This window comes from Capsicum annuum, chromosome 6 (assembly GCF_002878395.1).
Source record: "Capsicum annuum cultivar UCD-10X-F1 chromosome 6, UCD10Xv1.1, whole genome shotgun sequence".
NCBI lineage: Eukaryota > Viridiplantae > Streptophyta > Magnoliopsida > Solanales > Solanaceae > Capsicum > Capsicum annuum.
In genome coordinates this window covers 105,098,210-105,170,298 of record NC_061116.1, presented here as the reverse complement: position 1 = coordinate 105,170,298, position 72,089 = coordinate 105,098,210, and the positions used below count along the sequence as shown (strand labels likewise).

Below are 72,089 nucleotides of genomic sequence, written 5' to 3'. Positions count from 1 at the left end.
GATACTGAGACTAAGTAAACAGCTAAGTTTTTGAGTATTCATAACCCCCAGGACTAGATAGCAATAATAGTAAAATAGTGCTAAACTTGGAGGACCTAATATGAAAGAATTTATCAAAAGTTCATTCTTGTAAGCATTTCATCAAACACTTGTAATGCGTAGTTTAAGCTAAGCATGGGAATAGTATAAAACTTGGAGTAGTAACATGATTTTAACATTAATAGTACTTATTCATGATAAGTGAACAACATTACTCAAATGCATAGGGTTTAATACCAACATCAATTTCTTGTAAAATTATAAAGAATCAAAATTCATGGAGGTTCATGGCAAAAATCAAACTTAAAAATCATGGTAACTTGTAAAGATCACAATTTTGAATTTTGAATTGGATACTTGGACTCCATGGGTGAAAGGAACCCATCGATGAACACTTAACATACCTTGGCTTATAAATTTGTGAGGATTGATTGTGAATTCTTGAGATTTGATCTTGAATTTTGAAGGCTAGGATTTTTGTTCTTGAAATAAAACTAGTTTAATTTGAGAAAATTGTGAAAGAATAAGCAACTAATGCTCTATTGGGACTTAAATCCCGTGTTTGGATGGATTTGGGGCTTTGTAAAATGACCAAACGGTCCCTGGAAAATTAAATAACGAACTCAAAATCCCAATTTTGCTCACCGGTGTGACGCGGTATAATTGCGTCGGGCCACTGAAAAAAGGACAATCCCCATTTTCTCCATCGGCGCAATGCAGTGCAATTGCGTTGCATCTCTGGAAATGGACGACAATAGACTAGAACTTTGCCACGACGCGATGTTAATCACGGTACCTCACTGGAAATTGACAACTGCAAAAATTCCCCTTTGTACAACGTGGTACTTACTGTGGTGATACACTGGAAAAGGGTGAACGTGAAATTAGCCATCACCACAATGCAGCCTTATCGCATTGTGCTACTGCCTTGCACTAAAAGGGCCATAACTTCTCACTCGAGTATCGGATTTCGGCAAAATTGGTATCAGGAAAGATAATTCAATTTCCTACAACTTGGTGGGTCTTGATCTAGACATTTCTGAGTAGAGCATAAGATATTCTCGTTTAAAGTTAACTAAAGCAATATTCTTCTCAAAATTTCAATCGTAAGGATTATTTTTATTCGTCTAATAGCTGGAAGTTATTTGGGGACTTAATATACATCAACTATCTCAAAAATCTACAAAAGAACCATGATGTACTATGCATGAACTTGAAACATGACACTAATATTGGCTTGGATTTTCGGGGTATTACAATTAGCTTCCATCCTTTCGGAAGGCATCATTTCATGTTATAGATTTCTTTAGACATTTTTATTTTATTTTGGATATTGGTTTTGGCCATGGTTGGGGCCATGTCCCAACCAGATTTGTTTACTTTTTTGGATAGAGGCCTTGTGGTACTTATGGGGTTGGTATGGGCGGGAACAGTATTGGTGTAGGCCTTTGCATTGGAATAAGCCAATGGGCTGACATCATTGGACGATATTGTTGGTTATTCCATCATATTATATTTTGGGATTGATTTTCATATTATGTTTTGGTATTCCCTTGGTTTATGGTCTATGGTTTGGTATGGTATGATTGGGCGGTTGGTGCAGTATGGTTGGACTCAGTTAGGTCGATCATGGTTGTCTCCTTATCCCAGAGTCTTAATGAGAACAATAATGCTATCTTGTTATATGTTTGAAATTCATCATATCTAAGGCTGGACATAGGTGGTTGGGTTGGATAACAGAGGGTAGTCCCCGGTCCTGGTTGAAATTATGCCCATTACTATAAGGCCCGAGGTCCGGTCGTGTTAGTGATCTCCCAAGAATACATACCGGAGGTGAGAAGGCAACAGTTTTAACTCAAGTTGAGGAGGTTCAATGATGGATGGCTTGGCGGATGGACTTTTACGATTCTACAAGTCAAGATCCAATTTAGTCAAGTTCTTGGAGTAAGATCCAAGACCTGTCAATGAAGAAACTACCTCATCATACCCTTTAATTTTGTTACTCCCAAGGTTCCACAATACACCCACTAAAGGGTTATTCACAAGATCCATATAAATTGTGTTCATCACTTCATCATCAATGACATCAATCACCGATATCACTTGTAAATCCAAAGGTTGCTTCATGGCATTGCATACATTGAAAGAGACCTCTCTTTTATTTACTCAAAATTTTATCTCACCATACTCAACATATACCAATGCCTTTTCAGTGGATAAAAAAGGTGTACCAAGAAAAATAGGTACTTCATGATCAATCGCACAATCGAGAACAACAAAGTCGACTGGAAAGATAACTTGGTCGATATTCACCAACACATCATATATCACTCTAATGGGTTTCTGGATTAAGCGATCGGCCATCAATAGCCTCATAGATGTAGGTTTAAGAGTACCCAAACCCAACTTGGAAAACACGGCAAACGGCATCAAGTTGATACTCTCCCTATGGTGACACAATGCTTTGGAATATTTGAATATCCCTATGGTGAATGGGATGGTGAATGCACCCGGATCTTCTTTCATCAATGCAATTGTGCTTGGCATAATCACACTACAATTATGAGTCACCTCTATGGTTTCTCCCTCCATAACTCTCTTTTTAGAGACCAAGTCTTCCATGAATTTGGCATACCCCGGCATTTCAAGCAAAGATTCTTTTAATGGGATATTGATGGATAGGTTGCCAAATTTCTCAATAAACTTATTGAACTTGGCATTATCATCTCTCTTCATAAGCCTTTGTGGGAATCGGGAGAAATTTTGATTTGTGGCAATGAGGAAATTTAATGTTCATTCACTTTTGGGTCATCACCCTTAACCACTCTTATAAGCTCTTCTCTATCACTTTTCTCTTCCACAACCTTTGATGGTTCATCAATTTCATTGTTGGACTTAGGAGCCTTATCATTTGAACTATCCAACCGCTTTATTTTCACATTTGATTGCCCATCACTTATCTTATCATTGGGAATTTCACCAAGGATCGGCCCCTCCTAGTGATGATAGCCTCAATATATGCATTAGTATTTGCATTAACCACCACGTCTCTAGGTTGCCCTTTTTTGTCTAACATTGAGTTGTGTTATTATTTGGTCCACTTATTCCTCTAATTTCTTGATGGATATTGAGTGGGAAGTCATTGTTTGGTGTAATCTAGAGATATCACTTCTCATTTCCCTTACCATCTTGTCGGTCCCTTCTCTCCTATTAAGATTCAGGCCAAAACATCCTTATTTATGTACCTTGCTTTATCGGGCCGACCTTGATTCCTACCTTGCCTTTATTAGGCAAGGCAGGAACCCCCAAAATAATTTGACAAATATCTTACTTATTAACAAAGCTCATCCTTTTCCATACCCTCATCCATCTTATATCCTTCGAATATATGACATTTACTTACCCCAAGACAAGCCCGTCTCTTATGTCTAGTAAGAAGCTCAAGTTGTGTCCTCACCTCATCATATTTTCATCTATCTCTTCATCTTTTCTCCTTTGCTCTTGGCCTACAAAATATGCAGAGGGATCCTCCTCAGACACCTCAACATCTCCCATGTGCTAACCTCTAGATAGATGTGTCACTTAATTCAACACATTTGAGGCTACTCCATAAGGAAACTTAACAAGGGACCTCCCGAATGCATTGTCAACCATAGATCTATTTAATCGATCTAATGCCCAATAAAATATTTGGAAAATCATATTCTTCGGCGCTTCAAGGTGAGAGCATTACATGAGTTTGTCATTAAACCTTTGCCACACCTCATATAAAGGCTCACCACAAAGTTGATGAAAATTTGTTATTTTATCTCTTAGTTGTAGTATTCTAGATGAGGGAAATATCGATCCAAAAATGCCTCTATAAGTTTTACCCAAGATGTAATAGATCTGGCGGGTAGAAACCAACCACAAAATTGCTTCACCTATTAAGGAAAATGGGAAAAGCCTTAACCGAATGTACTCTTAAGTGATATGAGCAATATCAAATGGAGCGCATACCTCAATGAAGTTTGTCATGTAAAGGTTTTCATCTTCGTAAGGTTGGCCCCCGAATAAGCCTTACATTTGTAACATGTGGAGCATTACACTTGTGATATGGAGTACCCTATTTCTCTCAACCCGTAGGATGTGGATGGCACCATTACGCCCCATATCATCAAGATAATCCATATCTCCTATATGCCCATAATATGAGACATCATATCTCCCAAGTTGGCTCATTGCAATACGGGTGCTAATAAAGTAACATATTGAAGGACAAAAACAATAACTAAATTAAACAAACACCAAGGTTAGCCCAAAGTTACTAACAACACAACACTAGTGAAAACTAAGCTTCACTCCCCAACAGCGATGCCATTTTTAATAACATACAACTTACATTATTATTTTGGAGCAAGGTGGTCATCCTCAACATAAACCCAACAAGAGTCGGGGTCGAATCCACAAGTGTAACTAGTTTTCTATTTCTAGGTGTGTTGAGAGTTAACCTGTAATGAAAACTTAAAGCAAAACATTAAATTAAATGGGGGTTTTGGAATTTGAACTATGTTGAACAAAATTGCACCTATAACACTAATATGAAAGCAAATAATTAATGATTGAAACCAATTAAGAGAGGTCTTGGGGTTATTCCATCCTAGGGGTAATTCATGTATAGTTAATCAAGAGTCAGTACCAATTTTAGTTAATGAGTGTTGGGCAAGCTAGGTTTAGGGTCTTAATGTTAGCCTTTCAATAAAATACTAAGTGTCACCCATGTATTCTTTCGAACACCTCATGAGTGTGCCAAGTTTTCTCAGCCCAATACCTCATAGCATCCTTATTTCCAGGATGATGCTTATTAACTTAGAAATTTTACGTAACATCTTTATTTCTAAGATAATGCTAAGGAAAAAGCTAAAATCAATTAGTTGTTCACAATTACTCATCACCGACATCCCTCTTTCAAGGATGATGTGAGATCCAATCTAATTGGGGTTTTCACCCATAATTTTCAATGCAAGCATAGAGTAACAGCAAAATCCAACATCACTAACCATCAGTTTAAACTAATAATCAATACCCCTACACATTAACTCCCTGTTCAAGCATAACCCCGAGATAAGAATTTAGCTACTCATAGATTTAAAGAGAATAGTGTTACCCAAATTTGCATTCAAATCTTTCATTGAAAGTAAATTAAGATAAACTCAAACTTTAGTTTGATCCTCAACTAAAATCTCAATTGGAATTAAGCATATAATTGTGTTTCTCTCTCTAGAACTCCAAAAATTTCATAAAGATAATCAACTTGTGAAAGGGTTTTGGCCATTTGGGATTTTGGGAACCAGCTGGTGAATTTCCACCTTTTCATTTTAAGATATCCCACTACATTACGATTGCACTATCTTGAACGTATTTGCAACTCCCGTGATTGTGGTAGATACCTCACGATCATCGAGGTTTGATTTGGCATTGGATCGCGATCACGACCCTCAGGCCATGATTATGGTACTTGAGGGTCAATCCTTAGTCCTGATTTTCAGCTTGTGCAAGCACTTTGGTCTTTTCTTTCCTTTTTAGCTTCTTTTAATCTGATTACCAACAAACATGCAAACCATGGGAATTAATGTATTTTAATAAATAATTATCCCTATATACACAATCATTTCAACATAGCGTGCTTAAATTTGGATATAAATGAGTGACAAATTTGTCACTCATCAGTAACCTAGGAGTCATTCTATAACGCCCCAGTCTGTACCCCGGATGCCACACGGTGATTACGACCCTGAAGGATAACAAGCTAACCCATGACTGGTACCTGTTGTGAGCACTAAATAACAATACTTAAATAATGCAGAAGTTAGGCTGAAATGCCACAAGGTCAATAATATGAATGCTGATAAATATAGCAACTGATAATAATATCTAAAAACTGAATACTGTCTAAACTAGTCTGGTTTGAAAAACCTCTAACTGAACTGTCTGAATTTGGATTTGATGGGACAAGCCCCCAACTAAATCTAACTAATAGAATAATAAATCTACTATAATATTGAAATAAATAATATGCTCGATGGATGGTGACTCACTACTGAATCTGTTGCTGCTAACTAAATCTGACTAGGCACTGTCAAGAACCTGAGCATCCGAACCTATGATATGATACATCATAGCACAAGAAAAGAGTATGCAATCAGTATGTGGAATGTACTGGTATGCTAAATGAGGTAACGCTGAAATGTATGGGTTCATATGCATGAACAATAACTGACGGAGTGATATGAATATAATTGAATAATAGTACATGGATAACTGAAACTACTATAAATTTGAGTATGCAATATTGTGCATATACATATATATATATATACTGAAATTGAGTTCTAAATTCCGATAACTGAGTAACTGATATCTAAGATTACTAATAACTGAATTATTAATAAATGGGTGACTATTCCTAATAGTCCTGATTCTGTAGAATTGGACTGAGTTCTATACTGAGACTGAGACTGAAAGTATGGAAGGTAATCATCTAACCGACATGCCCCTATCTGAATAGATTGGGGTCCAACCTATAAATCTAGTTGGAAGGGTGTTAGTATCGTGCCACGGGTACAGATACTGGCTGTGTGGATCCTACTAAAATATTATCTCGAAGGACTAAGGGTCACCCATAACTAGTAGGTTCCCTGATGAGAATGATATTACCCTCAACGGCAGGTAAACACCTTAGAAACCCTCAACTTGCAGGTTAATATCTCAACCTACGCTGGTTACGTAGTTTTGGAACACAAGGACTGCTACTAAAGATCACACCCTCTGTTGATAGGTGAGCCACCATCCTTGGATTCTCTCGATGCTGAATCCTACTCTCAACTGAATGACACTGATTATTAGACTGATTGGACTGAGTTAAGTTTAACTAAGTTCTGTAACTGACTGAGTACTACTATTGGAGCATTACTAGGACTATTCTGTAGCTACTATGATTCTAGGTATACATCTAGATTTTGGGTATTAAATACCCCCAGGACTCGATATCATCAATAGTAAACATGACATAATCATGAAAACTTAACATTAGTTTCTTGTTCACAATGCATTCATTTAGACATTTTGTCAAACACTTGAGAGACATAAATTGTACATGAATGGGACCACATGATAACATGTAATGATTTCACTATTCAACTTATATAGGCATTCTATCAAACACTTGGGAAGCATGATTATCTCACATATAAATAAACACATATAATTATCATGGCCACAACATTCAACTTGTAAATTCAAGGATTAATCATGAGAATCACATATTTCATCATAGATGCTATCTTAATTTTACGATACTTGTAATTAATCATGGATTGGAACCCAAACAACATCATAATCATGAATACAATCTAATTCAAGCATGGCAATCTCAAATTCTAAAACTTGTATTTTTAAATAGGGTTCTTGGACTCCATGGGTGAAAGGAACCCATGAATGAACACCTAACATACCTGAGATATTTATTTCTTGAATATTCTTGGAGGAATTCTTGAGAATTGCTCTTGATTATAGAAGGCTAGAGTTTTGTTAATTGAGAGAGAATGATTTAATTTTGATAGGAATTGAGCAAATAAAGACTAATTAGGTTATTTAGGGCATTAATCTCATGTTTAGGACTGACTAGGGTGGTGGAAAAGGACCAATTTACCCCTGGAAAGAATTAAATTTTTGTCACTGAAAATTCTAATTTTGGCCTTCACCACAATGCGGTGGCATCGCAACGAGCCACTGGAAATTGGCTGGAACTGTTAAAAAATAGATCATCATGAAATTATATTTTTGCACGACGCAGAGGTATCGCGGAGCCTCACTGAAAAATAACAATTGTGAAAATGGACATTGGCACGATGCGTCATTATCGTAATGGCTCATTAGAAAATGACAAACGAGAACTGAAACATTGACGCAATGCAGGATTATCGTGATGGCATATTGGAAATTGATGAATGCCAATTCAACCCTCACCGTGATGCGGTGATGCCCACTTTGACACACTATTTCACTAAAAATGCTATACTTTTCCCTCGGGTAGCGGATTTGGACAAAATTTATATCATTGAAAAGCTGACTGAATTTCCTACACAATGGTAAGTCTTAAACTAAAAAATTTTGAGTATTTTGAAAATTTTTATATAGATATACTCGTGTACTAAGAGCTAAACTTAGCTAGGGAATTATGGGGTAATACAATCTCTCCCCCTTGGGAACATTCGTCCTCGAATGAGACTAATTAAGCTGAGAAATACTGATAGACTAAGTTTACATACTAAACATGCACAATTAAAGCATGAGTACATGGCTGATCTGATTCATGAATGTATGACTGTCATGAAGATGATATGCAATGGTAACTGATACTAAGGTTTGTAACTGTAGTTGAACATGGAACTGAGTAAATCTAAGGAAGACTATTACCTCAAGCTGAGTCTGATTTTGCAAAGAAGAGGTGAGAATACTTGGTCTGCATATCTACTTCTACTTCCCAAGTAGCTCCCTCAACTGACTGGTTCCACAAAAGAACTTTGACCAAGGGAACTACTTTGTTCCTTAGTCTACGAATTTGGTGATCGAGGATTTGAACTGGAACCTCTTTGAAAGAGAGATCAGTCTGGGTGCATTTCTTTGGATCACCAATGCATTTCTTTAGCAAGGAGACGTGGAATACTGGGTGCACTGAAGCTATGTCTGAAGGCAAATCATGCTCCTAAGCTAACTTTTCAAAGCGGTTAAGAATTCTGTAAAGACAGACATATCGGGGACTAAGCTTCCCCTTCTTCCGAACCGATTCACTCATTTCATGGGAGAGATTTTCAAATACACAAAATTGTGAATCTCAAACTCAAGATCTTTTCTCCTCACATCTGCATACGATTTCTGTCGGCTCTGGGCTACCCTAAACCTTTATCTGATCAACTAAACTTTTTTAAGGCATCAAACACCATATCAGGCCCTAATATTGCAGCCTCACCTACCTCGAACCAACTAATTGGGGATCTACATCTCCTACAATAAATATCCTCAAATAGAGACATCTGAATGCTAGAATGATAACTGTTATTATATGCTAATTCGATCGAAGGCAAGTAGTCATCCCAACTACCTTTAAAATCAACAATGCATGCTCTTAACATATCTTCTAGAGTCTGAATGGTCCTTTTTGCTTGACTAACTGTCTGGGGTGGAAGGTTGTACTGAGGTAAATTTAGGTACCAAGACCCTTTTGGAAAGCTTTCCATAATTAAGAGGTAAACTGGGTACCTCTATCTGAAATAATAAATAATGGGACTCTGTGCAACCTAAGCAACTCTCTGAGATAGCGCTTGGCATATTCCTCGACTGAATAGGAAGTTTGAACTGGCAAAAAATAAGCAGATTTGGTCATCCTGTCTTCAATAACCCAAATCAAATCATGTTGATGACTAGTAAGAGGCAAACCCCTCACAAAGTCCATGTTCACTGCTTCCCATTTCCATATGGGAATACTAAACTCCATCATGGACCCACTAGGCTTCTGATGCTCAATCTTAAACTGCTGACACGTAGAGAACTTAGCTACAAACTCTATGATATCCCTCTTCATCCCACTCGACCAATAGATCTCCCATAAATTGTTGTACATCTTAGTAGCCCCTGGATAAATTAAGTAGCATGCACCATGCGCTTTATCAAGAATTCATTATCTCAAGTCATCTACACCTGGCACACATAGCCGACCCTGGCAACACAACATACCATTAGCCCCTTGGGGGAAAACCTCTACTTTCTAAGCTCTGACTGACTCTTTCAGCTTAACTAGAATGGGATCTCTATCCTTCTTTTCCTTTACTTAGGAAACCAAAGATGATTCTAAATTATGCTGTACCCACACACTATCTTCTTCTAAATCGACCAAGCGGACACCTAGTCGGGTGAGCTGATGAACTTCCTAAACTGATGAACTTCCTGAACTAACTTCTTTTTACCATCCTCAACATGACCAACACTACCCATAGACAACCTACTGAGAGAATCTTCCACTACATTGACCTTGCTCGGATGATATAGAATACTCATATCATAATTTTTCAACAACTTTAACCATCTTCTCTGATGCAAATTCAGATCATTTTGCAAGAGCACATACTGCAATCTTTTGCAATCTGTGAACACATCAACATGCACCCCATACAAGTAATGCCTCTAAATTATTAAGGCAAACACAACAGCTACTAATTTAAGATCATGAGTAGGGTAATTCTTCTCATAGGGCTTAATCTATCTAGAAGCATAGGCTATGACCTTACCTCTCTACATGAGTACACAACCCAAACCTACTCTGGATGCATCACAGTACACAGCAAACCCATCTGAACCATCTAGTAATGTCAAAATTGGGGCTAAGGTGAGTCAATCTTCAACTCCTAAAAATACTTCTCACAAGAATTTGACCACTGAAACTTAGCTTTCTTCTGAGTCAATTTGGATACGAGGGATGTAATAGACGAATACCCTTCAAAAAACCAATGGTAATAGCCAGATAAACCCAAGAAACTCTTGATATCTGATAGAGAAATAGGTTTAGGCAAGTTTCTCATTGCCTCAGTCTTTTGAGGATCAACTCTAATGCTATCACCGAAAATTATATGACCAAGAAATGCTACTGACCTTAGACAAAATATGCACTTGGCGAATAATTAATGGGCTCTAAGAGTCTGAAGTACGATTCTGAGGTGATCTACGTGATCATTCTCACTATGAGATAGACAAGAATGTCATTGATGAAAACTATAATGAACATGTCCAAGTACTGCTTGAACACGTGATTTATTAAGTCCATGAGAGTTGTTGGGGCATTTGTGCGACCAAATGGCATGATAGAAACTCGAAGTGACCATACCAAGTTTGGAAAGCTATTTTGGGAAAGTTACATTCTCTGACTCTGAGCTGATGATAACCGAATCTAAGGTTTATCTTAGAAAAATAACTGGCACCCTGAAGTTGGTCGAACAAGGCATCGATTCTGGGAAATGGGTATTTGTTCTTGACCGTGACTTTGTTCAACTAGCGGTAGTCTATAAATATTCTGGGTGAACTATCTTTCTTATGCATAAATAAAACTGGTGCACCTCATGGGAAAATATTGGGTCTGATGAACCCCTTGTCTAAAAGATCATTTAACTATTCTTTTAAATCTCTGAGTTCTGCTAGTGCCATTCTATATGGAGAAATAGATATGGGTTGAGTATCTGGAAAAGGTCTATTCCAAAGTCAATTTTCCTTTCGGGGGGAACTCCAAAAAGATCTTCAGGGAATACATCTGAGAATTCATTTACTACTGGAACTGAATCAAGACTAGGAGTCTCTGAACTAGAGTCCTTGACTCACACAAAATGATAGACGCATCCCTTGGATATCATTTTTCTCACTCTAAGGTATGAAATCAACTGACCCTTAAGCGTTGTAGTACTACCCCTCTATTTAAGGACTGGTTCATTTGGAAACTGAAAATGAACAATTCTGTTTCTACAGGCAACTGATGCATAGCATGAATGGAACAAATCCATGTAGAGAATGAAGTCAAAATTCGTCATCTCTAACTCTACTAAGTCTTCTAAATTGACTTTCTAAAATATCATAACCATGCAGTTCTTGTATACCCACAGGGATATGATAGACTGACCCACTAGGATAGAGATTGAGAAAGGTTCTATTAAAACTTCTGGTTTGACCTTAAAGTTTATTGCTATGTAAGGAGTTACAAAAGACAGAGAAGCTCCTAGATCTAATAAGGCATAAACATGTAAATGGAAGATCTGTAACATACCAGTGAACACATCTGGAGAACTTTCTTGATCTTATCTGGACTGAAGTCCATAAAGCCTATTTGAGTGTTGCACATTAGTGGTACTAGATGTGGCACCCTGCTGATTCAGGCGACCGGACTGAGCTGAAAGACGATTGTACTGACCCTATGAACTTGACTAAGGACAATCTCTGATTCTATGGCTTGGCTTACCACACCCGAAACAAACATTACTGCCAGCCCTGCAGACACCCTGATGGTTTATGCCTCAATTCTAACAAAAGGGATTTGTACGAGTACTGCTAACACTACCCTAAGATTTAGAGCCTGGCGCCCTGTATTTGTTACCATTTTTGAACTTAGGTACTAGAGCGAGCACTGGCTGAGGATGGAGTTGGAATTGAAGATTTCAAGAGAAACTGGGAATGGTTACCACCTTCTAACTTAGGCTGAGTAAAATTGAAGTTACCTATTCTAGCTCTCTTTTTGCCTCTTTCTCTCTCCTTATTCTTAGCCTCTTCTTTCGACTGAGCATGGACCATTAGCCTGGATATGTCTTTCTCCTTAATTAATATCGCAATTCTGCACTCTTTAACCACACTCTCTGACACCCCAGACACAAACTTAATCATTTTGGACCTATTGTCTACTACTACATGGGGATTATACCTAGCTAACTGAGTAAACTTGAGGGAATACTCTTTCACACTCATGTTTCCTTGCCTGAGATTGATGAACTCTAACACCTTGGCTTCCCTCAACTCTAAGGGAAAAATCTATTGAGAAAATTAGTAGCAAACTATTCCCACTCTATGGGCCCTACATTTGTGCCCCTGTCTACCTTTCACTGCTTAAACCACATATGAGCTACATCTTGTAGCTGATAGGCAGCTAAATCAGCAATCTTACTGGAAGTAACTCCCATAATATCTGTGACTTTCTGCACATGATTAAGGAACTCCTATGGATCCTCTTCAAACTTAGATCCAAAATATAGGGGAGGATTTATTCTGGTAAAGTCCCGAATCCTGGATACAGCAGTATTGGCCACTGGGTTGGCCTGAATAGTAGCTGGCCTTTTATTCTAGGCTGCTACAGAATGGGTAAGAGTGGTGAACGCAGCTCTAAATTCTGCATAAGAGACATGCTCGTCCAGGTGATCTGCCTGAATGGGCGGAGGTGCTGGCTGGTTTTCAGTTCTTCTTTTGTTGGCCTTTTGGGGAGGCATGTTATATAGATAGAAAAAAGAAATGAATTATACTGAGAGTTTAACTTGATCTCATGCTCACTCGTACGACATGAATACTAAAAGAAGGGAAACTTTTCCTAAAAATGCCTCATAGCCTCTTGTCCATAAGTGTGGCACGCTACACACCCATGCACAAGACTCTACTTGATGCAACTTTCAGATTCCCTAGGACTTTGTTGAACCTTAGGTTTTGATACCAAGTTTGTAATGCCCCGAGTCTGCACCCTGGATGCCACACGGTGCTTACAACCCTGAAAGACCTCAAGCTAACCCATGACTGGTACCTGCTGTGAGCACTAAAAAATAATACTGAAATAATGTGGAAGTTAGGTTGAAATACCATAATTTCATAATCTGAATACTAATAAATATAGAAACTGATAGTAATATCTAAAAATGGAATACTGTTTGAACTAATCTAGTCTGAAAAGCCTCTAACTGAATTATGTGAATGTGGAGTTGATGGGACAAGCCCCCAACTAACTCTGACTAATAGAATAATGAATCTACTATAATACTGAAATAAATAATATCCTCGATCAATAAGGACTCACTACTGAATCTGTTGTTGCTAACTGAATCTAACTAGGCGCAGTCAAGAACCTGAGCATCAGAACCTATGATATGATACATCATAGCGCAATAAAATAGTATGATCAGTACGTGGAATATACTGGTATGCTAGATGAGGTAAGGCTAAAATGCATGGATTCATATAAATGAACAATAACTGAATGAGTTATATGAATATAATAGAATAAGAGTACATAGATAACTGAAACTACTATAAATACTGAGTATGCGGTACTGTGCATATACATATATATACTAAAACTGAGTTCTGAGTTCTAATAACTAGGTAACTGATATCTGAGATTACTGAAAACTGAATTACTGATAATAGGGGTGACTGTTTCTAACAGTCCTAATTCTATAGAATTGGACTGAGTTCTATACTAAGACTGAGACTGAAACTGTGGGAGGTAATCATCTAAACAACATGCCCCTATCTGAATGGATTGGGGTCCAACCTGTAACCCCAATTGAAAAGGTGTCAATACCATGCTCGAGTATAGACAATGGTTGTGTAGATCCACTGAAATATCATCCCGAAGAACTAATGGTCACCCTCTACTGGAAGGTTCCCTAATGAGAATGGTATTACCGTCAACTGGTAGTTAAATACCTTATCAACCCTCAACTGGCATGTTAATATCTTAAACTACATTGGTTATGTAGTTCTAGAATGCAAGAACTATTACTAAGGATCACACCCTCTACTGACAGGTGAGCCCCCATCCTTGGATTCGCTCGGTGCTGAATCTTACTCCCAACTGACTGACAGTGATTATTAGACTGATTAGACTAAGCTAAGTTTAACTGATTTGTGTAATTGACTGAGTACTACTATTGTAGCATTACTGAGACTATTCTATAGCTACTGTGATTCTAGATATACAGCTAGATTTTGGGTATTAAATACCCCCAGGACTCGATAGCATCAATAGTAAACATGGCACAATCATGAAAACTTAACATTAGTTTCTTGTTCACAATACATTCATTTAGACATTTTGTCAAACACTTGAGAGACATGAATTGTACATGAATGGGACCACATAATAACATGTCATGATTTCAATATTCAACTTACATAGGCATTTTATCAAACACTTGGGGAGCATGATTATCTCACATAGAAATAAACACATATAATTATCATGGCCACAATATTCAACTTGTAAATTCAAGGATTAATCATGAGAATCACATATTTCATCACACATGTCATCTTAATTTTATGATACTTGTATTTAATCATGGATTGGAACCCAAACAACGTCATAATCATGAATACAATCTAATTCAATTATGGAAATCACAAATCCGTAAACTTGTATTTTTAAATAGGGTTCTTGGACTCCATAGGTGAAAGGAACCCATGAATGAACACCTAACATACCTAAGAAATTCACTTCTTGAAGATTTTTGGAGAAATTCTTGAGAATTGCTATTGATTCTTGAAGGCTAGGGTTTTGATAATTGAGAGAGAATGATTTAATTTTGAGAGGAATTGAGCTAATAAAGACTAATTAGGTTATTTATGGCATTAATCTCGTGTTTAGGAATGACTAGGGTTGTACAAAAAGACCAATTTACCCCTTGAAAGAATTAAATTTTCATTACTGAAAATCCTAATTTTGGCCTTCACCTCAATGCAGTGGAAACGCAATGAGCCACTGGAAATTGGCTGGAACTATTAAGAAATGGACCATCATGAAATTGGCTTTTGGCGCGACGCGGAGATGTCACGGAGCCTCACTAGAAAATGACAATTGCAAAAGTGGACATTGGCACGACGCGCCGTTATCGCAATGGCTCACTAGAAAATGTCAAACGGGGACTATAACATTGGCGTGATACGGGCTTATCATGATGGCACACTTGAAATTCACGGATGCCAATTCGACCCTTACCATGACACGGTGATGCCCACTTTGACACACTGTATCTCAAAAAGTGATATAACTTCTCACTCGGGTATCAGATTTGGGCGAAATTTATATCATTGGAAAGCTGACTGAATTTTCTACATAATGGAAAATCTTAAATTGAAAAACTCTGAGTATTTTGAAAATTTTTATATAGATATGCTGGTGTACTAAGAGCTAAACTAAGCTAGGGAAATACGGGGTATTACACATTCATTAAGGCATTTACCACTTGGTTTTGTCATACCAATACGCTTGCAAGCTAATATATTTATGCCAAACCAATCCACATAATCAAATTGGACTCCCAAGTTCCATTTAAAAACCAAAACCGAGGCTATCCAAAACCATATGCATATCCATTTATCCTTGAATGCAATGCAATGGATTCAAAACAAGTTAAACCATGCAATTATTCATATTCAAAACTAGGACTATAAAATGGGTTGAGGTTAATGCCAATTCCAAGTCAAAATTTATCCAATTTAGGGAAACCCATTCCAATCGTTTAAACAATTAACCAATTCAGTCCCAAAAACATCAATTTAAAGCATGAACAATCAGTTTAAAATATCTAATAAGTAATTCAATCAGTAACAATGAAAACCCCTCAACCCAATTTCAAAACCCATAATTTAACTCACATGAAAATACATTCAATTAATGCTACAATGTAAAATTCAAGTTTAGGAAAGAGAAACATGCCTGAAATGCACAAGAAATTGAAGTCAATTCGAAGTTTGGAGCTTGGATGATGAATTCTCTATAAAACCCTTGAATGTTCTTGGGTTTTCAGTTTAAGAGAGAAAGAATAATTTGATCTTTGAAAACTGAAAGGAATGGAGTTATTTTATGTTATAAGATTGTACAAGGGTAAAAAAACCAAAAGCCTCTCAACCCAAGTGAAAAAAAAAAAACTTGATAAAATTAAAACACTGGCGTGGAACGCCAATATCACAGAGGTTAACCTCCATGACACGACCTTATTGTAGAGGCTTACTTCCTCGGGGTCCAAAAATAACTCTCGAACCTCTTTCAAAAAATTTGAAACTTTCCCCAAATACCCTTTTAACATCCCTAAACATAATTTAAGTCAAAAATTGACATTACGCAAGTAGAGGGGTCAAAAATAAAGTGATTGAAATTTTACAGGGTCTTACATTGCGGAAGCCTTCTTGAATCTCCTTTCAAGTATATGAATTGAAATACAACACTAACATCAAAAATATATACACAAATGAGAGTAGTCCAAAGTTGTTTCTCCCTTTTTTTGGACATAGCCAACTTGATCACTCATTTCTTCTCAGTTGTCTTCATCATCTTCAAATCATTCTCAAAATTATTCAGTTGAAACTCTATTTTGTTCATGTCTATTTTGCTCTTCATAGATTTAGTTTCCCTAGTAGTCTTGCCATCAACTAGTTTTTGTTCATAAATTTCATATTTTTAAGAAAATTCAACTCTTTCCTCAAGCTCCCCAATTCTTCCCAACAGTTTAGGAATAACAAATTTGGGCCTTGAATCAATATAGTCATCCTTCCAAAGACACAAGTCCCATTATCTAGCATTCTAAAATAAAATTAATTAAATTCGTATACACTATTCAAGCTCAATGTTTGAATAAAAATTAACTTACCCCATAGTAAAGACAACTCCAATATTTTCTACCCAAATTTCTTGAGGTCCATGAAGTCCTCACAGCAAAAGATGTCCATGTTTGCATCGATCCTCTTCCAACTCATTATCTTCTTCTTGCTTATAAAGTCTACTCAATTTTATCTTAGCCATTAAAGCACCTTGATTAAGGAAAATAATCGACTGCTCAATCATGAAAAAATTAATCCAAATTCGAAGAAAAACTTAAGGGAAGAAATAATTATCAAAATATAAAAAATGTTAAAAAAAAAAAAAGAACTATACTTTCTCAGAATATAGTAAGAAATAAAATGATTAAAAGAATTTAGTTACCAATTCTTCGAAGAAATGAACTTGAATTTTGATTTTTGATGACCAATTTGGGAATTAGGGTTCTTGAGTTTGGGAACCAAATTAGCTTAAATAGTGTTTTTTGGTCAATATATTAGTTGGGGACTTCAGTTTAATAATTTTTAAGGTTTTACTATTTATTTTTAAGTATAAACGTATTGGACGCGCTTGTTGGTATGGAACAAACAAGGAAACACGAAATCACACCCCAAAATAGTCCACAAATCACAACAAATCGTGGACCAAATGGGGACCTCTCTCAGATTCACTATCTAGAACAAGAAAGAAGAGGATACAAGGTGTTAATACACCAAAATAGCCAGACAACAACAAGTTTAGCAACACAAGAGGAAGCTCCAAAATATTACAATAGCAACAAGAACAAACGGGTTACATTAACAACACATGAAGCCGAAACTAAAACACGATACAAGATAGGTAGTTAGACAAGTGTTGATGTAGTATTAACAACCCAAGAGCATATTCTACTCTTGGACCTTTAAATCTTCACACAACAAAAACCTAACTCTTACAATTGACACAAGAGAGGTGTCCACCACCCAAGCACCAACGTATCAAGCAAAATGCAACACACTAGAGAATCCACCCTTATGTTATGCCCTAGTTTCAATTGGACTCTCTCTCACTCTAAGAGAAGTATTCTTCAATAATAATGATCAACTAAAGAAATAAACCCTACAATGTTCTATTTATACTACATTACAATAATAGACAAAATGGCATAAGGGCCCTTTAGTGACTAGTCTTCAAGAATACTCAAAACTGTCATGATCATGATCATACTTGTATCATCCTCTCCATCTTGAGAGAAATTTGCCCACAAATTCATAACCTCACCTCTTTACAAAGGCACTTCACAATCTCTTTCACTCGTCCACACATCTTCTACATCTTCCTCTCTTTGCATTTTAACCTCTTTTTGCTCTCCATCTTGAGGCTTGCCATCAACCTTAGCCGATTTAATTACTACTTCTTCCCTAAGATAGTACAATTTTCCCTCTCTTAGGATCACGTTCCTCTGGTTTGGGCACTCACTACACTTGTGCCCCCACCCTTGGCATTTGAAGCATTGAAATCCCTATGGATTGGAAGTAGATTTCAATTTATCTTTATACCTTGGAGGATATTTTTAGACAACCTTGGTGGACTCGGGTTGGGTAGCCATGAATGAGTTATCATTGAGCTCCCTCTCAACCTCTAAAGCCACATGGAAGATGCCATCTATGGTGTTGAATTTGTGAAGTGTCATGCGAGTGGATATGTCCTTGTTTAACCCAATCTTAAAGCGCACAATGTCATGACTTACTTGCTCACCTTGGTGGTCAAGTTTCAACATCAATTGTTGAAATTCATCATAGTAAGCCATGACACTCTTGTTTCCTTGCCTCAAATTGTATAATTTAGCAAGGATCTCATGCCTATAAGTCTCGGGAAAGTACCTTTGTCGCATAAGGTTCTTCAATCTAAACCAAGGAGGAGATTGTCCCCCAATTATCTCATTCCCAAACCATTTAACATACTCCCACCATGTATTAGCATACCCTTCTAAGTAAGTTATAGTATAACAACTTTTTTTTCTTTGGTGAGATCATTAAGTTGGAAGATCTTGTCACAAGATGACTCCCATGCAAGGTAGGCTTTGGGATCACTCTCACCTTTGAAAATGGGAAGGCTCACTTTGATGGAATTAAGACCAACATCTCGGTTTGGTGGCCATCTTTCACCTCTCGGCCTAAATACTAATGTCTACACCTCATTCTTTCTTCCCTCAAGTAAACATCATCATACATCCCATAACCATCATGTTGTCCTCCCCTACCATAGCCCTCAACATGGATGGGTCTATTTGGGTTAAGTAGAGCTTGTAGTGGTGGGATTGGATTTGGATAGTGAGGTCTTTGGTCAAGTGGAGTTTGGATGGGAGGGTTCAGGTTTGGTGATGGTATTTGGGTTCCAATCCCTTCTTGTTGGACTTAGTGGAGTGGAGGATGGCTTGGTCTATCTTATGCTCGGCTTCGGGAGTAAAGATTGGTTTGATTTATGGCAATTGGTGTATATTGCATTTGGTGCAAGGTCTCAGGAGTATTAGTTGGGGAAATGTTTTGAGGGGTAGAAGGTTGACTCCTTTGGCTTTCCACACGTTCTAATCTCCCACTCATTGATGCCACATCCGTATCTAATTTCTCAAGACCCACGTTCAACCTAGCCACATCTCGGGACATAGTTTCAAGGCAAGCCAAAATGAGATTGATGGCATTATTATCTATTGTTTGAGCATGTGAAGCCTCGGGTTCCATTGTGGTGGTATCAAAAATAACCCTTCAAGTTATGGTCCAATCAAGATACCAAATCAGTCTGCAACGTCACACACAATAATACAATCCAAAACCTACAACACTAAACACACGTTATTTCAAAAAAACCTCCCACAATGAGATCCCACCTTCAAGTTTCTTCAAACTCAAGCTCAACATTGGTGGATGGCTCAAATAACCTCCAATTTAGGTCAAATTCGAACCCTATACTCCTATAGTGTTAGAGAACACAAATCTAACACTAAAAACACAAGAAAAATGCAAAATCAAAAACTCAAAATTTGACCTAGGGTCAAAAATGGGTTTATTATATTTTTGGGGGATTTTCGATTTTGACACTTTTTTTTTTGTTGGGATTTTCAATTTTTATACTCTAATAGTGTTAGGGAACAAGATCTAACACTAGAAACACACAAAAATCAACTTTTTTGAAAGACTCTAAAAATGTGAACAGTGACTTTTTTTTTTTCAAGATAACAATCCTAAGATTGATTTTGTTGGAACAAAATCAAACCTTGCTCTGATACCAAATGATACGGAACAAAAAAGGGAACACGAAATCACATCCCAAAACAATCCACAAATCATAACAAATCGTGGACCAAATGGGGACCTCTCTCAGATTCACTATCTAGAACAAGAAAGAAGAGAATACAAAGTGTTAATACACCAAAACAGCCAGCCAACAACAAGTTTAGCAACACAAGATGAAGCTCCACAATATTACAATAGCAAAAAGAACAAACGGGTTACATTAACAACACAAGAAGCCGAAACTAAAACAAGATATAAGATAGGTAGTTAGAAAAGCGTTGATGTATTATTAACAACCCAAGAGCATATTCCACTCTTGGACCTTTAAAACTTCACACAACAAACACCTAACTCTTACAATTGACACAAGAGAAGCATCCACCACCCAAGCACCAACATATCAAGCAAAATGAAACACACAAGAGAATCCACCCTTCAGTTATGCCCTAGTTTCAACTGGACTCTCTCTCACTCTAAGAGAAGTATTCTTCAATAATAATGATCAACTGAAGAAATAAACCCGACAATATTCTATTTATACTACATTACAATAAAAGACAAAATAACAAAAAGGCCCTTTAGTGACTAGTTTTCAAAAATACTCAAAAGTGTCATGATCATGATCATACTTGTATCACTTCTTATGAGTGTAAGAAATACGCTTACACAAGTGTTTCGTGGGGAGTAAATAAATTCACTTTTATATAGTATAGATGTGTAATAGGTTACATCAATAGTTTAAGTGTGTCTTTAATTTTTCGTGTACAGTTTAGGTGAAAATAATGACTTTTTTTCTTACTTATTTTGTAGATTTAAGAGATGTGGAGGATTTGGAGAGGGAGGGGGGAATTGAGGGTGGTGATGGGGGGACAACTAAAAATAACATTTTTAATATTATCCGCGCATCACATGGATAAGTATACTAGTTAATTAATATAAAAATAGGTTCAGGGTATGCAGGCCAAAATACATAATTGACTATGAGTCTAAATGTAGATTTTTCAAATAATTAAAATAAAATCTACATATTTAAAAATTGCACAATATATTACAAATCAACATAGTTTGTGATAACTTATCCCTAATACAAGATCAATTACACAATATAATCCCAAGACCTAATGGTATCAGTACAAGAACATCTACATAATAAGATTTCAAAGTGAAGTACAAAGGAATACACTGAGATAACTTATCTCTAAATACAACTAGAGACTAGTCTAGTACATAAGAGAGAGAAAAGTAATACTTCAGATGTCAAGAGATCACTCTAAGTCTCTGAACCATAGCTTCTTTGCACAACACACACATCAATGGCGATAACCCGTACTATGACTTGTAGGCTGCAGAAGTATAATATAAGTACCAAACACGTGGTACTCAGTAGGCAATCGCAGACTGATCTCAAAAGATAATACAAATATATATAACATATAAGAAGAATGAAAACTACACTTAGATGTCCAGTAACCATATAAGACAGTCAATAAGATAATAAGGATAAACTATCATATTCATGTCCAAAAGACTAATATTTTAAGGCTAAGGAAGTAGTAAGAATACACTATCCTATTCCATCCATACTTAGGAATCTCAATACTATGTCGTATATCACTAGCCAATACACAAAGTAAAGGCAGAATGAAGATATACATAAGTATACAAAGACAAGGAATGAATATACAATCTGAATCAATGAAAGGAAGGGATATACGGTAATACCATAGCTACATATTGCTCGGTATGCATATATATATATAGATATATAGATATAGATATAGATATAGATATAGATATAGATATAGATATAGATATAGACATGGATATATCCATGGATAGACATGGATATAGACATGGACATAGATATAGATATAGACATGGATATAGATATAGATATAGACATAGATATAGATATAGATATAAATATAGACATAGATATAGATATAGATATAGACATAGATATAGATATAGATATAGATATAGATTTAGATATAGATAAAGATATAGATATAGATATAGATATAGATATAGATATAGATATAGATATAGATATAGATATAGATATAGATATGGATATAGATATATAAGTATACAAGTATATAACCAAGGTCTACTCGAAGTACTGCCTAGGTCATGAGACTAGTTATTTAAGACCTCTAATCATAGTAGGAGCTAGTTCTAGAGTACTTAGGGTTCTAATCCATATATCAAGTCATCAGATGGTCATGCACAATAATATAATAATAAGATAAAGAGGTCAGAATCATACCCCAAGTCTCGATATCAAATAAATAACCAATCTATCATAAACTAACCATAATAATAATCATAACAATGATAATAACAATGTCAATAACGACGTGAGTAACCAGCAATTTTGGGTAAGCAAAGATCTAGCCGATCCTATGTGTACCCCTATCGCCCTAGGCTCGAAAGGTTCAATCAGCATACAACAACACAAGCCATAGTCATCACCCATATCTATGCAACCCTTCCATACGAGCTGATAGATATTGGCACATACTGGTGATAGGCGATGCACATGCAAGTATGAATGCAACAGAATCCATAATATCATAATACTAACATCATAACGATTATTTCCAGAACCATTCTCTGGCCATGTCGAGCATATATATATATACATAGAGAGAGAGAGAGACATAGATATATATATATATATCATATATAGGGCTAGTTGGACTCGAACTAGTATATATATACATAGGCACATCAATATAATCATCCTTCAGCTTTGTCGGGTATATCTATCATCATCATAATATCCTTCGTCCTTGTTGGGTATCATCACATCATCATAATATCCTCTGTCCTTGTCGGGTTTCATTATATTATCATAATATTCTCTGACCTTGTCGGACATGATCATATCATCATAATATCCTTCGATCTTTCTGAATATCATCATATTATCATAATATCCAAAGTAATGTCAATAATAGAGAGCAATTCCGACAAGGACTAAAGTAAGGTGCAAGCCCCACGAGGAAAAAGTAAAGAACAAGACCCACGAGAGCTAAAGTAAATAAACATAGACAGAGAAGAAATGTGGAGTATAGTTCCATAATTCATCGCTCATCATCAATATTACATTATCAATAAGCATTCATACATAACATGAATATTATAACTTTTATCGGGTTTTACCCAAAATTTATATTATCAATCCAACGTCATCCTCCGTCCTATACCGGAGAGATGTGTATCTGGATATGATAGGCACATCGGCTTAAGCCCTGGCTAAAAGAGTGTAAATCCATAAGTTTGTTTCCTAGAGTGAACTTTGAGACTAAATCATTATAAAAATATAGAAATGGTCAAATCTCTCACGATGGGAGTAATTAGTAATAACAAATCATAGATCGAAATCTATCTTGGTCAAGTCTTTAAAACATCATTATTAATCTCTTTTACATATAAGTTATTTATTACAACAAGCATTTATTATTATTAAGAAATTCATATTTAAGGTAGAAAGTGGGCTTTAACCCTTAGTTAGTGACAACAATAATAAGATTATAATCTAATTGGAATCGTATTAATCATCGATGCAACAATCATAAATGTACTGAATCTATGCATTCCATCACCAGTATTCATACAATGAAACCACAAGCATTAATATATATATATATATATATATATATATATATATAAGCTACAATCACATCCTTTACAAGGATAAACACTTTACGGATGGTCAACACATATCATAACATGGCCTTGGGCCCAATAATGTGTTTGAAATAATTACAACATCGTAATCATGGCCTTCGGCCCACAAACATATCTATAACTCATATCAATAATCATATTCTTACATCATTTCATATTTATAAGACATAGCATATCTAGGAGGCATATCATCTCCATAAACCATAAGGCATATCTATATTCATCTTACATAAAGGTAGTATCTCGCATCTAGAAGGCATAATATATCAATCAGTGATTCATATCTAGGAGGCATAATGCACTCAAAACTACGAGGAATGTCACAACTATAAGATATTTCATATCTATAGATCATATATCATAACTATGAGGAATATCAACTCTATAGGCCAAATATCATGTCTAAGAGAAAATAATATCTTTAAAGGCAGTTAATAATAATCCAGGGAAAGTCATTACAATTTACCAAGTCATCACAATTTACCAAGACACAAAGTAAGCTTTTTCTAAAGGCTCAATAGTCTCAATTATGCCTAACATCCGCAACTAAGTCCACAAGGGCTAACACAAGTCTTAGCCTAAGCTAGGCCAAAACAACCCACTTCTAATCCTTAATTTCCATATTCAAGCAATTTATACACCAAACTAAGCAAAGGTATCTAGTTTAACTTCTAGATGTGAAGTAAGCCATAACCAATCCTAAGATTGGAATTTTGTGTACAAACAAGGACATTTAAGTCAACTCCACCTAAATTATGGTTTCAAGATCACAAGAATATCCTCACTAAGATTAGTCACACTAATCATAATTCCAACACTAAAATCACATTCCATAACTAACATCATATCAAATCCACTATATGAATAAGTTCAATCTAGGGAGAAGTAAATACGATTCAAAAAGGGTATCAAGCATTTCAACTTATAGGTCAAAACCCCCCATCTAATCCCCAAACTTCAATATTCAATACTAAGTCATTCTACCCATAATCAAACTTAACAGTCACATTCACACGCATTATATAACACGCATCATCTTACGTAGAAGAGTAGACAGACGCCTACCTCAAAGTTGAACCGTAAATCCTTACATCATTCACCAAATGCTCATGTTTATTTAACAATCCAAAAATGCCATCAAACTATCAAAATCATAATCTACTCATCAATACGAGAATAATGATACCCATATTGCACCATTGTGCTTCAGGTCCTAAAACGATACCAAAAACCCCAAGTGGATCCCACTTATGGAAATCATATTTTCAAGGTCAACCAAAAATTTATAAATGATCAAGGAATCATAACCCTCAAGAAATGGGTAAAAACCAAGCAAACATTGGGCTAAAATCAAGCCCTAAGTGATTTGGGCTTTACTCAAAAACTAAGAAAATTCACCAAGAAATAGATGAATATTACCTTAATTTGGATTATAATCATGATAATAGATGTTAATGAAGCTCCCAAGTCACTCTAAAGACTCAATTTAAATATATCTCACCGTTTTAGGGCCCTTTTATACCCATAACAGGTACAGACCCTTTTATACCCATAACAGGTACAGAGATGTTTCTATCTCAGTCTAGGGTGTGCAATCGAGATATCTGGTTGTAGAAGAAGATTTTTCAATCATAATACCTTTTGGTATGATTGCAATATCCTCTGGAACACCAAAAACCCAATTGAAAATTAGAAATTTTTTCAAGATTCTGCTAAGGCCTCGAAATTTATTCGCACTCCATTTTACGCAAGTGAACATGTAACCACACAATTCGACATTCTGGACATGATGGTAAAGTCAAATTTTCCATCCAAAGTTGTTTCGACCAAATATGGGTCCCACATTCATATTTTCAATTTTCTAACTTTTCGACCAATTGGTCGAAATGAGCTCGGGTACATTGGAACCCAAAAAAAGGTCTACCTAGCCTAAAATCGATATCCTAATATTGTTGGAGCAGTCAGAATTTGCATTCAAGATCTTTTTACTGAAGTCTTTGCCTAATGGCCACTTGGAACCAGCGAAGACTTCTAAATAGGGAATTGGCTCTAAAGGCCAAACGAACTGTCTGATAACTAAACTGTCAGTCCCAGCAAGTCATAAATGACTTGGGGAATCTATGGAAAAGCCCTAATAGTGGAAATAAGCGAAAATATGAAAAATGACCGAAGGTTCATTACAATATCCACTACTATAAGGACTTTCATCCCTGAAAGTCAATGAACAAAAAAACCTTAAAAGGTTGAAGATGAGGTACTGGCCCATAATACCCCAAGCATGACTTCCCAAATAACCTCAATAAAGAGGGAACACTTTTGAGGAATTCTTCCACAGGTATCCCTTTTTCAACCCACTCTCTCTCACTTCACTCCCAATAGTCAAAACTTAACTTCAACCACCAATTGGCCTCCAACTAAACCAAAAAAGGTTAATACACGTAAATTTGAACAACAGCACACTGACACCATCTCGATATCCATACAAATCAATAAAGTCTTATCCAAGCCAGGATATGAGTCCTACAATCGGCTCCAAATCCAAATATAACCTTCTTTTACCATCCATACTTTCTATCTACTTTAATCTAGGAGAAAAATCACCTGAGTTCTATCCATGCAATCTTATCACAGGGAACTTGAAGAACTGTGCTAATCCACTAAAAGTTCATATGATAACCATGAGAATGAGCTCATAAGGTGTTATCCAGGCATACAAATAGAGATAATCAAGGATTACAATCTATGATAATGTTTTTATTAGTCCGAATGGTAACCAAGACTGGAATCCAGAAGATCAAGGTAGAACTACTCGTTATTGAACGATCAGTTCCAGGATGTCCCATCAACCAAGAATGAAACCATATTGTATCCAACTCAACCATACTACTCCCACTGAGTATATCATATAAAATTCTCAAGTAGACTGAAGACTCGAGGTCAAAGCTAAAAGAACTAATACTGGGTTCATGGGCTATTACCTGAACACTTATCAACTATAATCCATCCAAAATTGAGAAGATCAATAGGCAACCACAGAGTAGGCTCAACCAGCCTATAACATAAATTTGAATAGAGACAAATCTAAAATAAAGGTTTCACTCAAGTTTTATTACTCCAAGCAGAATTCTCAACATCAAGGTTGAACTGCTCAATCTTCACTGCCTAGGCCAAACGCAAAAATAGGTAGGCACTAACACTTCAAACCTATCATAACTTCCAAATCACCATCCCAAGGTGTCAAATTCAAATTTGAGCCAAAAAATCCAAACAAAAGTCAAATACTCGCATTAACTATACTGTGTGAGTCAAAAATATTTGTACCAGATCATGCCAAACCAAATCAAAACATAGCTAAAGAACAAAGTCACAATAGAAGATAAATGATTGGCTAAAAGCACAGGAAATGCACTCTATATCTACTGGAGGGCGTGAACTTGTAATACCTTAAAGTTTCCTAACTAATTCTGTCTTAAGAATGTCAAATATTAGCTTCTAAATTGAATGATGTTTATTCCATAGGGAATTTTTAACATTTTCACTTTTTTTCATATAGGAAATTTAATAAGCTTACCATTGATATAAAGTTTGCCTAAATTCGATAACCGGGTAAGAAGTTATGACTATTTCAAGTCCACATCATAAAATAGCGCCATATTGGTTAGTGGCGCGCCACGCCACAAGATAAAATGGAAATTGTCTTTTTTCCAGTGTCCCAGTGCAATTTCTCTGCATTACGCCAAACTTACAGGTCGAAAACAAAGTTCCAATGCGATGGCTCCGCATCGCGCCATTTCCCTATTTCCCAATTATCAAATTCCAGTGACACAGCGCGATAGCGTTGCGTCGCGCCAGGGGTCTAGGTTGATAAATGTTCACCAATTTAAAAGACACATCCAGGTTTAAAAGGGTCAATTTTCCACCACTATTTAAGCCCTTTAACATGAGATTCAGCTATATGGAACCCAAAATATACTAGTTTCTCTTAATTTTCTCTCAAGAATAAGCTAGGGTTTCAATTAGGGATTCAATTTCAAGAAATTCTCTCCATCAATCTTCGCTAAATCAAGAACTAAGCTATGTCATGTGTTGATTCATGGGTCTCTTTCACCCATGAAGCTCAAGAATCTCTTTTCAAAATCAAATATTTGTATATTTACAAATTTTCATGATTTGATTGAATTAAAAAGTGATGCTCATGTTGTTGTTTGGTTTCATTTCATGTTATAGGCTATTAATTACAAGAATTGATTCTAGTAAGTGAGGAATTACACGATAGTCATGATAAACCCTTCAATTCACAAGTTGATTATGTATCCTTGATTATTAGATGTGTTGATAATTGTATAACTATAGCATGCTCCCCCCATGTTTGATTAAATGCCTATGTAAGGGAAAAGTGCCATACTAGTATGATAATATGAAATCTCCATTCATGTACAAGTTATGTATGTCAAGTGTTTGATGAAATATCTTAGCCAATGGATTATGTATTGTTGATGTTGGTCCTATACCCAAGAAAGTCATGTTTTATCAGTTTCCTTCTATGAAGTCCTGGGGGTACTTTTACCCGAAAAATATAGTTGTGTGCCTATAGTTCATGTCATGTTTTCATGATATCCTCAATCAAGCCATGATCCATAGAACTTAGTCAGTCATGTGACTCAGGAAAGCTCAGTAAGACAGTAATCTCAATACTATTCCGTCAGTCAACGGAACTCAGTTAATTTAATCAAGTTCAGTTCAGTAATCCATGATCAGTGTCTATTCAGATGGGAGTAGGAATTAGCACTGAGTGAACCCAAGGATGGGAACACACATTGTCAGATGAGGGTGTGATTCTTAGAAGTCATCCTAGCATTCCAGAACTATGTAGCCAGCATAGTTTAAGACATCAACACTGTCAGATGAGGGTTGATAAGGTGGATAAGCACTGTCAGATGAGGGCCCCACAGTTTTCTTTTGGGGACACTGTCAGATGAGGGTCACTCACAGCTTATCCTTACCAGTAGTGTGGTATTGACACCCTTCCAATAAGGGTTATATATTGGACCCCAACTCAGCCATAATGGCATATTAGGGGCATGTCAGTTAGATAACTACTTCCTACAGTTTCAGTTATAGAATCAGGACTATCAGATACAGTCATTCATCTCAGTAATAGAAATCAGATAGTTCTACAGAATTCAGGATTTTCAGATACAGTCAACTCGGAATAGTACAGAACTCAGCTAGTTCCATCCGATTCAGGACTGTCACATACAGTCACTCGTATTATTAATTATATCAGTCATCAAAATTCAGTTATCATTCTTGTTAGTTATCAGTAAATTCATGTTATCACGATCTTAGATATAGTTATGATGTATTCATGCATGTATTCTCATATTCATATTAGTCAGTTAGCCAGTATTGTTCATGCATATGAACCCTATGCATTCAGCCTACCTTAAATGTATACCAGTACATTCAAAGTACTGACGCATTTGCGCTATGGTGTCTTATACCATAGGTTCATAAGCACGAGCTCCAGAGCATTCCATTCTCAGTAGTCAGAGTTAGCAGTGAGTCTTCATATTTCAAAGAAATGATCATTTATTTATTATCTCATTAATTAATTTATAAGTTGGAGTTAGTTGGAGACATGTCCCATCAACTCCTTATCCAGATAGTTGACTACAGTATGTTCAAATAGTATTCAGTTTTGGGTATTCTATTACCTCACTCAGATGTTATATTTTATCAGCCATGCAATTTTGAACCTTATGGCCTTTCAACCTCTATTTCTGTATTATATTTAGTATATTATACAGTGTACAGGTACAGATATCAGTCATGGATTAACTTGTGGTCCTTCGGGGGTTGTGAGCACCATGTAGCATTCCGAGTACCAGATTCGGGGCGTTACAGAACTATAAAGGCATACATAAAAACTCATAAAGGCCACAAACTACTCTAACAAAAACTTTAGCAATTCAGAGAAATGCAACTCAAGCTGAAAACTAACCAATCCAACACTCCATCTCGGCAAAGAATATACATATGCCCATATTATTAAGGAAGGACGCTCTACCAAGACTCATTAGGCCGAACAAACTCTGAAATGGGGATCTCCTAAATCCACCCAAGAATGGCAATATAGATAAATTGCCAACTAAAGAACTGTATAGAACTACAAAAGGTCAACTTACTTTCAATACCATAATTGACTCCACAGTCAATCTAACACAGCTAACCAAGAGGAAAAACAAACAACCTTGCCCCGCTATGGGAAAGAAATCATCAAATACGGCTATATCAACTCAATCCGTCGAATAAGAATCACAAGAAAATTAAATTCTAAATAGCTAACACTAGTCTATATGGCTACCCCGCGAGCGTCAATTACATTAAGTAATAATATCAAATAATATTAATACCCTTAAGTAGTGATAGCAATAGTAACACTAATATCAACATTAATATAATGAATAGGCAATACCAAAATGACCATCAATATTATATACTACTCGAGGGCCACAATAAGGCCAATGTGCCGAGATAAATCGGACACAAACCTAAAAGTTATACCCATATGGAACAAAAATCAAAACAGATCTACCGCATCCACTACTAAAAGAATTAAGTCATAGAGGCATCATAAAATCATGAATTCAATAACAAGGCACAAAATAATCAATATGAACTCATCAAGGCATATAATTATCAATGGGTACAAATACCCCAATGCACATAATGAAAATGTAAATATAGGGAAATAAAAGCACACCAATCATGGTGAAATCTACAACCACATGCCTGATATATCTATGAGAGAATAAATCTGAATGGGTCCAAACTCAGACCAAATGACTGAATCATCAACTGAGGTGCTAAGCAGACTATCTCTAATTGAAAGTTCCATACTCATTATGAGGCTGATCTAAATGAGCTGAAAGACTAGCAATGCCATACCGGGGACATTCTCTAGACCAATAGTTGATCACTCTACAGTTGTAGCAAACTCCTGAAGCACCAACATAGCAAGAACACACACTAAGCCCAAATGGCTAGTCAACTGACACTAAGAGCACTCTTTATTATCGATGATCATCTTTTCCACGTTCATATCTTATCTCAGGAACTCTAGGCTGGTGGGGAATACATGCTAGCTCTGTGTAATCAACTAACTCATAACTGGGGCACATTCTGAGCTGGTGTCCCATTATGACACAACAAAAATAATATCCTAGAATACTTTAAGATACTACCCCTCATAACCCAGAATAGCCTAAAGGCCCATACAAAAACTCTGTCAGGTCAAGCGAGAACTCTGCCTGCTAAGGCCACCATGGCTAATTTGAGAATAACTCATAGTCTAAAATACTACCTGCGTAGAGCTGACACGCTACAGGTAAAGCTGATCTCTACTAGAAGGATCCTCACTCTTAGGTAAAATACTAATAGCATTATACTGATAGCACGAACTCTTGCTTCCACCTCCATAAGTCTTAATCCATGTGTTTTCTATGTTCCTCTCAAAATCAACGTCCTGAGAGAAGAAAGACCCAGCTGTTATCAAGTGCTCCAATGCCAATAGAGTGATAATGTCAATCTTCTAATAAATCTATGCACTATACCAAATGGATTAGAAAGGCCTTAGGTACCGCGATCGTGGTCTGCTGACCGCGATCACTGCAGTCAAGCAAAAGTTATTCAACCACGATTGTAAATGTTAACCACGATCATATAACTGTGCTCACAGCCAGACCCGTACAATTAGGACTTAGCGGAAGAAATCAGCCCAAGGGCAAAACTAGAAATGCATATGGCTGATCCCAATTTTGACAAAAGACTCAAACCCTAGCATCATGGAGGATATTCCATATTCCCCAATTTTTAGGTTTAGCTCTTGAGTTCATAGCCTCCATTTTTTGGAGAAGAAAATATTGTATAATTTTTGGGTGAAGAATACATTGGAGACTTTCTAAGTGAAAGATTAGTTCACTTCTATTATTGATTTATGGGAGTAGCAAGTTTGAAGTAACATTCACTTAAGCTTTAATAAATTACTTCAATGGATATTATGGGAAAATATCTATGTTTATTTATCTTATATGTAGCTAGATCTCCATCTTGGGGTTATGTGTGAATAGGGGTTAAAGTATGTGTGGGTTGTTATTGATTAGCTTCTATTTAGTAGTTCGTGTTTATGGGTTTTATCATTGCTATGCTAACTTGGTTGGGGTTTGATGGATGAAAGCCCTAAATACCCACATGGGTATGATGAGTGAAAGATCCATGCTCTAGAAAACCCAAATCCATCTTTAAAAGAAGGGTTTAGGTGAAGTTTAGGAATCCATATCATCCTTGAAAGAGGGATGTCAAGGCCAAAGCAATGATAGATAATTGTGTGTATAGTTTGCTAAATTTTCACTATCTTAGACATAAGGGTGAATGTGAGGTTGACTATACCAATGGTATCATCCTAGAAATAGGGATGCCTAGATTGAGGTTGTGATTACCAATTGTTGAACACACCTATTAGGTATTCAAAAGAATCAATAAGTGAAAGTTTGGTGATTTGTTGAAAAACTAGCATTAAAATCTATAACCAAACCTACCCATATTTGACTTACTAAATTGATATTGATTGCTAACACCCACATATCACCCCCCCTAGCAGTGCATAATCCCAAGATCCATGCATACCTATTAAAACTCTAATTATTCATAGCCCTAAATTTATATTAGAAAAACCCAAAAAGAAACATTACTATAGATACCTATCTCCCTTTTAACCTTCTTGTAACATTGGTTTTGATTTAACTTGTATCTATTATTTTGAAGTAACTTGATTGTCACTCACATTGTTCCTTGTGGATTCGATCCCGACTCCAAAGTTGGGTATATATATTGATGACGACTGCCTTGCACTTAAATTGACGTATAAGTTGAGCGCTATCAAACGTCTCCACATCGATCCGCAGCACTCTACAAACCACTTTGCTCATGTACTAACACACCGGTGAAGCCTAAGATCTAATACTAATTTGTCATGACTAAATTTCTCAGGTCATGATGGTACCTACTCTAACCCACCAATAGGAAAGCCAAACTTGTACTACGGAACAGCTAGTAATGAAATACTCAAATATATAAAGGAAAGAATGTGGAATATCTTAAATACAAGATCAATTACATAATATAATCCTAAGACTTGATGGTATCAGTAAAGAGCTTCTACATAACAAGATTTCAAAGTGAAGTACAAATGAATACACTGAGATAACTTATCTATGAATACAACATAGAGACTATACTAGTACATAAAAGAGAGATAAGTAATACTCCAAACGTCAGGATCTCACTTTAAGTATCTGAACCATGGCTTCTCCACACGACATACACATTAACAGTGATAACCGTACTATGACCTGTAGGCTGCATAAGTGTAGTGTAAGTATCAAACACGTGGTACTCAATAGGTAATTGTCGACTGAGCTCCAAAGATAATGCAGATATAGATAACATATAAATAAAATAAGAAATACACATCAATTTCCAACAACAATAAAACATATCCAATAAGATAATATGGATAAACTATCCTATTTATGTCCAAAATACTAACATGTTAAGGCTAATGAAGTAGTAAGAATACACTACCCAATTTCATCCATACTTAGGAATCTAAACATTGTGTCGTATATCACTGGACAATACACAAAGTAAAGGCGGAAGAAAGATATATATATAAGTATAGAAACGTAAGGATAAACATACAATATAAATCAATGAAAGGAAGGGATATAAGGTAACGCCATATCTACATATATCTAGGTATATATATATATATATATATAAGTACATAACCAAGGTCTATTCGAAGTACAGCCTGGATCATCATACTAGCTATTTAAGACTTCATAATCATAGCAAGAGCTAGTGCTGGAATACTCAGGGTTCTAATCCATATATCAAGTCATCAGATGGCCATGCATAATGATACAATCATAAGATAAAGAGGTCAAAATTATACCTCAAGACTCAATACCGAATCAATGACCAATCTATCATAAACTAGCCATAATAATAATCATAACAATGTCAATAACAATGCGACTAATTGGCTATTCTGGTCAACCAAGTACCTATATAAGCCTTTGCATACCCCCACCGCCCTAGGTTTGAAAGGTTTAATCAGCATACAACAACACAAGGCATAGTCATCACTTATATCTATGCAATACTCCCATACGAGCTAATAGATATAGGTGTATACTGGCGAACGGCGATGTTCATGCAAATATGAATGCAACAAAATCCATACTATCATAATACCAATGTTATAACCATCACTGTCATAACTACCATCATCATAACCATCCTCCGATCTTATTAGATATATATACATATATATATATATATATATAAATTCCATATATAGGGCTAGCCAGACCCGAACAAGTAGATTTACACATAAGGACATCAATATAATCATCCTCTAACCTTGTTGGGTATCAATATCATCATAATAATATCCTTCATCCTTGCCGAGTATCATCACATTATCATAATATCTTACATCCTTGTCGGATATCATCATAATATCTTTCAGCCTTGTCGAGCATCGTCACTTCATCATAATATCATCCATCCTTGTCAGGTATCATCATATCATCATAATATCTAAATCAATGTCAATAATAAAGAGCGATCCCCACGAGGGTTAATTAAGGTGCAAGCCCCACGAGGGCTAAAGTAAAGAACAAACCCCATGAGGCTAAAGTAAATAAATATAAACAAAGAAGAAAGGTACAGTATACTTCCATAATTCATCGCTCATCATCAGTATCATATTATCAATAAGCATATAGACATAACATAAATATTATAACTTTCATCGGGTTTTACTCAAAATTTATATTATCAATCCAATATCTTCCTCTAACCTATACCGAAGAGATATGTATCTGGATATAATAGGTGCACGACCTCAAGCAATGGCTAAAAGAGTGCAAATTCATAAGTTTATTGCCTGGAGTGAACTTTGAGACAAAATCATTATAATAGACAGGGTCAAAATCTCTCATGACCGGAGTAATTAGTAATATCAAATCACAAATCTAAATCTCTATCAATCAAGTCTTTAAAATATCATCATTAATCTTTTTTACATATAAGTTATTTATTAAAACAAGCATTTATTATTATGAAAAAATCCATTTTTAAGGTAGAAAATGGGCTATAACCCTTAGTTAGTTACAACAATAATAATATTATAATCTAATTGGAATATCAATCATCGATGCAACGATCATGAATGTACCAGATCTATGCATGTCATCACCAGTATTCATATAATGGAACCACAAGTATTAATATATATGTAAGCTACAATCACATCCTTTAAAAGGATAAACATTTTTCAGATGGTCAACTCAAATCATAACATGGCTTTGGGTCCAAAAATATGTTCGAAATAATTATAACATCATATTCACAGCCTTTGACCCACATACATATTTGGAATCAATATAAATAATAATAATCATACATTATTTCATACTTATAAGCCATAGCATATCTAGGAGGCATATCATATCCTTAAGCCATTAGGAATATCTATATTCATCTCACATATAGGAGGCATCTCGAATCTAGGAGGCATAATACATCAATAAGTATCTCACATCTAGGAGGCAAAATTCATCAATAAAGAATACTCATATCAATGAGGAATATCACATCTATAAGACGTCTCATATCTATAGGTCATATATCATAACTACGAGGGATATCATCTCTATAGGCTAAATATATGCCTAAAAGGAAATAACATCTTTAAAGGACATTAATCATAATCTGGGAAAAGTCATCATGATTTACCAAGCCACGAAGTAACCTTATTTTAAAGGCTCAATAGTCTCAACTATGCTTAACATCCTCAACTAAGTCCACAAGGGCTAACACAAGTCTTAGCCTAAGGTAGGCCGGACGAACCTACTTCTAATCCTTAATTTTCATATTTAGGCAATTTATACCCCAAACAAGGCTAAGGTATCTAGTTTAACTTCTAGATGTCAGGTAAGCTATAACCAATCCTAAGATAGGAATTTCATCAGAAATAAGGACATTTAAGTCAACTCTACCTAAATTAGAGTTTCAAGATTAGTAGAATAGCCCCACTAAGATTAATCACACTAATCATAATTCCAACACTAAAATCATGTTCCACAACTAGCATCATATCAAATCCACTATATGAATTAGTTCAATCTAGGGAAAAGGCAATAGGATTCAAAAGGGGTATTAAGTATTTCATCTTACGGATCAAAATTCCCATCTAATCCCCAAACTTCAATATTTAATACTAAGTCATTCTACCCATAATCAAACTTAACATTCACATTCACATGCAATATATAATACTCATCATTTTATGGAGAAGAGTAGACAAAAGTCTACCTCAAAGTCGAACCGCAATTCTTACATCATTCACCAAAATCTCATATTTATTTCACAATCCCAAAATATTATCACACTATTAAAATTATACTTTACCTATCAATACGAGAATAATGATACCCATATTGCACCATTGTGCTTTGGGTTCAAAAATGACATCCAAAACTCTAAGTGGATCCCACTTATCAAAATCATATTTTGAGGTCAACCCAATGTTCACACATCATCAAAGAATCATAACCCTTAAGAAATTGTTGAAAACCAACCAAACTTTGGGCTAAAATCAAGCCCTAAGTGATTTGGAGCTTTGGTCAAAAACTAAGAAAAATCACCAAGCAATTGATGAAATTTTACTTTAATTTGGATGATAATCATGATAATAGATGTTAATCAAACTCCTAAGTCGCACCAAAGACTTAATTTGAAGATATCTCACCCTCTTAGAGTTTCTAGTTCTCAAGGATGAGTCAAATGGCCAAAATAAGGCCTAAAAGCCCTTTTATACCCATACCAGGTACAGAGATGTTGCTATTATAGTTCAGGGTGTACGATCACAATCCCTGATCTCAGAAGGACATATTGCAATTGCAATACCTCTTGATACAATCACAGTATCCTCTGCAACACCAGAAAACCAATTGAAACTTGGAAAATTTTTCAAAATTCTGCTAAGGCCTCAAGATTTATTCAAACTCTGATTTACGTAAATGAACTATGTAACCACACTTAATTCGATATTTTAAATGCGATGAAAAATTTGTATTTTCCATACAATTTTGTTTTGACTAAATTTGGGTCCCATATCTATATTTTTAATTTTTTAACTTTTTGACCAATAGGTCAAAATGAGCTCGGGTGCATTAGGACCCGAACCAAAGGTTTACCTAGTCTAAAATCGATATTCTGGATCTGCTGGCATATTCAGATTTACATCTAAAATTGCTTTACTAAATTTTTTGTTCGGTATCTATTTGGAACTAGTGAAGACTTCTAAATAAAAAATTGGCTAGAAAAATCAAATGAACTATCCGGTAACCGAACTGTCAGTCCCAGCAAGTTATAAATGACTTAGGGAGCCTATGGGAAAACCCTAGTGGCAAAAATAAGTGAAAATATGAAAAATGACCTAAAAGGTCATTACAACATAGTTGTTGGAAAATCAAGCACACGCAGCGAAAGCAAATAGACGGGATCACTTGCATATAATATAGAAAACCAACATAAACACATAGTTCACACAAAGGTTGCTTGAAAATAATCAGGAATACCACTTAAAGCGTGAACAGATATCTTGAAGAGAATTTGTATTTGAATCTGTGATTTTCTACAGTGATCCCAAGTTCACAATCGAACCCTCTCAATACTTGGGTGGGTAAGTACTGAATAGAATACTTTATTCTTTCTATTGTCCCTGTTGTTGTTTAATTTCTAGCCTAGAAAAATTCCTATTTATAGAGATACTTCTCCAATCCAAGGAGGAAAGAAAAACACACACTTGTTTCTACTTGAATAAGGGCAGGTGGTGATTTGTCATTGTTCATAGAAATAGGACTTCGAGTTCTAATTTAATATGGACATTGTAGGGACCATGCAATTAATTACTGAGGCTCTCTTTTATAGAAATTATTCAAAATATCAATTTGAATTATTCTTACCATAATTAATTATAAATCATTTCACTAAAAAATCATAATTGCACTCCTCTAATTTTATTTTGTAACTCTCCATTAAATACTTATGTAATTCTCCATGTTAGGATTACAGATACTAATCAATAAATTAAATTACTGATAAATTTAATATAATGACTAATTTTTTTTTAGCAATGCTTAATTTATTTCATATGTCGGATTCATAAATCCACCAACTGAGTGTACACATGAAAACTTATAAGCTTTTTATAAAAGGCGTATCGTCAATCTCTATACCGAGATATGAATTTCATTAACTAACTTATTATTTCACTAATATATTATTATCATTCAATCTATCAGAAATGTTGACTCATCTCAGAATCTCACCTTTTAATAAATCAAAACGATAAATAATATATACAGATCATAAAAGTTATATCAGGATTGAGAATATAAGTATATTTAACAGTGTAGAAAATATATTTTTATCAATCAGTCCAAAACAACTATCTCTACTCGATCCCATTCAATATATACAAAAATGCACTAGCACGAGAAGTTAGAACCATACCACTCATAGTCAAGATAAATTACATATAATCTTGTGCTACAGTTATCTTGATGGTTTGTCAAAATTTTCATCTACGATTGTGAACTATAACTTTAACTTATAAGAGCCGGTGATTTAATCTTTAATGTATAAGCTAAACTCTATACACCAAATCATCTATTATATAAGTTGAGAACACATATATGACATTGATCTATTTAATGTAATAATTTATTGAACTGAATAAATAAAATAGCTTGCTTGTCAAAACAAAGTTCTACTTTTTGTACACACAAGACTCATCAAGACACTGCTCAAAATTAAAGTTCTTAATTGCATTATCAAAACAAGTGTTCCATGCCTAGAAGCTTCATTTAATCCTAAATGGATCTCTTAAGCTTGCACAACATGTGTTCTTTTCCTTTTTTAATGAAATCATCTGGTTGCCGCATAAAAATGCTCTCATTAAGACTTCTATTAAGGAAAGTTGTCTTGACATCCATCTGTTAAATCTCATAGTCATAATGAACAGTAATGGATAAGAAAATTCTAAAATACTTAAGCATGGCTACTGGTGAAAAGATTTTCTCATAATGGATCCCTTCTTTTTGAGTAAATCCTTTTGCAACAAGCCTAGCTTTGTAAGTATGCACTTTTCTATATAATCCTCTCTTTTTCTTATAGATCCACTTGTATCCAATGGGTTTGACTCCATCTACATATGATTCTACAAGATTTCATATTTTATTAGAGTACGTAAACTTCATTTTTGATTTCATAGCAATAATCCATTTATCTACATTTTTAACCTGTAGTGCTTCATTGTAGTCCATGGGCTCAGTATTCAACTCTTTAAAAATTCTATCAAAAGACTCTTCTAAGAGTACATACTAAGATCATTTTCTTATCTCTCTACCACTACGATGAGGCACTATAGTTGTAAGGGTCGGTATAAAGGCAACTACACTATTATAATCTTGTGGTTGAACCACATTATTTGCTAAATTTTGAGTCTCAATGTTATATTCATCACCTTGCGGTGTTGGGACACTAATGACTTCTTTCTCTTGTACACCCTCACAACTTTGATGCAATAGATTTTCAGAAATTTTTACTTGTGAAATTGTATGTCTATTAAAATCTCATCCACTACTAAAATACAATGATATGTTAATTCTGACATCTGAAATATGAATTTGGTTTTCATTATCATTGGTAGATTGATTTGTTGCCTCTTTGCTTAATTTTTGTAAAATTAATTTACATCCGGGAATGTGGTTTGTATAAAATCCTTTTCTAAAAACTTGGCGTTAATACTTACAACGACTTTCTTTTCTGTTGAATTATAGAAAAAACCACTTTTCATTCCTTTAGGGTAACTAATAAAAATACATACTTCTGATCTAGGTTTCAACTTTTCGGTCTTCCCTTTCAACATATGTGTTGGACATCCCCAAATCTAAACATGTTTCAGACTAGATTTATGCCCAGTCCACAGTTCTATAGGTGTCACAGGTGCCGACTTAGAATGGACTAAGTTCAAAATATAATTTACAGTTTTTAGTGCATAACCCCAACACGAAAAAGGCAAATCAGGGTAACTTATCATAGATCTAACCATTTCTAAAAAGTCTTATTTGTTCTTTCTGCTACACTATTCTGTTGTAGAGTTTTAGGTGTAGACATTTGAGAAGTAATTTCTAAGTAACTAATGAACTCATTGGAGAGGTATTCACTGCCACAATCAGATCATAAAGAGTTGATACATTTCTCATGTCATTTCTCTATTCGGTCTTAAATTCTTTCAATCTTTCAAAGCATTCAAACTTACAGTGCAACAAATAAACATATCCATTTTGAGTTATCATTAATGAAAGTCGAGAAATACTCATAACCATCTCTCGCTTGAACGTTCATTAAACCACATAAATCAGAATAATTTGACTTTAATTTATCATTTGCTCTATTTTCTTTTGAGGGAAAAAGGTCTCTTAGTATTTTTTTCTTCTAAACAGGATTTACATGTTGGTAGTCCCTCCACTTTTTGTGAACCTAAAGGTTCATTCCGAATCAAGCTCAAAATTCTATCTAAATTCATATGACATGGACGCAAATGCCATAAATAAGTCTCACCAAATTCAGAAGAATGTTTTCTTTTACTTGAAAGGTTAACATTATTCAGATCAAAGATTAAAGGCCATCAATCAATGTACCAGCAGAGATAAAATATTTATTATAACTAATAACACAATCGTTATCAGAAAAATTAATATCATAACCATATCTCAGAGCTTTAGAATCTGAAATCAAATTTCTTCTAACAACGGATGCATATAATGCGCCTTTTAAAATTAAAACTCTACCATTACCAAATGAAATACTAATATTTTCTAATGCTAAAGCTGAAGTTGTTGAACCATCAGTCTGAAAAACACTAACTTTACACCTATTCAACTTGTGCATTTCTTGAAATCCCTGCAAAGTAGTGTAGGTGTGATCAGTGGCTCCTAAATCTACACACATAATGTGATAGAAACAACCGCTAAACACGCTTCAACGACAAGTGAAAGTGAATCTAGCTTATTTTTTTGCTTGGCTAGAAAAACTGGACAATATGTCTTCCAATGGCCTAACATCTTGCAATGAAAACACTTGTTGTTAGGCTTTTTTACGCCACCTATTAGAGCTATAATTTTCTTAGCATTGTGAGTCTTTTTCTTCTTCTGTCCACCTTTCGATTTAGAAGTAGAATTTTTTTCGATAAAATTATGACTCTCAAGTTTATTTTGACTCAAAATAGTGCTAAGGGAGGTAAAAGGAGATATTGAATCTGAGATTAAAAAACATTACAATAGATCAACAACACAGTCATATAAATATTGAATGGTTAAATTCAAACTCATCATATACCTCATCATATACATATATATTCATGCATCTCATATAGCCAATCGATGGGATTGGAGAACTACATGCAGTACACATATATAATGACTAATTATTCACTTCATAAACTTTTACAGACCTAACTCGGATGGAGAGTATACTATTAGTTTAAGTGAAAACCTACTCTAGTTACATTGATCCAATAATATATTACTCAATTTAGGAGAGTTAATACAGATTATCAAACTAGCGAATAAATACGTAATGACTTGTACTAAATTCATCCGATAGAAAGGAAGGTCTAAGCCAGCACATAAACTTAATATTTCATTACTATTTAATCATGGTATTCATGGGGATGAACTCTCTTTACCAAATAAATGTCTCTTCATTAATATACGTGAACTATTACGTTTTCTCCTTTTGGGTGAAAACCTTTAATATCTATTCTCAATAATTTATACATAATACATTGAGCTAATTTCAATAACTCAAATAAATAAATCACTTTTATTGATCTTATTTATTAATCATAATTCTCAATTTATGTATTGGCATAATCTCACATGAATAAAACATTAATAAGTTTCAATAATTTCAAACAAAATAGACTACACGATAACTATTAAATTTTATCTGTATAATGTTAAAGCCATATGAGAATTGATGAGAATAACGCTCATCTAGTTATTCAACCAAGAGAAAAATGCAGAAGACATGGCCGCCACCGGCATTTATTCCTTTTTTTTTTTTTTCAACTATAATTCTCTTAACACTTGCATATAATAAGTAATAACCCAATAATCAAGGAACATTAAGATTCATGCTCACATGTAGTAGCAGTTCTATACCATCATTATCATCAATGAGCAAATAAATAAAATTGATCTCAAAAAAACAAAGAACCCACTATTCAATTTTATTACAATTGTATTAAAACATCTAACAACAATTAAACTTGGCCAATCATAACTTGGGCACTTTTACATTGTGCTGCCGCCACCACTATGAAATCCCAACTTGACCCATTTTTCTTTATGTCAAATAACTTAGGCCAGTTTAGTCATAAAAATCATAATTTTTTAAAGTTGGAAGTAAAGTTAAAGTTTAAGTTGGAGTTGTGTTTGGCCCTTAATTACTCTCTAATAAGAGGGAAGAGGCAAGAGAAGCAGGCAGCTCTCCGTTAACATGTCTGCTTCTCCTGCCTGCCTCATCAATTATTTGTTCTGTGATTTTTAATATATCATCTCTAATTAATTATTATTAGTCATTTATGTATTAAAAATTACTCTCTAATGAGAGGGAAGAGACAAGAGAAGCAGGCAGCTTTCCGTCAATGTGTCTGCTTCATCAGTTGTTTGCTCTGTGATTTTACTATATCATCTCTAATTAATTATTATTAGATAATTATGTATTAAAAATTAATAATATTTAATAAAAAATTTAAATAGAAATTTATGACATGTCTGTTGCAGCTGTTTCAATCGTAATTTTATTAAATATCACCCCTGATTAATTATTATAAATCATCTAACTATTAAAAAATTAATAATATTTGTTTAAAAAGGGGTAAAATAGATATAAAATGATAAGTTAACTCTTCATGTTTTAAATTAACTTGACATCTTATATGAGGTTCACTCAAAAAAAATTCACAAGTATTTTTTATTGTAATTTTGCTATATCACTTCTAATTAGTTGTTGTGAGTCATTAATACATGTCTGCTTCGCTGCTTCAATTGTGACTTTACTATATCACTCATAATTAATTATTATGGTCATCTAATCATTATGTCACTTAAAATGGAATAGAAGAAAAAGTATTATAGATCACAATAATTTTAAACTTAAATCATTTAAAAAATGTAATTGACTATCAATGTCACAAAAGTTTGGACAAGAAGAGAGATATATTATTTGAAAATTATATAAAAAAAATAGTATAAATTACAATAGTTAACAGCTTAAAATATCTAAAAAAAAAAAAATTGTTATATATTTCAAAAAATATGTAAAAAAAATTATTATAAATCACAATAATTAAAACGAATTAAAAAAGATATTTGTTGGGCCCGTGTCTTGCACGGGCTATTAGTAACTAGTATAAATTAAAATTGTTTCTAAAATTTTGTAAGAGAGGTATGAGTAAAAAACGTGAAAAAAGTTACTTTTTCAAATATAATTTCGAAATTGTATTTGGAATTTTCATGGCCAAACACATCTTGTTTTCATTTTTTCACTAAAGTGAAATAATTTTTCAAAAAAAAAAAATTCATGGTCAAACGACTACTAACAATTGAGCTAAATTTCAAGATTTGGATAGTACCGTGTTCCTTGACACAATATGAAACTCTCATTACCATTATCTATTTAGATGCAAGTCTGGTTCATGATGTCAGTTATTCGAAAATTAGGCTCATAGAGAAAGTAAATAGATAGGATCACTTGCATGTAATATAAACAACCAATATAAACACATGGTTCACACAAAGACTGATTATATTTAAAAATAATCAGAATATCTTGAAGTGAATCCGTCTACAAAAGTTCACATTCAAACTCTCTCAATACCTGGGTGGGCAAGTACTGAATAGAATACTCTCTCAATATTTGGGTGGGCAAGTATTAAATAAAATATTCTCAATATTTGGGTGGACAAGTACCGAATAGAATACTTTATTCTTTCTATTGTCCTTGTTGTTGTTCAATTTCTAGGCTAAGTAAATCCTATTTATAGAGATTCAATTTCTAGGCTAAGTAAATCTTATTTATAAAGATACTTCCCAGGTTCAAGAAGGAAAGAAAAACACACACCTGTTTCTACAGGTGGTGAGTTCTCCTTTTTTCCATAAAAAATAGAATTATAAAATTTTGAATTCTAATTTAATATGGACACTGTAGAGACCACATAATTAATTATTGGGCCTCCATATTATGAAAAATAATTTAAAATATCAATTTAAATTATTCTTACAATAATAAATTACAAATTATTCTACTAAAAATTCGTAATTGTCCTCTATTTTTATTTCTTAATTCTACATTAAACACTTATGTAATTTCTCATGCTAAGATTACATTTACTAATCACTAAATTCAATTCCTGACGAATTTAATATAATAATTAATTTCCTTTAGAGCAATGCTTAACTTATTTCATATGTCGAATTCATAAATCCATCGATCGAGTTTACACATGAAAACTTATAAGTTTCTCATGAAAGGCCTGACATCAATCTCTATACCAAGACATGAATTTCATCAATTAACTTATTATTTCACTAATATATATTATTATCATCCAATCTATCAGGAATATTTACTCATCTCAGAATCTCACCTTTTAATAAATCAAAACAATAAATAATATATACAGATCATAATAGTTATATCAGGATTGAGAATATAAGTACATTTAACAGTTTAGAGAATATGTTTTTATTAGTCAGTCCAAAACAACTATCTCTACTCGATCTCATTCAATACATACAAAATGCACTAACACGAGAAGTTAGAACTATACCATTCAAAACTATACCATTCTCATAATCAAGATAAATTACATACAATCTTGTACTACAATCATTCTGATGATTTGTCTAAATTTTCATCTACGATTGTGAACTATAACTTTAACTTATAAGAACCGACGATGTAATCTTTCGTGTATAAGCTAAACTTTATACACCAAATTATATACTATATAAGTTGAGGACACATATATGACAATGATTTATTTAATTGAACTGAATAAATAAATAAATAATCATTCAATAAATAATACTACGTCAAAACCTCATGATTTATAGTAGATCCTAACAATAGTTCTTGTAAATTTATAATTGGCAAGCCTGTCAAGACTTATGAATAAAACAACAAAAAAATCACATAAATATACACTCTAACAGTAAATATTACAAAATCTACCACTAGTTTTTTTAATTTACAAAATCTAACTTTATTTACAAAATCTACCAACTATTCAGTTTCTTTTTTTTCCTCTAAAATTAGTTGTCACTTTAAATTAAAAATCCCAACCATTTTCTCACATTCTTTCTGCTTTGTTCATCATTTATTTTTTTTCAAAACATAAAATTAATCTAGCAAAAAAAAGTTATAATTCTTTATTTCAACTTTCAAGATCCAGAAAAAAAATTATAATTCTTTATTTCAACTTTCACAACCCATCTTTCGAGCAAGGCGTGGAGGCTACCGAATCATCATTTTCGGATTCAAACTTCAATCGCAGCAAAACTTCAAACTGCATGAGTTTTCGGCAATTTCATCGAAAAACTGATGGTGACGTGGGTTAGAAACTTTTTCGTGATGGGTTTTGGATTTTTTCTTTTTCGTGATGGGTTTTAGGTTTTTTCTCAATGTTTGTTACTACCGATTATTCTTTTGTTCTACTTCTAGTTGTTGGAAAAGAAGAGGCCAATTAAATTGAATCTTTTGATAATTTTGAGGAGTTTCGAGAATTTTTCGATGACACCGACAAGTGAAGGATAGCAGCAAGCGAAGTAGAAGAAGACTCAAAAATGAAGGAAGAATTGAAAACGGAATTAGTCGAAGTTGTAGAAGACGATGAATACGGTTCTAAAGAGAGTGTTTTGCAGAGAGATTTTTTACAGGAATGGAAGCTTGGTGTTGAAAAAGAAGAGTGTTGAAAAGAAAAAAGCCGATTAGATTAGATCTTCTGGTAGTTTCGAAGAGTTTTGAGAATTGTCCGATGACACCGGCTGAGATGGATATCAATGATTTTATGGTATATGAATTGTAAAGAAATTGATGTATTTATTGTGTGGTGTATGAATTGTATAGAAATTGGTGTATCTATGGTGTAGTGTAAGAATTTTATAGAAATTGATGTATCTATGGTGCATGAATTATATAGAATTTGGTGTATCAACAGCTTTACGGTGTCTGAATTGTATAGAAATTGATGTATTAATGATTTTGTATCAATAATTTTATGGTGTTTGAATTATCTAGAAATTAATTTATCAATAACAACAATTTTATAGTGTCGAAAATATATAAAAATTGGTGTAACAATAATTTTATAGTATCCAAAATGTATAGAAATTAGTGTATCAATAATTTTATGGTGTCCAATCTATATAAAAATAGGTGTATCAATAATTTTATGGTGTATTAGAAAGTTTTATATAAAAATTGGTGTATTAATAATTTTATGGTGTTTAAAATGTATAAAAATGATAATTTTATGGTGTTTGAATTATCTAGAAATTAATTTATCAATAACAACAATTTTATGGTGTCGAAAATATATAAAAATTGGTGTAACAATAATTTTATAGTATCCAAAATGTATAGAAATTAGTGTATCAATAATTTTATGGTGTCCAATCTATATAAAAATAGGTGTATCAATAATTTTATGGTGTATTAGAAAGTTTTATATAAAAATTGGTGTATTAATAATTTTATAGTGTTTAAAATGTATAAAAATTGATGTATCAATAATTTTATGGTGTCCAATCTATATAAAAATAGGTGTATCAATAATTTTATGGTGTATGAAATTTGTATAGGATGTGGTTTGAATCAATAATTTTATGGTGTATGAAATTTGTATAGGATGTGGTTTGAATCAACCGGAGAATTTACCACTATTAATGATGTTTTCTCCTAAAAAATATTAAAAATTAAGGTCAATTAAATTAAATAAATTAAATCTGAAAACATAAAACAAATATCAAATAAATGTAGTGTTTTTTCGTTTGCCTTATTATTTTTTTAAAAAAGTTGATGAAAAACAAAGTAGGAGAATTTGTAGGGTAAAATATCAACTATTAAGTTACCCTTTAAATCATGCTATTTTATTTATTGTCTTTTATTTTTTTCTTTTGCTGGTAGATTTTGTTACATTTCTATTGTTATATTTTGTAAAATAGAAACTATGGGTAGTTTTTGTAATATTTACTCTTAAGTGTATTTATGTGTTTGTCCTAAAACAAATCAAATCAAGAGGAACAAAGAACTTAGAATTGCCGTGACACGAACAAAGGTTACGCAATCAAAGAGAAGATTTGTAAGAAAGATGTAGGCACTAGAAAATTGGAAGAGAAATTAAAACAGTCCAATCCAAATTTGATGACCTAGACCAAACATGAATCTTAACCAAGTAGTAACTTCTGCAACACTAACTTGACAAGCAGTATATAGACTAAGCACACAATTAAAGATTCTGGAGGGAACAACAAATGCAAGAAAAAGCTTGTGCAATCACCATAATTATGTAAAATCCTCTTGCCAAGATGATATAATAGTGAAGAGATGTATATCCAGATTACCTCTAAACAAAGTGAGCTAAGTTTATATAACTGGGTATTTAGCTATTTATGTACCATATAATTTATATGATGTCAACGTAGGACAGGAGGCTCTTGCGTTCTTGGATGTTAACAAACAGCCGTAGGACAAAAATAATGAGAAATTACTTAAATGTGCATAGCATCAGAATGATACTTGTCCAAATCAGCATCAAGATCTTCAGCTGAGACGGGTGTTTTTTTTGAAACTGTAGCTGAGACAGGTTTATGATGGTTTCTTTCTATACGAGCCCTTTCATATGCTGCTCCTCCTGGTCTGCAGGCCAAAACAATTCTCTAGAAGTCATTACATTCAGGCAAGGGCTCATTAGTAAAGAAATTACAACCCAATCATTAGCATCTGAATGATCTTTTATGCCACTAGCATTCAAGAGTTACTGGTTGCTCATAAAATAACCGTGGACAATATGAATCCTTCCCCAACAAAAAAGCTACAAGGTACTGATGTTTTACCTCTGGAAACTTCCTCGCAAATTTTCTGATGCAAAATGAGGCACTGGATGAGTTGGAACATTCACCCCAATCACCTCAATTTTCATTGGTCTACCGTCAAGCTGTATGTTGTTGTATCTACGCATAGCAGCTAAAGCACCAGACTGATGTGTGAAGACCACTTCTGCAGTTCCCTAAACAGGAATTTACTCAACATTATCAACAAGAATATATTACAGAACACATCTAAGGAGACTCTTTCTAGGGAAGGTGGCTTGCCAAATTACCTTTGACCTGCCTGAGTTATCATAATGCAGCGCATATTCTTTAAGCTCACCAACATCTGAAAACAGCAGCTGAAAATAAAACAGATGTCTGTAGGTTATAATTGTTTCAGGACTTCTCATCAGAATAGTTGCTTCAAGAATGTAATGCAACTACGATTTAAGATCAACAGCTTTGAACCTAGAGCAGAGACTTGACAAGAACGAGAATCCAGAAGAGACTAGATTGAAGATCAGGAAATCAAAGTAATCATATACAACATATTATACAAAGCAGAATATTTTAATAACACATAATACTATGTTTTACACCATCCAGTGCTCCAGGTAGCATCAATAGGAATCTACCAGAAAGAAATTAGGTGCCACAACATCCATACAGAGTCAAAATTCTCTGTGTATTCTGTTGTTTCAGGTACACAATCTGTATGTTTTCTCAAATACTTCAACACAAGTTCAAGATTAATTCAAGAACATCACCGAAGTTTTCAACACCTTCAACCCAAGTTCAACATGAACTATCAAAGAAGTGTGTTATTTTAAAGAAACAAGATGAAGTAGAAAAAGAGCCAAGTCCTCCGAATTCATGGAGTATCCTTAAGAAATTAATTCCCCTCAAGTGCCCGATGTTGCGGAGTTTTTCCTCTCAGGATAAAATGGCTCACAATCAGAATGTAGCGGTACCTCAAACCTTCTGATTTCTTCGAACTCACGCAACGGGAGATGATCACACCGAGTTTTTAGAAGCAAGAGAAATGTTTTTAGAAGCAAGAGAAATGTTTTTTCAATGCAGAAATTTCATATAGTACCTGAGGAAAAAAGTTCGGGTATTTATAGTCATCAAATGCCCCTTCGAAAAGGAAGCAATGGTTCATGGAAGGGTGTATCATTTTGGAATAGTCATGTCTATCCATTCCGAAACATGTCTTTTTTGAACAGTCACATCCGACCGAACAGTCACTCCTTTTCCGAAACAGTGTTTCTTTTCCTCGAAGGGTGGATTGTGTCCCTCTATTTTTCATTTACACCAATTGAACCCAACAATCCCCCACATGAATGAGGAATGGCTACTCTTTATAAAACTTTACAGACAAGTATGTGATCAGCAAGTAAAGACTGATTGCATCTGGATAAATGAGTTTCCCTTTGAACTTTCCGTAGTGAGCATGCATCGAATGCACTCGGTCAATTGGTAGATTTTTTATCTTTGACCCGTCGAGCTTTAATGTACACCTAGACAACACATGTCGCACAACCAGTCTTTTACCGCTTATGGTTCTCACGGTTTTGTTCGTTTCAGCCATGAACACGTCCTAGTTTCATGAAAGCTTAGAGAATAGGCCTTTACTAACATTCTCCTTGAAGCGGCTTCAACTTCACCCTCACATAGGTGATTTCTGAACATTCAATCCTATAGATTAAACTATTTAGTCAAACCTCCCAAATTTAGATAATCATTAAAAGTAAAAAGGTTTCGCATCACAAGCCTTATCCTTGTTTACTAAACATTATCTACATCATGAGAATGGGTTGGGTATATTGACAATGTTAAACATGTCAGTCACAACTTTGTTTGATCTCCTTGAACCTAGCTCTTGGGATCTCTAGTCTGCTAGGTAGAGTTACCGTCATGCTGACTTGTCCTACGCCGTAAACTCATTCCCTTGAATGTTCTCTCAACTCCCTCTCTAGATAGACCTTTTGTAAGTAGATCCGACACATTGTCATTTTGACTTCACATAGTCAACAGTGATAACTTCACAAGAGAGTAGTTCTCTAATGGTATTATGTCTCCATCTTATATGGCGATATTTACTGCTATACATCATGCTTCCTGTCCTACCTATCGCCGCTTGGCTGTCACAATGTATACATGTTGGTGCCAATGGTTTGGGCCAATAAGGAATATCTTTCGAGAAATTCCAGAGCCATTCTGCTTCTTCACCGGTTTTATCTAATATGATAAATTCAAATTTCATTGTAGAGCGAGCAATACATGTCTGTTTGGACGATTTCCAAGCAAATGCTCCTCCACATATAGTAAATAGATATCCACTCATGGATTTTACTATATTCGATCCGATGATCCAATTTGCATCACTATATCCTTCAATTACCGTGGGATATTTATTATAATGTAAAGCATAGTCTTGAGTATATTTAAGATACCCCAAAACTCTTTTCATTGCCATCCAGTGAGTTTTATTAGGATTACTCGTGTACCGACTCAACTTACTAATAACACATGTTATGTCTAATCGTGCACAATTCATGATATACATTAAACATCCCAACACTCTTGCGTATTCCAACTGTAAGTCACTTTCACCTTCATTCTTTTGAAATGCAAGGCTCACGTCTAATGGAATCTTGGCAATACCGAAATCTAAATACTTGAACTTATCAAGTACCTTTTCGATGTAATGAGACTGTGACAATGCCAATCCTTGTGGAGTTTTATGGATTTTTATTCCTAAGATCACATCCGCAACTCCAAGGTCTTTCATATCAAACTTGCTCTCAAGCATTCGTTTCGCATTTATGTCAGAAATGTCTCTACTGATGATCAACATATCATCCACGTACAAACAAACAATGACCTTGTGATTTGGAGTGTCTTTAATGTAAATACATTCATCACATTCATTTATCTTGAACCCGGGAGAAGGTTGGTGTGACTTCAGTGGAGTGCAAGATGCGGGAAGCCCGATTGAGATGGTTCGGACACGTGAAGAGGAGGGGCATGGATGCCCCGGTTCGTAGGTGTGAGAGGCTAGCGTTGGATGGTTTTAGGCGGGGTAAGGGTAGGCCGAAGAAGTACTGGGGTGAGGTGATTAGGCGGGACATGGAGCAGTTACAGCTCACCGAGGACATGACCCTAGATAGGAAGGTCTGGAGGACGCGAATTAGGGCAGAAGACTAGGGCCGGTTTGGGTTGCTAGTGTAGGGAATTACTTGGTGGGGGTTTTATTCTTGTTATGATTCCGTGTTCCATGTTTTATTACGAATCTGTGTGCTTTCCTCTGTTTTCTAATACTTATGGGTGCCGTATTTATGTTATGTAATCTAGTTTTGTGCTTTACTATGAGTTTGTGTGGTATCTCGTGACTTCAGCCGGGGGTCTATCGGAAACAGCCTTTCTACTTCTTTAGAGGTAGAGATATGGACTGCGTACATCTTACCCCCCCCCCAGACCCCACTAGGTGGGAATACACTGGGTTTGTTGTTGTTGTTGTTGTATTTATCTTGAACCCGTTTGCTAGCATGGTTTGGTAAAACTTTCCATGCCACTGTTTTGGTACTTATTTTAGTCCATAGTGACTTAACTAGTCTGCACACCTTTTCTTTACAAAGAACCTCAAAACTCTCGGGTTGTTCTATGTGAATTTCTTCCTCCAATTCTCTATTTAGGAATGATGTTTCCATTTGATGGATTTCAAGACCATATACTGCTGTGAAGGCAATTAACATCCGAAATTACATTATTCTAGTTACAAACGAGTATGTATCAAAGTAATCAAGGCCTTCCATCTGTTTGAAGCCTTTTACTACAAGTCTTACCTTGTATTTGTCAATAGTACCATCCGCTTTTATTTTCCTTTTGAAGATTCATTTAGAACCTAAAGGTTTATTTTCTGAAACAAGATCAACCAACCCTCAAGTATGGTTGCTCAAGATTGATTCAATCTCACTATTGACCGTCTCTCCAAAAGGATGAGTCGAAAGACGATATCGCTTCTTTAAATGTTTGAAGTTCATTTTCTAAAAGAAATGTTACAAAATTCGATCCAAACAAAGTTGACGTTCTTTGAAGTGTACTACGTCTTGGATTCTCATCATTATGTACATCCTCGCTTGATTCATCTCGAGATCGTTTAGACACTCTACTAGACTGTTCATGTCTAGTTTTATACGGATAAATTGCTCAAAGAACTCAGCCTTAGCTGATTCAATTGTCGTATTTTCATTGATATTCGAATATTTGAATTTATAAACCAAAATCCGTCATGCTTTACTACTTTTAGCATATCCTATGAACACGTAGTCCACTGTCTTAGGTCCTATCTTTACCCTTTTAGGAATAGGAACTTGTACTTTCGCTAGACACCCCCATACTTTAAAATATTTCAAATTGGGTTTCCTTCCTTTCCATTTTTCATATGGAATTGATTGTGTATTACTATGGGGTACTCTATTGAGTATTCGGTTAGCTGTAAGGATAACTTCCCCCACAAGTTTTGTGGTATACCTGAACTTATGAGTAAGATATTCATCATTTTCTTTAAGGTTTGATTTTTCCTTTCTGCAATTCTATTAGATTGAGGTGAATACGGGACAGTAGTTTGATAGAAAATTTCATTCTCTACATATATTTCCGCAAACGGGGATTCATATTCTCCACCCCTATCACTTCTTATCGTTTTGATCTTTTTTTCTAACTGATTTTCAACTTCTGTTTTATATTGCCTAAACGCATTTATGGTTCCATCCTTACAATTTAGCAAATAGACATAACAATACCTAGTGTAATCGTCAATAAAAGTCATAAAATACTTTTTCCCACCACGAGATGGTGTAGACTTCATATCATAAATGTCAGTGTGGATTAAGTCCAAGGGTTGAAATTTCTTTTAACGGACTTATACGGATGCTTAGCATACTTTGATTCCACACACGTTTGACATTTTGATTTATTGCACTCTAAGTTTGACAAAACTTCTAAGTTAATAAGTTTTTGCAAGGTAATATACTTGACATGTCCTAAATGACTATGCCACAAATCATTTGACTCTAGCAAGTAAGAAGAAGCTTCAGCTTTCTTCATTTCAACAACCATTACATAAAGTTTGAAAAGGACCTCATTGAGGTAGCCCTTTCCTACATATGTTTCATTCTTGCATATTACAACTTTCTCCAAAATAAACACACGCTTAAACCCAATTTTAATGAGAAGTGTTATCGACAATAAGTTTTATCTAATAGTAGTAACATGGAGAACATTGTTGAGAGTCAACACCTTGCCGGAAATTACTTTTGGGAATATCTTCCCACTTCCCTCAACCTTGGTTGTTGTATTATTTCCCATGAATATCACTTCTTTGGGCCAACGGGATCATAAGTAGCAAAAGTTTCTTTGTCCGCTCAAACATGTCTAGTGGCTCCTAAATTAAACCACCAATCATTTGGATATCCAACTAGATTGCTTTCAATGATCACATCACATAGATTTTCAATCTTTCTAGTTGTTTCCGACATGTTTATCTAATCTTTTTCTTGTTCTTATTTAGAACTTGACTATTTTGAGCTTTGTGGCCAACATCACTACAAAATGTAGCAATTGCCTTTGAACATTTTCTTATTTTGTTCTTTCTCTTGTCTAGAAGACTTCTTCATCTTCTTATCATTCAAAGCATCATCCTTAGTAGGATTTGCAACCACCATTGATGATTTTTCATTCAACTTATTATCTTCGTCTATCTTGGAATTTTCACAAGATCTTTCAAATCAGATAATTGATTTCCAATCTTTTTTTTTTAAATATGAGGATCTATACTTGTGAACATTTGCATTGCAAGTTTGGCCAGTCAAAATGACATCATTTACTACCATTCTTTGAAGTTCACAGCAAAATATTTTTCTAATTTCTCTGTCATTTTCATTGCTAGAGCAATACCTAAACGACTTAATGGCGCAACATTGGTTGCCGTTGGGACAACATCCTTCACAACCAAATCAATTTATTGTTCAGTTTCATTCGTCATTTTCCTGCCAATGTTTGACATACTCTTTGATATTTCAGAATACTAACAACAAAGAATTTAATTTTTAGCCAACTTGTTTCTAGTTAATGATGAAGTTTTTATATCTTCAAATCATCAACCGAATAAACTATGAAATATAACCAAGTTTTTATGACTTTAAATCATAATCAAATTCAAACAGAGTAAAATCCCGCAGATTTCAAACTCTAGAAATCAATACAGAGATTTTAACGAATTGGTGAAGATTTTATATTCTTCGAACCGAATTCTCATACTGATTTCTCAATGAAATTTTTATATTCTTCTAACCGAGGGAGTGGAAATCAAGAGATTTTAGTCTCTACAAAATCAAACCCAATACAAATTAACCAAATACTTGATTTATAAATGGCGATAAAAAAAGTTTCCTTCACCAAGCAAGCACAAAAATAAATATTTTTATACTTTACTTAAAATTATTGTTTTTCTCAATTTTGATAAAATCTGTATTTTTCAACAATAACTTCAAACACATGTTCAAATTAACATATGAACAATCAAATAAAGCTTGAACTCTGTATTTACAACTTTGAACTTTTAACAATAATTTCAACCCAACTTATGAACATCAACAAAATGAAATTCAAACTATTTTCTGGAAAATAGCAAAACCAAATGTTAAGAACTTCAACACAAGTTCAACCAACTTATGAACTATCAAAATGAAGTTTCAAGAACTTCAAACACAAGTTCAAAAATTTGAAGAACTATCAATATGAAGTTCAAACTATTTACTGAAAAAACAGTAAATGAAACAATACATATTAGGAGTTAATTCCTTAAGATTGTTGTTTCGAGTACACAATCTGTATGTTTTCTCAAATACTTCAACACAAGTTCAAGATTAATTCAAGAACATCAATAAAGTTTTCAACACCTTCAACCTAAGTTCAACATGAACTATCAAAGAAGTGTTATTTTAAAAAAACAAGATGAAGTAGAAGAAGAGTCAAGTCCTCCGAATTCACGGAGTGTCCTTAAAAAATTAATTCCCCTCAAGTACCCGAGGTTGCGGAATTTTTCCTCTCAAGATAAAATGGCTCACAATCAGAATGTAGCAGTACCTCAAACCTTCTGATTTCTTCGAACTCACTCAACGAGATATGATCACACCGAGTTTTTAGAAGCAAGAGAAATACTTTTTCAATGCAGAAATTTCAGTACTACATGAGGAAAAAAGTTGAGGTATTTATAGCCATCAAATGCCCCTTCGAAAAGGAAGCAATGGTTCATGGAAAGGTGTATCATTTCGGAACAATCATGTCTGTCCATTCCAAAATAACATGTCTTTTCTGAACAGCCACATCCGACCGAACAGTCACTCCTTTTCCGAAACTGTGTGTTTTTTCCTCGAAGGGTTGTGTCCCTCCATTTTACATTCACGCTAATTGAACCCAACACATTCATCAACATAGAAATGAGTAAGCAGAAAGTAATGGAATAATTACTTAGTCTTCTGTACTATAGTAAGGGGGTAGGTTAAAAATATAAGAGTAAATACATAATTACCCCACTAATGTTGGCCGAGATTTGCAAAATGACACCTAAACTTTGAATTCGATCTATTACCCCACGATTCTTACTTAATCCATTGCAAATATATCATTTTTCGTTGAATCTCAGTCACAAGAAAAAGAGTGGATGCACGCACCAATTAGATGCTGCCACGTGTTAAATAATTTAATTTCATATTTTATTTATATTTTTTAATAAAGTTTTCCCTTTTAATTTATTTATCATCCTACCCCACCCCCTCTCCCCCACCCCCTCCAACATCTCCCTCCCCCATTCCCCCCGTCCAGCAGGTTCCCCCACCTCATCAGTTTCCATATATTCTTCTTTCTCTTTGGATTTCAATGTTAGTTTTTGTGGTTTCCAATTTCATGTTTATTTTAATTTTGTATTGCTTCCTAATTTTGTACCATCAAAACTCCATTAAAATGGAGCTTTATAGTTCTTCTTAGGATATATATTGGGTTTTATAAAATTGTTCAAAATGTAAAAAAAAAACTAAAATAAGAAGTTGAAATTGAAGAAAATAAACATGGTGATGGTAAAAAGTGAGTAGAATTGTGGTGATGATTGAGAGGATTGAAGAGAAAGAGAGTTATGGTGATGATGATGTTGTTGTTGTTGCTCTAATTGATGTAGTTATTGTTGTAATTGAAGTTGTTGTTGATGTAATTGATGTTTTTGTTAAGTTATGGTGATGAAGAAGAAGACAATGGGGGAAGAAGACAATGGTGGATACAGGGTTGCGGGGTGGGGGGTGGGGTGGGGGTGGTGTATGAAATAAATTTAAAAAATAAATAAATATTGATTTAAAAAAAAAAAGATAAATTATATATCGAAATTTTTACACGTGACAGCTTTTAATTGGTCAAAAAAGTCAAATTTGAGCCCTTTCACGCGTCTGTGGAGTGTGTATACACGCAGAGGTTCAAAATCGTGTATTTGTAACGGAATAAAGAAGAACCGTAGGGTAATAGGTCGAATTCAAAGTTTAGGTGTCTTTTTGAAAATCTCGGCCAACATCAGGGGTAATTATGTATTTACTCAAAATATAATGCTATGTTCTATTCATGAATGGGAAATGCAATATTGGCTCCATTCGTGGAGTCTACTATTAGAAGATAAGGTTGCTAATCAGGAAGTTAAGCACCAAGAACGCTTTAAGTTTGACCAATATCCATGCCATAAAGCAAAACCATATTATCATTCAACGTGTTTAACTCCAATAATTATCTCTTTCAAGTTAAATATTGTAACCAGAGCTATCACAACAATTTGAACAAATCTGCATTTTTTTTATAACATGTATTATACTTTTCAAAAAGCACTTTGCTCCAAAATAGAAACTCTTTGTTAGACCCCTATGTCAAAAAAAGAAACTTTTTGTTAGACCCAGGATATGCACATTTAAGAGAACACAATGCATAAATAGTACACGAATGCAGCAATGAGAGAAGACTAAATGCAAATACACCTTACTTTAAACTCGCTTTTCTTTTCCATTAAAAAGGAGGGAGAAAAGAAGGGTTTTACCCTGATGTCATCGTTGGAGACCCCGTAATCGAGGTTAGATACGAACAGCTTGGTCCCATGATCCTCTCCAAGCATCTTCACGTCTCCCTCTGTAAAACGACGCTGCATTGAAGAATATTTTCAACAACGCTAGTTTAACACACATAAGAATGGAGTAAAAGGAAGGAATACTGACCTGGGGCATTGAGTAGGGGATCATTCTAGGGTTAATGGAACGGCGACTTGGTCCAGTCCTAGAAGGCCCAGAACCATAAAATCGAACACGGCGGCGCTTTTCATGACGTCCCCCATGTCCCTGTTGTTTGTTCTTCTTGATAATATCATCCAACGACGTGTACAGAGAGTCCTCTGCCATTACTGAGAAGCACAATAAACTAGCCAAGCAGAAGCGTACTGAAAATGTGATGTGATGCGGAAGGGACAATGGGTCACAGGGAAGGGACTGTGAGAAGCAAAAATTGTCGCACTACTAAAGCAGAGAGCTGAGTGGCATGAACAACAGCTGGCTACTCAGGAAAAAGCTACCTCTTTGATTTTACCATGTTGCCCATGCCGAATTTCAGAAATTATGGGGATAAGGTTAAAAAGTAGAGGGACTTACAAAATTAATTTAAATTTCAGAAAAATAAAGTATTTTTAGGAGTTCAGAGCTCAAAAGATTTTTTTTTTTTTGATGAAAAATATCAAAAGGGACATTTAATTTTGAAAAAAATTAAAAGGGATAAGTCGTCACCACTGTAGAGACTTACAAGTTGCCCAGTCACGACTTACACAATCCCACTACTCACCCTGTGAACTTCTCTGCATACAAGAAAGGCAAGTATTGCCAAGAAAGTCAAGCAAGGAAAACTTTTATACTCTTAGGGTCGTTTGATAGAGTGTGTTAACAAAAATATACATTGTTTGGTATAATTTTTATCTATGTATAAATAATGTCTTGTATTAATTATACACTGTATTTGATATTAGACTATGTATTGCTAATACTTCCTCTTTTCTATGTATTAGTAATATAACATATTTCAATACATGTATTACATTATTAAATTATAAATTTACCCTTCAAAATAACTACTTTCTCATCATTTCTCCACATCTTCTTCCTTCTTAATCAATCATCGTTATCTCGACATATTGAAGATTGAATAGAAATCTGGAATGGCTACGCTGACGGGGTTGTCGTGGTTAAGAGCAAGGTTAATCCCGAATGGCAGTCACTATTATATTGTCGCAACCGGCAAAGGCACTGGTCCCGGAAAAAGAGAAGTTTCTCAGTTTTTGCTTTAGCAGGGGATGAAGGAGATGTCCGAGATCGTTTTGCGCCGTCTCCTACCGAAACAAAAGGCACAAAACTCGCTTGTATATTTTGGTTCACTACAGAGAGCTTCAAAAGCAAAAAACATTGTGCTCAAGTGAATTATCAGTAGTGGAGAAGAAGAAGAAAGAGTGACAAGGCAAATATGAGTAGCATAGGCTCCACTAGTGCTAACAGCTCTTCCTTTTTTAAATAAAAAAATTATGTTAGAAAATTATTTGTTTTTATGTAGAATTGAAATAGAAAAATGTGTGTAAAAGGGGTGTTTTGGTAAATCTACACTTTTTAATAAAAATTAAATAAATATATATTACTTTTAATACATCAAACCAAATACTGTATAAGAAATGATGTTTTCATGACTAATACCTACATTACTAATACTTGTGTTATTAATGCAAGTATTATTAATACACCTTATTCAGTATTATTCTTATACACTCTACCAAACGACCCCTAAACGAAAGGCTTTCCTTTCTCCAGAAACTAATTGTGCCATAATAAACTAACCTTTCAAAATAAATAAATACTACCTCTGTTTAAAAAACAATGACCTACTTTTCTTTTTAGTTTGTTTCAAAATAAATAACCCCTTTTCTTTTGTGATAATACTGTAATTTTAACTTTACACATGGCATGTTAAAAACCACATGATTGAAGAACATTTTGATATATTTGACACAACTTTAATTTAGGACCACAAAAATCAAAAGTCTTCTTTAGTTTCTTAAACTACGTGTCAAATCAAATCAGGTCATTCTTTTTTAAACGGATGGAGTATCTATCTATCTATACATACACAAAAATACACACACATATATATACTAGTTTAACCCACGTGTCTTGCACGTGTATCATTTGATTATTTAAAATTAAATAATTTTATCTATTGCGAAAATTTTTAGTAAACCTTCACATTTTAATATAATATTATAAACATAAACATACATTTTAGTTTAAGCACATACAATTTTACCACCAGAAGTTTTAAGTGGTTGATCGATCATCACTTTTGCGTTGCTATGCAGTGTCTCCTTCCCTTGTTGTCAGAGGCTAAAAGAGACGTATCAATTTGAACTATATTTGTGGTACGATTGTTTTTTTTCTATATTTAAAATCTTTCCATGTTTTTAAAGTCAACTTTACAAAATCATTGATTATATTCTTATTACGTACTTAAAACTTTTAAAATTTGGTACTTTTTAAATTTTTCTTATTCTAACGCTTTTATATTTACTAGTTTAGATGTACACACCTCGCGCATGTACCTCACTTTATTGAGTTCAAACGTTACACTAAATATGATATTTGTTTAAATAATAAAGATGAATACAATAATTAAATTCAACATCTTTTAGAGAATTTTTTAAATTAAACCTAACCTTTACCAAAAAAATTTCTCAAAGTCAATCGACATTCATTTACCACCTGTAAACTGCAACAAAATAATACGATGATAGAGACATCAAAACAATATAATTAAATTTAACCTTTACATAAAAATTTTCTCAAAGTCGTCCGATACTTATCTACCACCTGTAAACTATAACAAAATAATACGACAATAAAGATCTCAAAATAATACAACTAAACTTTACCTTTACGCAAAAAAATTCTCAAAACAGAGATATAAAAACAACACAATTAAACCTAACCTTTACTTAAAAAAATTCTTCAAAGCCGACCGATATTCATCTATTACCTGTAAATTCATCTACAACCTATAAACTACAACAAAATAATACAATAGTGATCACAAAGCTTCAATTTTGATGAAAATAATTCTTATCTGAGCGAAAATTTTGACACTAAAAAATAACTTGAATGAAAACAAAGATTATATATATATATACACACACATGTTGAATTCTATTATATTGACAAAAATAGTGAAAAAGTTGAGGATAAGAAAATTGAGTATCCATCAACCTAGACATGCAACCGAATCAAATTAGATGAGTATCAATCATATTTTCGCAATAAGTAAACCAGTTTCTTCTCTAGTTTAACGTGCATCTCAATACTTATAGAAGTATTTCCTTAATAGAATACTATTTTAGGAGTATTTTTCTATCTTATTTTAGGAATATTTTCTAATTGATCACTACAAAGAAAAATATTAATTAATTCTCCTTTCATATATTTTAGGAGTCTCATATATTTTAGGAGTGTAGTTAATATAATAAAAATAATTAAATAATAAATTGAAGAAAATAGTGAAAAGATAATTTTATTTAAAGGAGAATCTTTTAATGAAGGACAAAAAGTTCAAATCACTTTTCTAAGAGTTTTCACACTTTTAATATATTATAGGTTATAGATTATAAATTTCTAGATTTTTCAAATCTTCTTAAAATCAAATTTTGTTGATTTAAAATTCTTAAATTAATAAAAAAAAGTATTAGTTGTCATTAATTCTGATAACTTCTAATAAGGAAAGTTTTTTTATAAATATATTTAATTCATTTTCAAAACTTAAATATTAGTAAAAACCACTAGTTATGATGACTTCTAATAAGGAAAAGTTTTACCATAAATATATTTAATTAATTTTTAACTCTTAAATATTAGAAAAAATAGTAAAAAGATAATTTTTCTAAAGCAAAGACTTCTAATGAAAGACAAAAAGTTCAAACAACATTTCTAGAGTTGAAATAAGGTAACTGACAATTTCAGCTATTAATTGAGCTATCGCCCTATATTGTTTTCCCATTAATTTCTAGAGTTGCAAATTAAAATGCAATGCTCACAGTCATTATTATACTATATGATTTATTATAGCCACGTGTAGAGAAGTTCTCATGGTGAATAGTGGGATTGTGTAAGTCATGGCAGAGTGGGCGACTTGAAAGTCGTTGTGGGATACGCAACTTGGAAGTCGCTATAGTGGTGGTGACTTGTCCCTTTTGGTTTTTTCCAAAATCAAATGTCTCTTTTGGTATTTTTTATCAAAAAAGAGCCTTTTGAGCTCTGAACTCATATCTTTAGCCTAATTTTCTAAATTTCTAGTTTAATCGTATGTGCCTCGCATGTGTAACATTTTTAGAGCTATCAATATGGGCTTGGCCCGTAAGGCCGGCCCAACCCAACCCTTTAATTAAGTGGGGTTGGGCTAAGTTTTTCAGCCCATTTAGAAATGAGGCTTATAGATGATACGAGCCAAATGACAAACTTTGCACACATAGAGACTCAAGACTTGGTCACCTTGAGGTAGGGGTGTGCATCGGTCGGTTAGGTTCAATTTTATATATTATCGGTTTGGTTTATCGATTTTTGGTTTTTAAATATGCTAAACCAATAATCAAACCAATAAGATATTTTTTATCGGTTTTCGATTTATCGGTTTATCGGTTTCTAGTCCTTAACGGTTCAATTTTCGGTTTAACCGATAAGAAAATACTCATAAAATAGAAATAGTAGTAACTAACATGAAAAAATTGAATCTTAGTTGCAACCAAAAATTCTACATGATGTGTTTTAATTTATAAGAATTGTCACGTTTTGGTTAAATGTTTTTAGGAGAAATTAAGAGTTTGTATTATTGAAATAAAAAGTTTGTTAATTTGTAGAAATTAAAGAGAAATATATATATATATATATGTATATATATGCGTGTGTGTGTGTGTGTATATATATATTCTTATTGGGTTATCGGCTTAACCAACAACCCAATAGGAAAAAATCAAACCACACCAATAACCCAATAATTTTTTATAAAACCATTAAAAAATTGTTAACCCAATAACAATAAATCAATAACATTTTTATCGGTTCGATTTTGCACACCCTTACCTCGAGGACACACGAGCAAGCATGGAGGATCGATTTTGAGCATGCCATTAAGCAAGGTCACGTGTGGAAAATTGCTTGGAGCATTAAAGACTTGAGGACTCATGGTTTTGGAGTTCACTTAAAGGCTCACGGTTTTGGAGCTTGAAGAAGGCACCTTTGGAGTGTTAGGACTCATTAAAGGAGTTTTAGTTATTTCAATGTGAAAAGTCAAAAACACACTAAGGTCGTACCTTATTAAGGGTGTTTTGGCCATTTCATCTTGCCTTCTAACACACCAAGGCCGCCCCTTTGTCATTAAGGGTATCTTGGTTATTTTTTCATTTAATAAGCTAGGTTATATATAGTTTCTTATTAGGTCTTTTCTCTTCAGTTGTTTATTGATGTAAGACTTTAAAACATTTTAACAAACTCTTTTTAGTGTGAGGAATATAACACCTTTAGTTGTAGGTCTTGGAATAGCCATCAAATCGAAATGAGGGCACTAAGTGTGGATATCACTTGTGTTGCAATCTTTGGCTTGAAACGTTGGTACTAGAAGAGGTAACGTCCCTCTTGTGTCTACGTAAGAGATTGGTGATAGTTTGTGTAGATTGTAAAGGTCCTTAGGTTTGATACATCTTAGGGTTCTTGGAGTTTACACACTCATTTGTCAATCTATCTATCCCTTTTATCTATTGTAATCGTTTGTCTTGTGTCTTGTGTTTGTTGTTGCCATTTGGTGTCTTATTCGTGTGGACTATTTTTGTGCGATTGTGAACTATTTTGAGTCTTCTTTGGACCATTGATATCATTTGGTATCAGAGCTAAGGCTAGTTTTGTTCCCACAAGACCAATCTTGGGTTTGGTTATTGAAAATAAAAAAAAGTAGAAGTTGTTCTTGTGTTCTTGGGCGAGAAGTGTTCTTGTTGTTGTTGTCTTGGCCAAATTTTGAGTCTAGATCTAGGTGTTCTTTACTTGTTTTGAGTGTTTTTTGTGCTATCTTTCTTCTTCACTAACACCTTGAGACTAGATCCAAGTGAGCTTGAATGAATGTTGTTGGTATTGTTGTTGTGGTTTCAAAACTTGAACATTGTTGGTGTTGGTGTTGTGGATCCGAAATCTTGAAGGTCTTGGTTTGAACTTATGTTGGTATTTTGTTGTGGGTTTTAAGTTTGAAAAGGTGTTGTTGGTTCTTGGAGGCTCAACTTGAGTCTTGGTATTCAAACTTCTATTGAATATTCTTATTGTTCTAGACTAATATTCATGTCTAGTTGCAAGAAGACTCTTTAATAGTGTTGTTTAATCTAAAACCAAGTAGAAGGAAGAGAAGTCCTTGTGTTTATCTTGAAACTAGTCCCCAAAAACCTACCAAAAAAGAAGGGAAACAAAAGATCAACCAAAAAGACTAATTTCCAAAATAAAGAAAGACCACTTTCCTAGGTGTCCAAAAGAGAAAAAGTCCACCAACCCTTCAAAAAGTTGTGCCTAAAAGGTGTAAGACAAGTCAAACCTTTTTGAAAGGTGAAAAAGGCTCCAATCTTATTATTTTCTTCTCCAAAGGTGGGTAAACTACTTCAAGAACCGAAAATTGAACCAAATTTTCAAAGTTGTAAAAAATAAAAACCTTTCAAAAACCACAACCAATCCTAAACCACCACATCACCAAATTTCGTACAATACTGAAACTTCTGGCTCGAAATCTTGGATTCTTAGTTTCTTATTGTTGATTCTTAGTTTCATTTTGTTGGTTCTTATACTAATTGACAACTAGTAAATACCTACTAAGTTGTAAATTAGTTTTTGAATATGTTTCTTTGTGTTAGTGCTATTTTTATGCTTTTATTATTTTTGAATCATAGTATTTCTTGGTTCAAGTTCAGACATTACTTTCTTGAGTCTTCAAGCAAAGAATCCATTCCGACTAAGGAGTAGACTCACCCCTTGAATCATCATGAATTACAAGCCGACTTGCAACACCTGTGAAACCAAGTATGAGACGATCAAAGTGTGTGAGAGTGTGGTGAGGATTTTGTGAACTAATTATTTTCTATTTTTTTTGTTTTGTAAGTTTTTTGTTTTAGGTATAATTACAATGGAACCTGTGGCTTCAACCTTTCAAACCTTGGGCAATGATGCTACAAGTGCTATTTTGGCTAAACTTGAAGCCATTACCCATTAATCAAAAATAATATTGGAAAGGTTGGATCGTATGGTAGGTCAAAGGAAGCAAGCGGCCTACCCGAAGACACGTCAAGATGAAGGTCGTAGCTCATGCGAGCTACAAGGTAAAAATATTATCCCCTACACTCCTATAGACGTAAAATATTGTGATGTGGCTAGTAGTATCCAAGTGAGTGTAGTTGTGGGTTTGCCTAGAGTAGAGGTGCTTGAGTCATCCTTTTGTGATACTCTTGGTATTGTTAGGTCGCATGAGGACCAAACTCTTGTTGTAGGTACGCAAGCACTATTTGATCATTTAGATGATGAAATTGATTCTTCTCGTAAGAATGATTTATGTCCATCTAGTGCTAGCACTTATAACTTGACTAAGGTTCCATTACCAAGTGATGAGAGTAATTACACACTAGTTAACCCTTGCGAAAACCAAGTCTACGTTGGTATATGAGTTTCCAACAACTAGTGAGGGTCTGCAAAATGATCAACCAGGTGACGATAATCTTGATTTGCTTGAATATTTAGAAAACCCGAGTTGTGATTGTCCTTGTGAAGACAGTTTTGATTGTGGTCCTTAGCTGCCCGTGATGGTTTGTATAAATATGAGGACTACTCTTGTGAAAGAGAAGGTGGTGCGTGTTTAGAAATTCCATCGACTTCTTCTCTATGTGTTTCTTATGTTGGGCATACTCCTAGTGGAGATTTAGAAACTAGTAGTAAATGCATGCATGAGAATCCTATATTTTAAAATAATTTATGGAACACCTTTCTCAACCCTCTTTTTGCTCATGACCTTTCTAATGGTGATAAGGAGGGTATACTTAACTTTGAAGGTGGCACACTAGGGGAGAGTGAGAGTGGCCGAGACCTAAGTCCTTGGTTACGTCTTCTATTTAATCCCAGTGCCATCTTAGGGTGTGGAAAGAGTAGTCTCAGCTTAGGTTTTTTATCTCTTGATGGACTCCATAACTAATTTCTTTGTGCATTTCTCAATAGATTTCTAATGTGTAACGCGACGGACTATTGGTTATATTTCAAGTATGTACCTCCTTGACATGTTGATGTTGTTTATTATTCTAACTCTAACCCTCATGTCATGAGGATATGGTGCTTGTTTGTATTCTCTTTGTTCTTACAAGCTTTGGATTCGAGGTCAAATCTTTTTCAAGAGGGGGAGGATGATACGAGCCAAATGGCCAACTTAGCCTTTGATGACATCTTCGGAGGCCATGTAACACACTATATTTGGTACCCAAAATGCTAAACGGTGCTCATGACCCCGAAGGATCACAAGCTAACCCATGACTGATATCTGTACCTGAGTACTTCATAATATATTATATAAATGTAGAATAAAAGGCTGAAAGACCATAAAGTTCAAATATCTATTAAAATATAACATCTGGAGATACAGTATATCAATACCAAAACAATTGAAATAACTGTTTGAATGTAAGACCCCGCAAAGTTCCCTTAGAGTTTGCGCCTTGAGCGTGTCAAGTGAAGTGTAATTTCGGCCTTAAAAGATTGAGAAGAGACTTCCCAAGTAATTAGTGTTATAATCTTGTTGAATTTTACTGAAAATGACTTCCTATAGTGTAGAGAATTGAAATAGCTTTCCAACGATACCAATTTCATCCAAATCCGACATTGGGGTGGGAGGTTATGGCCATTTTATTGAGAGTTGTCGGAACCACCCAAGTGCGACGGACAGGTTGATGGACCGTCGAGTGTGCGACGGACCGTCGCCCGAATCATCGCAACCAAGGAAGTAACTCCCTTTTCTGTCCCAAGTGCGATGGCCAGAACGACAGACCGTCAAGACTGTGATGGACCGTCGCTGAGACCGTCGTCGCTGAGGCAGTGTGGCCTCATCCTGGCCAACGTGTGATGGATGATCGAATGGATTGTTGAGTTTGCGATATACCATTGCTAAGACAGTCACATTGAGGCAGTGTATTTTTTTTCTGACCGACGTGCTACGGACGATCTGACGGACCATCAGGCTAGTGATGGACCATCGCTCCGATCGTCGCAGCCCCCGTTTAGTATTTTAAGTCATTTTTAAAAGGGACTCTTCGGTCTTTCCACTCTTCTATCAACCAGATATATTCCAAACAAAGCAAATGACTTCATTCATCATCCAAAACACAAGAAATCTAGGGTTTCTCTCTCAAGATCTAATCTAAAACCCTTCTCCAAGAAATCTAAGAGCTCACCATAAATTCTACAAATTGAGTTGAGATTTAAGTTTCCCAAGTTCAAAGGTTGCAAGAACCCCCTCTCAAGAGTAAGAAGAAGAGTTTGAAGCAAGCTTGTTTATCAATTTCATAATCCAAGGTAAGTGGGGTTTTGAACAAGGGTAATCCTTTCACCTTTGTGCCCAAAGGCTTATTTAAACTATAATTTTCTGTAATCTATGAGATTTTACATGATATTGAATTAGGGTTTTTGACCCATTATTATTGATTGCAATATCTTGATGTTTCCCATGAATTAAAAGTTAAATAGTATGATTTTGCATGTTTTCTTAAGAAATTGAGCTGGGTTTATACCCTATGTTGTTACTCCTTGAGAATTGAAGAGTTTCAATGTGCTATAAGTACCCATGATTTGAGTATTTTGAGATTATTGAGAAATGTTTTGACCTAATGGTCATAAAGTTTTGAAATCCACTCTACCACATAAGATTACAGATTTGATTATTGGGTTCTTATGAACCATGAGATTATTTTGAAAGTGGATTTCCATGAGAAGAGCGAGATAAAATAAAGGGAGTAATATTTAGCACCGAGTTGGGTAAGTTACAACTATTTTGTACCCCAGAACTAAGTGCCACTATAGGTTTGAGATTTTGGACCTAAGTCCAAGATGATTGGGCCTGAGGCCGAGATAAGTGATAACTGTGTTGAGGTTATACTCCTTGGCAAGAGTATGATGCCTCTCTCCAACATGAGTTTTTTTTTCTTTAGGAGGACAAGACGTTGGACTTCATGTAGTTGGCATGGTTTATGTCAGTTAAGAGAACCTCCCTAAACTAAAGTATTTTCCATTGAGATAGAATATTTTCCCTAAAGCTTTGAGATGAAATATTTTCTAAAGTGAACGAATTGCTTTTGAGTATTTTTCAAAGAAAGAAGTAGTTTTCTCTACTAATAAGAGTTGATCATCAGTTTTTAAACCAAAGTCATATGATTTCGAGTTCCAATTGTTTGAGTTCAAAAGAGTTATAAGTTCTTGAGCAATAAAGAAGTTTTACTCTCCATGAGATATATGTATGAGTTGAAAGTATTGTTTAAAGCTTCCTTCATCCTATGAGTAATAAAAATAAGAGGAGATCACATATTTTAAAGCCAAAGTATAATGACTCACGAGATTTATGTACATGCTTTATTCTACATGATTTATGAGCTTTATATTTTAGACTTATTCAAGCCATGTGAATCATTCCTATTTGGATGCATGATTTGATTGAAGGGTATTGATATTGTTTTATGTAAATGCATACACCCCCATATACTCAGTACATTCCCAATTGTTGATCCACATATACGTGTATGTGCTACATTGTCTTATAATGTAGGTTCAGGTGCTTAGTCCCAGCCTCGTCAGTGATTCCTGAGTACCTTCATCTATATTTCTACAGTGGTGAGTCCTCATGGTTCTAGGACCTATCTTCAGACATTTCAGTATTCTAGTGTTTATATTATTACTTTCAGTTCAGTTTGAGTTAGTTGGAGACCTGTCCCAACGGCTCTCGAGTTCATGGAGTAGTAGAAGCTTTGTCAAACTAGTTATTAGACTGTGGTTGTGTTGAGATTTCCAATATTCTGGTCATTTGGACCGAGTATTATCTTCGTATTTTCTTTTTGATATAATAGTGCCAGTATTTTGTATATTCCTTCTTGAATGAGTTATTATGAGAAGTGATAGGCTCAAAGGGTTAGCTTGGGGCTACTTGTAGCCCTAAGCACCATGTAAAGTCCCGGGAGGTGATTTGGATCGTTATAAATTTGGTATCAAAGCCTAAGGTTTTAAAGAAACCCTAGGGAGTCTGACAAAACCCCGTTGAGTAAAGTCTTGATCATCGGTATGTAGAGCGCCACATCTATGAGCAAGAGGCTACAAGAAGTTTTAGGACAAAGTTGTTTCTTTTTTTTTCAGATTCCATCATGCCTGCAATTGTCCCTCTCATCTAATAATTTATGCTCTCCTATTTCTGAAAATACCTCTCAGAAGAGCGAAAGCCCACGAAAACGATTATGAGCCACCCCCATCTGTTGATTCTTTGAATGAGATTGTGTATCATACTAAATTTTGGGTGGCCTTTCAGGCGTTAACCCAAGCAGTCACCGCTAATATTCGGGCCAATAACCAGGCTGCAATTGTAAAGCAGCAAGGAGGTGATGTAGCTGCTTCTAGGATCCGTGATTTCATGCGGATGAATTCGCCAGAGTTTTATGGGTGTAAGGCAGGTGAGGATCCATAGTTGTACCTTGAGAAGGTGAGAAAGATCATGCAGGTGATGCATGTTTCTGAGAAAGAAAGTGTTGAGTTGGCATCTTATAGGTTAAAGGACATAGCTTATGACTGAATTATATTGTGGAGGAAGAGTAGAGGTGAGGATGCTACTCCTATGACTTGGTATGTGTTCCACGATGTATTCTTGGATAAATTCTTTCCGCTTGAGATGAGGAAAGCAAAGATTAAAGAGTTTATGAACTTGAGGCAGGGCTCTACGACTGTTAAGGAGTACTACTTAAAGTTCAACCAGTTGGCCAAGTATGAGCTAGTATGAGCAAGTTCATGATAGGTGTTTCTAGTTTGGTGCTGAAAGAGTGTAGGATTGCGATGTTACATAGGGATATGGATCTGTCTAGGTTGATGATGCATGCACAGTAGATAGAGACAGATAAAATTAGAGAGAGAAAGTATGAGGGGTGACAAGAGGGCTAGATCTGAGCAGCATAAGTATAGTCAGCCTAGGTTCTATAGAGAAAATCGCCCTCAATTTTAGAGAAGTCAGTCTATTCCAGCGCCTTCATCAGCTAGTTCTCCCACACCTAGAGGCAGGCAGGAGTAAGAGAGTAGGTTTTTTATGTCTAAGTCATAGAACAGTGTTGGTAACAGGCTCAGTTATCTTCCTTATGCTAAGTGTGGTAGGGATCATCCTGGTGAGTGTTTCACAGATTTGAGGGGTTGTTTTGGTTGTGGCAAGTAGGGCCACAGACTTAGAGATTATCTACATGCTAGGCAGGGGACCAGAGATGCCCGACCTCAGGCATAGACTACTAGTACACCATCTTCTATCCCTCGTCCTACCCCTGTTCAGGGCACTTCATCTAGCATTGCTGGCAGTTAGCGCTAGAATAAATTCTATGCCTTACCATCCCATCAGGAGCAGGAGGACTCTCTCGATGTTGTTACTGGTATACTCCGCGTCTTTTGTTTGATTTTTATGTGTTGTTGGACCCCGGGTCAAGTCTCTCCTATGTGACCTTACTTGTGGCTGTGAATTTCAAAATGAGTTCTAAAAAGATTCCTGAGCCTTTTCTAGTCTCTACACCAGTAGGGGGGTCAGTTGTTGCTAAACAAGTGTATAAAGATTGTCCTGTTACTGTTCTTCATAGAGTCATACTTGCTGATTTGATAGAGTTAGACATGGTTGATTTTGACCTTATTCTGGGTATGGATTGGCTTCATTTTTGTTATGCATCTATAGACTGTCGTACCCATGTGGTCAAGTTTCAGTTCCCTGGTGAGCCAGTTTTTGAGTAGTCCGAGAGTTCAGTATCTCCCAAGAGTCATTTTATCTCCTATCTAAAAGCCAAAAAGTTAATATCAAAGGGTTGCATCTATCACCTAGTTAGAGTCAAAGATACTAAGTTTGAGGCTCCATCTATTTAGTCAGTTGATATTATTAATAAGTTTCCAGATGTTTTTATGGAAGATCTCCCAAGGGGACCTCCCGATAGAGAGATAGATTGTGGGATTGACCTTCTTCTCGACACTCATCCCATTTCTATTCTGCCATACCGTATGTCCCCTATTGAGATTAAGGAGTTGAAATAGTAACTCAAAGATCTTTTAGACGAAGGTTTCATAAGGCCTAGTATTTCTCCTTGGGGCGCATTTATTCTATTCGTGTGGAAGAAAGATGGTTCTTTGTGTATGTGCATTGACTATTGTCAACTTAACAAGGTCACAGTAAAAAATAAGTACCCTCTTCTGAGAATTGATGACCTGTTTGATCAGTTGCATGGTTCAAGTTATTTCTCCAAGATAGACCTTAGATTCGGCTATCATCAACTTAAAGTGAGGGAATGCGATATTCCAAAGACAGCCTTTCGAACCCGCTATGGTCACTTTTTCTAGTCATGTCTTTCTGGCTAACCAATGCCCCATTATTTTTTATGGACCTCATGAATCGATTGTTTAAGCAATATCTTAATATATTTGTCATAGTGTTCATAGATGACATCCTTGTCTACTCCCGCAGTGAGTATGATCATGCAGATCACCTTAGAATTGTCTTGCAAACTCTTAGAGGTTACCAGTTGTTTGCCAAATATAGTAAGTGTAAATTTTAGCTAAGGTTTGCAGCCTTTCTGGGTTATATTATTTCAGCCGAAAGTATTAGAGTTGATCCTCAAAAGACCGAAGCTGTGAGAAATTGGCCTAGACCTATCTCTCCATCTGACATTAGAAGTTTCTTGGGTCTAGCGGGCTGCCACCGTTTTCTTAAAGGTTTCTCCTCTATTCCGTCTCTCATGACCCAGTTGACCCAAAAGAAAGTTAAGTCCCAGTGGTCAAATTCCTGTGAGAAGAGTTTTCAGGAGTTGAAGACTCGACTTACTTTGTGTTGACTTTGCCTGATGGTACAGATGGTTTTGTGATGTATTGTGATGCCTATAGAGTTGGTTTGGGTTGTGTGTTGATGCAAAGAGGTAAGGTTATAGCCTATGCCTCTAGACAGCTAAAGCCGCATGGGAAGAATTACCCAACCCATGATCTTGAGTTAGCTGTTGTGATCTTTGCTTTGAAAAGCTGGAGACACTATCTTTATGGTGTTCATGTTGATGTGTTTACTGATCATAAGAGCCTACAATATGTGTTTACTCAGAGAGAGTTGAATCTTAGGCAGAAGAGGTAGTTAGAGTTATTAAAAGACTATGATATGAGTATGTTGTATTACTCGAGCAAGGCCAATGTAGTGGCAGATGCCCTTAGCAGATTG

The 72,089-nt window shown here is 34.8% G+C and overlaps 1 protein-coding gene and 1 non-coding gene across 2 annotated transcripts; one reads left to right on the top strand and one right to left on the bottom strand.

The window, feature by feature from the left end:
* The first annotated feature begins 3,752 nt into the window (after positions 1–3,752).
* LOC124899872 lies at positions 3,753–3,858 on the top strand. Its single transcript, XR_007057435.1, has one exon. It is a non-coding gene; the product is annotated as a small nucleolar RNA R71 (small nucleolar RNA).
* A 44,043-nt stretch (positions 3,859–47,901) lies between these two features.
* On the bottom strand, positions 47,902–58,404 carry LOC107873264 (THO complex subunit 4A). Its single transcript, XM_016720035.2, has 5 exons — positions 57,767–58,404; positions 57,592–57,693; positions 48,749–48,817; positions 48,483–48,655; positions 47,902–48,285 (listed from the first exon to the last, which is right to left on the bottom strand). Exons 1-5 carry the CDS (start codon positions 57,944–57,946, stop codon positions 48,138–48,140), a joined length of 672 nt encoding a protein of 223 aa, XP_016575521.1. The 5' UTR covers positions 57,947–58,404; the 3' UTR covers positions 47,902–48,137.
* Between the last annotated feature and the right edge of the window lie 13,685 nt (positions 58,405–72,089).

Coding starts and splice junctions, on each gene's coding strand:
- LOC107873264 (XM_016720035.2), bottom strand. CDS start 57,946: ATGGCAGAGGACTCTCTGTACACGTCGTTGGATGATATTATCAAGAAG. Junction 48,818..57,591: donor TCTCCAACGATGACATCAGG/GTAAAACCCTTC, acceptor TTTTATTTTCAG/CTGCTGTTTTCAGATGTTGG. Junction 48,656..48,748: donor ATAACTCAGGCAGGTCAAAG/GTAATTTGGCAA, acceptor ATTCCTGTTTAG/GGAACTGCAGAAGTGGTCTT.